This window comes from Selaginella moellendorffii, unplaced genomic scaffold (genome assembly GCF_000143415.4).
Source record: "Selaginella moellendorffii unplaced genomic scaffold, v1.0 SELMOscaffold_0, whole genome shotgun sequence".
Taxonomy (NCBI): Eukaryota; Viridiplantae; Streptophyta; class Lycopodiopsida; order Selaginellales; family Selaginellaceae; genus Selaginella; species Selaginella moellendorffii.
The window spans coordinates 780584-837611 of NW_003314261.1; the positions used below are offsets into that span (position 1 = coordinate 780584).

The 57028-nt window shown below is 45.0% G+C and overlaps 5 protein-coding genes, 1 long non-coding RNA gene and 1 pseudogene across 9 annotated transcripts; 2 read left to right on the plus strand and 5 right to left on the minus strand.

Moving 5' to 3' along the window:
• Nucleotides 1-11120: 11120 nt before the first annotated feature.
• On the minus strand, nucleotides 11121-33290 carry LOC9656497 (formin-like protein 17). Its single transcript, XM_024676052.1, is given in 17 exon segments — nucleotides 11121-11278; nucleotides 11348-11414; nucleotides 11470-11538; nucleotides 11593-11709; nucleotides 11766-11837; nucleotides 11872-11969; nucleotides 12025-12097; nucleotides 12129-12179; nucleotides 12226-12254; nucleotides 12257-12296; nucleotides 12356-12397; nucleotides 12451-12548; nucleotides 12584-12662; nucleotides 12714-12838; nucleotides 12880-13415; nucleotides 15964-16344; nucleotides 33160-33290. Coding segments are annotated over 17 exon segments (2166 nt in total).
• Nucleotides 33291-34809: 1519 nt separating this feature from the next.
• On the plus strand, nucleotides 34810-38318 carry LOC9633288 (annotated as a pseudogene).
• LOC112346638 (pentatricopeptide repeat-containing protein At4g02750-like) lies at nucleotides 37288-40049 on the minus strand. The gene is made up of 7 exons (XM_024676078.1): nucleotides 39935-40049; nucleotides 39660-39841; nucleotides 39467-39573; nucleotides 39208-39343; nucleotides 37932-38181; nucleotides 37692-37785; nucleotides 37288-37609 (listed from the first exon to the last, which is right to left on the minus strand). Exons 1-7 carry the CDS (start codon nucleotides 40047-40049, stop codon nucleotides 37288-37290), a joined length of 1206 nt encoding a protein of 401 aa, XP_024531846.1.
• Nucleotides 40050-42019: 1970 nt separating this feature from the next.
• On the minus strand, nucleotides 42020-43840 carry LOC9633289 (AUGMIN subunit 6). The gene is made up of 4 exons (XM_024670115.1): nucleotides 43680-43840; nucleotides 43579-43635; nucleotides 43404-43498; nucleotides 42020-43341 (listed from the first exon to the last, which is right to left on the minus strand). The coding sequence occupies exons 1-4, from the start codon at nucleotides 43812-43814 to the stop codon at nucleotides 43092-43094; spliced, it is 537 nt and encodes a 178-aa protein (XP_024525883.1). The 5' UTR covers nucleotides 43815-43840; the 3' UTR covers nucleotides 42020-43091.
• Nucleotides 43841-44272: 432 nt separating this feature from the next.
• Nucleotides 44273-45075, plus strand: LOC112344747 (formin-like protein 14). 4 transcript variants are annotated; one of them, XM_024670081.1, is made up of 2 exons: nucleotides 44273-44891; nucleotides 44954-45075. In XM_024670081.1, exons 1-2 carry the CDS (start codon nucleotides 44280-44282, stop codon nucleotides 45053-45055), a joined length of 714 nt encoding a protein of 237 aa, XP_024525849.1. In that variant the 5' UTR covers nucleotides 44273-44279; the 3' UTR covers nucleotides 45056-45075. The 4 variants fall into 4 exon arrangements, with proteins under 4 accessions (XP_024525849.1, XP_024525861.1, XP_024525852.1 ...); XM_024670093.1 differs by having other exon boundaries at nucleotides 44273-44899; nucleotides 44954-45052; XM_024670084.1 differs by having other exon boundaries at nucleotides 44273-44896; nucleotides 44954-45052.
• Nucleotides 45076-46744: 1669 nt separating this feature from the next.
• LOC9643155 (formin-like protein 3) lies at nucleotides 46745-47925 on the minus strand. The gene is made up of 9 exons (XM_024676092.1): nucleotides 47903-47925; nucleotides 47806-47856; nucleotides 47676-47757; nucleotides 47526-47620; nucleotides 47402-47473; nucleotides 47229-47345; nucleotides 47106-47174; nucleotides 46984-47050; nucleotides 46745-46920 (listed from the first exon to the last, which is right to left on the minus strand). Exons 3-9 carry the CDS (start codon nucleotides 47725-47727, stop codon nucleotides 46745-46747), a joined length of 648 nt encoding a protein of 215 aa, XP_024531860.1. The 5' UTR covers nucleotides 47728-47757; nucleotides 47806-47856; nucleotides 47903-47925.
• A 283-nt stretch (nucleotides 47926-48208) lies between these two features.
• On the minus strand, nucleotides 48209-48490 carry LOC112344791. The gene is made up of 3 exons (XR_002991826.1): nucleotides 48391-48490; nucleotides 48268-48339; nucleotides 48209-48218 (listed from the first exon to the last, which is right to left on the minus strand). It is a non-coding gene; the product is annotated as an uncharacterized LOC112344791 (long non-coding RNA).
• Nucleotides 48491-57028: the final 8538 nt, after the last annotated feature.

Below are 57028 nucleotides of genomic sequence, written 5' to 3' on the forward strand. Positions count from 1 at the left end.
ACACATTTAGTTAGAGATTCACCACCTCCACCACCATCACCTCCACCATCACCACCTCCACCACCGCCATCGCCACCTCCACCACCTCCATCACCACCTCCACCACCTCCATCGCCACTACCACCACCACCATTGCCACCACCACTACCACTATTGCCTCTACCCCCGCCGCCACCGCCACCACCACCATTGCCACCACCACTGCCACTATTGCTTCTGCCCCCACCACCACCGCCACCACCACCAATGCAAATCCCTGAAGTTGGGCAATTGTCGCGAATGTGACTTCGGGTATCGAAAGTTACCTGTCGGCTAGTCCTTACGGACACTCTTACCTTATTGCCACGATGGCAGGAGGTTGGTATTGCTGGTTCTCTTTATCAGCCCCTTTTGTTCAAGTGTTAGTTTACTGGGCTTAGCACCTGTACTTAGCCAGATGGACATAAGGTAGGAACTCCTATGTGTTTCTAGCTGAGCATACTCGGCCTGGCTCTTAGTTCTCTTTTGCTCTGTCTTGCACTGGCTTGACAAGAACCCTCGCGTATTGAGATTGGTCCCTCAATATCGCCGAATGATAGCTTACCGTGTTTACCAAACACCCTCGCTATCATGCCCTTTGTGTTAGTCTCATTTTGGTCCCAAATGCTATTTATGGAAAGTGTCCAGATTTGCTCATTTGGCATATCTACGGAATGTAGAGATTGTCCTGAACACAATGGTGTTCGTCCCGTGTCCAAATTCGCAATCTAGGGACATTCCATATTTAGTAAGTTTCGAGCTTGTCCCAGAGACTAACTCCTAATACTAAGGGAGGCTTGGGGTGAAAGCCCAAAGCGTGTGTTCCTCAAGGGGGGGGGGGGGGGGGGCTGTGGGGGGGTGCCAAATGTATAGTAGGGATAGTGGGTAGGTTGGGCATGGCCGACCAACTTGAGGCATAGTCTAGCTCCCGCTTGCGTGCCTGTCCTTGTTCTGCGTCCGGCTTGGGTTTAAGCCCAAGTTCCATTCCATGCTAGTTGGTGGAGTACCCATATCCTCACGTTAGGCCACCGGTATGCCGAAATAGCACCAGACTCCGTTTGGCTCCGTTTTGCGTGCTGGTCCTGGCATTGGGATGCTGGTTGCTCCAGGACTGTTCCAAGTCGCTCCGGGCTCCTGTCCCTTCGCTCCTTGGGCTTTATGCTCGGGAGTTGCTCCGTGGTTCGGTTCCGTCACTCCTTGGCTCCATGCTTGGGAGTTTGGCACCGTTCCTTTGTTCAGTGGCCCAAGGCCCTGAACCTCGGGTTCTTATGGATACGTGGCATGGACATGTGGCATGTGACACGTGGCATCTGTCACGTGGCACAAAGAGGGTTTAGGTTCCACTTCGTGGTGTTATCCTATGGTAAATCACCATAGGATAAAGGGTCAAAACCACGTGCACTATAGCAATCTAGTGGTGTTCACGATAGGGAACCTGAGGAACAGCTTGGAGCTGAAAGAGTTGCAGACCTTCCTGACAACGTGGTGGACAAGCACTTCCAAGAGACTGTTATGTGGACAAGGGAAAAAGCAGTTCACCAAACACTTGAGGCGCTCAAGTGGCCAGGCCCTTGTGACTTGATCAGAGAAATCCCCCTTTGCCGTTTGCAACAGACGAACCTTGTCTACACAGCATCCAAGTATGTCAACCCGGATATATACAGCTTGTTCAAACAGAATGGCCTTGCAACAAATATCGGTATGTTTGTAGTTTCTTTTTGCAAGCCAGGAACAACGGAGATCATTACTGTCACACCCGAGATTGTGAATAGCTGGGATCCTATTTGGAGGAGGAAGTCCCTAGAATTTGATGACATGCTTATCAGACATCCTGAGACTCGACAGCTTGCGGGGACAATGTTCCAAATTATTGACGGTAACCACCGATATGGAGCTTGGATGAAGTGTATCGACGATCATTTTCGCGATGATCCCGTCTACCATATTAACGTTCCAGTCGGCCATGTCTACGCGAGGGGACCTTTGGATGTCAACAGATTTATCTTGGCCTGCCAAAAGATCAATGCGTAAGTCTTGTAATTTTACCTCTAGCTCCACTTTAACTTGTTTTGTTGTGTTTAAATGTAGGCTTGGGCTGTTCGCTGTTCAAAAACAAAATCTTGTCTATGACATCGAGCAACTTCGATTTTTGGCAGACTTGAGTGAGGATGACATCCGCCAACATTATGGTGATGATCTCGCAACACTTGTTCGGCACTCACGCACTCGAAATGACGGTACAACTTGGTTCAACAACCCAATCAATTTTATGCTCACTATGTGGTGTAAGGTATGTCTTTCCCTTTTATTTTATAAAAGCCTCTTTTAATTGTTTTGGTTTTTAGCCTTTGGTGAAGGTCAAGCAAACTTACAAACTTGCAACTTACAAACTTGCATATCCGGAGAAGAGTCGGGAAGAGCTCTCAGTTGAGTTTGTACAAATTGAGCACAAAATTCAGCATGCAAAGTCCTCAAAGTTGAAGAAACTAGTATGCATTGCAGACAATCGCAAGTAGAAAGAGTGGCTAGAGACTATAGCCGAAATTTCTTTTCATGAATGTAAGTTTTTTATCACACTTCATTTTTCTTAATTATGCATATGTTACTTTTGCAGTGAACAAAACTCCAAATGACATGATTTACAATATCGCAAAATTGAAGCTTCCATATAAGCAACAGATAAAGACTCTGGAGTTCCTCAATGTCTGCTTGATGAACAGAGAGAAAGGACTGCCAGAACTATTTGAGAACATGATGAGAAGGGCTGTCTACATCATGCAAACTATAAGTGAAGGTGAGAAGTTCTTAGCACCACACATTGGTGACAATCCAGATGGCACATTCATGTCTTTCGACACCTACATCAACACGTCATTGGAAGGGATCGAAGAGGGGTGGCTGCCAGAGAAGTCTACAAGCACAACAACTTATGATTGCCAACATTGTCAACCTTATTTCATGCGACGTGCAACTTATAGGTATAATATGATTTCTAAGACTATTTTTTAATATATATTGTTTACAGGTATCTTCGATATAGAGGCATGCCATTTGAGGCATCAGTTTGCACTCGACTTGTTGCAAAGGGTGTAAGAGATGGAGGAATATATCCAAGAATGTTTGCGAGAGTTCCGAAGGCACGGAAGATAGAATGCTCTTGGGAGTTGGAGCTCCTAGGGAAGGAGACCTCTACACTAGATCGCGAGGAAATTATCAATGCTAGCAACGATGGCAATGCAAGTGACGATGGAGACGAGGATGAGGAAGCTTCAGATCAAGTTCGTGTTCCACCACCAGACAATCAGGAACAGGCTCCAATTCAACCATCAAACAACCAAGATCCGGATCAGGTTCTACCAGTAAATAACGATAATCAAGTGGTTCACAGAATATCACGTCGACCTCGAGGTAAGCAAAAGTGAATTTTACAAACTAAAGGTGGTAATACATGTTTTTTGCAGCAATGACTGTTGGTAGTAATTTCATTCCAGCTCGACGAGATGCTCGTGAAGAAGAGTTAGAGGAACTCTCATAGACAACACGCCATATGACGGTATCATACTATTTATTACTTTTTTCATTCACTTAGCTCTTTTATAGGTCCATCCTGTGTCTCCAATAACACAACAAGGCATTGTGGGTATCTTTATTGGCTCTTACAGTAGATTATTGACATCTTTCACGGAAGACGACATCAACATGGATATACGCCGCCAGTTCAACCGTTGGTGCCGAAAGATACAAAGGCCTGTGCTCCTAGTTGCGGACTTCATTCTCTTCGACTTTCCAAATGGTCTTTCAGATATCGATGGGAAAGTTGAGGATTGGAACTTTCTCACACCTGACCACTTGCGCGATGCATTCCTATTGTCTGAAGTACTTATGCTCGAAGCTGGCCATGTCGTCTTCATCCTACCGAATGACCCCAACTGGATGTATGAGCTTATGACATGCGCAGTAGAAGTTCATTTCAAGTCATTCTCTTCCGGGTGCATCATGGATCCTATTGGCGTTGATACGAGGGGCGTCCAAGGGAAGCCTGAAAAGGTGAGTATGTATTTTATATTTTTATCTAATTTCTAAACATTTTTATTTTCCAGGTTATGATGTGGACCTATCATGCCTTCTGCAGAAACACACATGATGGGTTTCGTGATAGTGAACGTGCAGCACGTGTTTTGCCTGGGTACAACAGTTCCACTAACATCATACCCAACCTTGTGGATGAGCAGATCCGCAATACGTTTCCAGGGTACCGATTTCGAACTCCATTAGCAATGCAAGTCTTGCTTGAGCTCTATTGCCCACCAGATGGTATTGTGATTGATTGCATAGCAGGTAGCGGTTCTATGGTGGAGGCAGCACGTGACTCTGGTAGGTCGGTGTTTGCTATTGAAGAACATCATTTCTTCAAACGCCGGCTCAGAGGATTTCGTGAGTTGCCTTCAACCTCAAGGAGGTAAATTATGTTTATTAAAATTTCAATATATATTTCATTCTATTTTATAGATCACAGTCACTTGGAGTTTCTAGAATTGGAGGCTTTGGAAGTCTCCCTGACTATGCAGAAGCCATGGCTCAAGATATGTAAAGTGAATCTTCCCCACAATACCAATATAGGAGGAAGTATAAAAGAAATCATTATGTTGATGATATGGCAGAAGAAAGTTAATTGCATCCTTACTTGTTATATGTTAGATGTCAGTGAAAGTGTCAGATGTCAGTAAAATTGTCAGATGTCAGTGTCAGTGTCAGATACCTTAATTATAGATTATCATTCTCACCTGTCACCATCACTTTGTAGCATTTGTGTGTTGCCATCTCCTCCTTCAACATTTTGTAAACAATTGTATGTGATATGATAGCACCTTCTAGAACAAGGTATGTTACCTACAACTAATATCATTTTATTATATTTTTTCTTTTAATAGTGATAATACTATAGTATAGTAAAGTAATTCTAGATCTTACATTCCACTATAGGGTGGCCTAAAAACCCCATATTTTGCACTAGCCAATGCAGTGCTTCCCAAGGGGATGTTGTTCCTCACCATGAAGCGATAGTGGGTATGTGTCTGTAATTCATTCTTGAATCTATTGTACATCCACACGTGCACATTTTCCAAACCTGCTGTTGAGCAATTCTTACAGTGCTCAAGAAAAGTTTGTAAACCCATAGAGCTATTTGTCTTGTCCAAGAAAACAATTCTTACAGTGCTCAAGAAAAGTTTGTAAACCCATAGAGCCATTTGTCTTGTCCAAGAAAAAGTAGCATATTGGACACCGAATGTAATAGCATTTTGTGCTTTCAAGTAGTCTTGCCATGTCAGGAGCAAGATCTTGCAAAAACATGTGGCATTGCTCTTGAAGCGCTAAAGGCAATCCCTCTCTAGTAGCAAGATCCGGAATTTCACATATAGGGAGCTCTAATTTAGCTTCATTAGAGCCCTTAGCAGAAAAAGGATTGTTATGTGGAGGTGAAGGTGGAATGTTGGTAGAACTTGGGGATGGAGGTGGAGATTGATATGAAATGCTGGGGGGCCAAATACGATTAGCAATAGGTCTCCTTTGAGCCATTTCAATATAAACTTCTAAGGAGCTCAAGGAGAACAAAAAACCTACAATGATTATAACTTTTCTAGATAGTTTATATACTAAGTTTTAGTCTTGGGAATGAGGTTTATTTATTATGACACTGACAATACTCAAATTCTTGGGAATGAGGTTTATTTATTATGACATTGACAATACTCAGATTCTTTAAATGTCAGTCTTGGAAATGGGGCTTCATAATCATAGCTTTCTTGTAAACATAAGAGCTTCTAGAATTTTAGATTATCATGTATACACATGCTCTATCATTATGATGAATCCTACTTTGCTACACATATATTCTTTTCTACACATGCCAAATGTCTAGGGAAATAAATTGCAAGGAAATATAGACTACATTATAGTGGTAGAGCACGTTGGCATGCTACCATTCTCTCATGTGAGATTGCCTTTTAGTCTTGGAAATGTAGATAAAGTTGATTCTTTGATGTGATATTACTTTTGAGTCTTTCGAAAGATTTTGATTTCTTTTATCATTATTTACAAACAATTCCCAAAAACTTTTAATGAGGATTCACTGCAAAATATACCTTGGTCTTATCATATGAGAGGATTGCGATATAGGCAAGCAATAGAGTTTTTAATATGAATTAATATGTAAATTACAAATGTCATGGAAAGTTTTATGGAGTAGATTTTTTGGTGTTTTCCGCCGTGCTGTTCATTTCTTCATTTCTCTTGCTCTGGACTGTTGTTTCAGAAGTAACAGGAGCATTTTTATCAATCGTGATAGTGGTCTCCACATTCCCAAATGGGTAATAAGGACCGGGAGTGTAATATGGAGATTGTGGTAGTGAAACAAAATTAACATTCTCACATTCTTTTGCACTACAACTCTTACTCACAGATCTTGTATTTTCCTTGCTTCCCATCTTCTCAAGAACCCTAAAAAATCTTTTGAATGAAGGAATAGTATCTACAGCTGTAAAAGTATTCAAAATATTAAGTAGTCAAATCAAATATGACAGCTGTAACAGTTGTCATAATAAAATAATATAGTTTTATAAAAGATAGGACTTTGTCTTTTTTAAACAATTCAATCTTATAGAAACTTTTAACTTAGATATTTACGTATTTTAATATTTTAAAGTTTGCTAGAACCTTCATTTATTCAATTTAGATCTCCTTAGTAATATTTCTTATTGACTATGTTGACTTGAGTTGACTTGTGTTGAATTGAGCTCAACTCATGAGCTCAACTCAACTTTGGACCATCCCCGTCTGGGATGGTATAGCCCCTGAGTTTAATCGGGCCTCCTTGGACGATATTGGGAAGAGCTAGCTGAGCCAGGAGTCTCAGTGTTTCCTTGGCTATGGCCTCGATGTATGGAAGCTTTGCAATGTCCGACTCGTCCACAAGCTTTTCTTTGCATCGATTTGGCTCTGAGCCGAGAACTCGGCGATTCCTGAGAAGATCAGCCATAGCCCATTCCAGCGAGAGAGCCGAGGTAGCTAGAGCTCCCAGCAACAGATCCTGTGAGATTCCATTTTTCCATGTTGAGCTAAAACTTAACGAGCAAGAGACTATGATGATGTCTCAGAGATTTTCTCTGGAAATGAGCAAGTCTATGAATGCCATGGGCTCCTCGCTGGTGAAAACCAGAGGTTCTCATGCCGATCTTGCAAGATTGAAAAGAGGTGCCTGTTTACCCTGTCCATGATCTTATTGCTTCTCCAAACCTTGGATGTCCAGCCAGCGAATTTGTTGATAAGTTTCCTGTAGAATTTCACTTCTGGAGTGTAATGGCTGAAAGCTATACCACTGTAGTGGTCTCCAAAGTAATTTCCAGAGACGAGAGGAGCAACACCGTCTTGCTCGATCCCTCTTTGACGAATGTGGGAGTCTATTCTACTCGCATGAACATGACTATGATAACTTACATGCTGGCTGATGTCGACAAGTTTGTGCAAGCAATAGTGGACATTTTGAGGCTGGCTAGGGTTTTCAACATGAGAGATTACATCCCGGGGAAACTCTGGTCAATGGAGGAGAATCATGGTATGCATGGAGAAACCATGGAATAAAGACGGAAGACACCACTAGCTGTAAATGATTATTAGGATCTGTCCCCACAAAATAAAGAAGGTTGTCTTCAAGGTGATATTAAGAATGTAAATGCCGAAATAGCAAGTCATCAGCAAATGATGCAAAATTCTTAAACCCATCTCAAAATCTTCGAATCCATGGCTCAATCTTTTGAGCATCGCGAACTTCATCAAGAGAAGGTAGATTTTGCTTTTGTGGATACTGAACGTCAAGTATAACAACTACCGATGGCACAAAATCCTCGTCTAAAAAATCCACAAATGCTGGAACAACAAATTTGTTAAAAACATGAGAAGAGATTGAAGAAGGAAGAGGAGTTCAAGAAAATGCATTAGCATTAGCTATAGAACTCCTTGGGTGATGAACAACATCAAAATTATATATCTGAAGCTTCAAATCCCACCAAGTAGTATGACCAACTAGGTTCTTCCGCTTCAATAATGAAATAACAGCAGCATGATCACCTTTTAGTAACATCTGAGAATTATGTAGATATGCATGAAGTTTTTCAAAACCCCAAATTGCTGCTAAACACTTTTTCTCTATCGTGGAATAGTTCACCTTCACTAGTTGTAATGTGCAATTTATATACACAATGGGATAGCGTTGACAAGGCACACTTGGGCTCTCTTGCATCAACACTCCTTTAAAACTAATCAAGAATCCATGCATAAAATGAAAGGTAGAGTGTAGTTAGGATATGCCAAAATTGGAGGAGTTGTCATTAGCTCTTTGAGATCTATGAACTCACAATTCAGAGACCAAATGAAAAATGACGTTGATAACTTCAGCAATGTTCACAATGATGTAGTGTGATCAGAAAGATGATCCACAAAACGACTGAGATATTACTCCTTGCCCAAGAAGTATTGCACATTATTCACACACTTCAGAGTAGGGAACTTTATAATAGCTATAAGTTTGTTAATCAACTTGCAAACCCTTATGAGAAATATAATACCCAAGAAAAATTGTGTCCTTGGACCCAAACACACACTTCGACCACTTCAGCTATAAACTAACGTTCCTTAGTCAATCTAACACTTTATAAACATTATGGATATGTTCCTCCCACGGCCCTTTTGAGTGGATCAAGATATCATCAATAAAGTTAGTAGTCGCCTCCAGCATATCGCAAAAAACTTTGTCCATCATTCGCTGGAAAGTTGCTAAAGCATTGTTCAAACCAAATGGCATTACCAAGAACTCATACAACCAAACAGTATACAAAAAACAGTTTTAAAAATATCTAATTTGGCCATTAGTACTTGCCAGTACCTAGAAGCAAGATCTAGCTTGGTGAACCAATGACTTCTTCCTAGATGATTCAAGAGATTAGTAGTGTGAGGAAGAAGGTACACATCCAGGATTATCACTTTGTTTAACGGACAATAGTCGATACAAAAACAATCACTCCCATCAGGTTTTGTCACAAGATGAGATTCACATGCCCAAGGACTCTATGACTTTCGAATAACACCATTTTCCAACATCTCTTTGACGTTTATACATAAAATTTTGATCTCTTTATGTGATCGACAATGAATAGAAACCTTGATTAGATGAGCATCCTCAGTTGGAATCAAATGACGTGTGGCAATCTTGGTCCTAGTGATAGGTCAAATTCAAAGAGATCAACATACTCCTTCATGAGCTGGTCCACCACTGCAACATGAAGACTATTGGATGCATTAAAAAAGGGAAGAGTGGAATAAGACGAAAACATAGAAGGAAGTAGTGGGGAAACAAAAGTAATAGAAATAGAGTGAGAAGTAGAGGGATGAAGAAGTACGAAAGTGAGAGGAACGGATGAAATATAAAGAAGTATGATACAAGAAGGAGAAGCCTCAAAGTCATACTTGGCATGATTGCGTTGCAACCAATCTATACCAAAGATGAGGTCAAAAGCTTGACTTGGCGATTGCAACCCAAGCTTGAGATCGCCCACACGCACAACTAGGTCCGCCTCATATATATATGACCGTTGCCATAAAGAATGAAAATTGGCTCCACCGCACGATGCAAGTGTAAATGGCATTGTGTGGCAATAGGTCAAGCAATAGAAGGTAAACTTGAACCTGTATCAACCAACATGGAGAGAATAATAGAAGACCTCTTGTTATAAAAACGAGCTTGGAAAGTAAACATTTAATGAACTAGTGCCAAGTAAACCCCTTAATTCCCGAAAGAAAGATGGAAGGGTCACTGACTTATTCACACAAGGTCCCTCCATTACTCACGTGACTCCTCGTTTCTTAGATGCATTTCAGTGTCCAGATCTTGCACTATAGCAACACCAATAAGACATTGTTGATGCCAAGGTCTCCACCTAGGAAATGGAGGCTACCAATCTAGAAAACACCGACAATGCTAATAAGTGTGACCAATTTCATCACACGCTCAACAACAAACATCACGGCCATGACCACATCCTTGCCCTTGTCCTTGGACTCGAGTAGCAACAACATCAACCTCCATTGGAACAAAACCATCGCCCACAAGAAGTGGAGCTGAAGGATGTATAATGAAAAGTGGAAGAAGCAATGTCTCATAATGTTGTGCCAAGCAAAGAATATCATCAAAGGTGGCTGAAGCAAGTGTATGCATAAGTCTAATAAAATCTTGATGAAGTGTTAGCCACACCCTTGGAGACACGTTGAAAACTCATGCAAATGTTGAGCATCATCCTAAGAATGATGTGTGGCAATCACTGTAAAGTAATCAAACCAATGGTACACATCATCCCTAGGATTCCCACGAAAGAATTCTAGTTAAACGCAAGAATTGGAACCAAGAGCACGAGGAGCTATACCACGTGCCGTGAATGCTGCCATCAACTGAGTTTAGTTGTTCAATTGCAATTACATAGCATCAAGCAATTGCACTAACTACTGCTCTAGAGTCAAAGGACGAGAAGACTATTACTTTGCCATGAAGATGAATAGAAAGGAAAGAGCAAAAGAAGAAAAATGAAAAAAAGCTAGAACGAAAGGGAGATCTAGACAATGCAAAAGTTAGATCTAAATCAATGGAAAGAACTAGATCTAGACGATATGAAAGTTATATTTAAACCAAAATCCTAAATCTAAGCATTCTTTAAGGACAATCAAAGGTGCTCCTCATCTCCACTAATGTGAGCGCATGGAATATAAAAAGGGAATACACAAAATGTGCATATCAATTAACCCAAAAACCTTAGTTTATATATAAAAACGAATGGTCCGAATTAAAACCAATCCAACAGTTACTAAAATCCCACTACATTAATATTAGTATATGGCATTATAACTATACATTTGTACTTCATATCTAGAAGAATGGACAATGTCATTCACTTTCTTGTCTTCAAAAATCTTCTTTCTGTCAATAATCTATCTAGAAGAATGTACAAACAAAGACCCCCTTTCAAAATCTCCAACTTAAATGGTCATGCTATCCTGCTTCACTGGGGTGCCAGTAGCCCATCCAGCTCTCTTCTCTGTGGGAGAACCTTGTCTTTGTCGGCCTCCTTGGCTTTCTTCCTTTCCATCTCCACTAGCTTGCTGTTCTCTTCCAATGCACGCTTGAACATCATGATGAAATTAAAAATGATCGACACCACTGCGCACCAAAACCAAGAGATGTCGAGCATTGTAAAATCAAGTGCATACAGACCAAATGGTTAAGTACCTTGCTGAAATGGACAGCGAGTGGGATCCTCATTGAAGTAGTGCGCCAAGGAATCGGCATTGCAGCCCTGCAAAGTGACAATGCTTTCAACAAGCCATACATAGAAACTTAACATCTCTCACCACTTCAGAGTACAAAGACGCCAGTGTTCTCACCTCCGCCTCCGCCATATCAAGGAAACTCTTCAAGCTCTGTGCGTGCATAGAAAACATTAGGAAAATGCACGCAAAGCAGGCAAACATCACCTTTCGAAACCCATCAGAGATGGCTCCATCGTTTTCAGACGCTGTCAATTCCTGCTCAACCTTTTCCAGGCCTTTGCTTACGACTTGCATTTCTTCTGCAAGAGCCTTCAATTGAATCTGTAACACAGATCAGAAAACCAAGACACAAATACTAGAGTACGAAATATAAGAACCTTGGTGGCTGCCTTAAGGTGAAGCAATTCCTTGTCGAAATCAAGTATTTCGGGCACTTTCTCGGATGCAATCTGCCACTAGTGTCACGAGCCAAAACAGTTGCACCTTACTTTACACATAATGTAATAACGTAGTTCTAGAATTATGAGCTCGAGTTTCTTTCAGCTTAAGTAGACTATCGAGTCTGAATCCAATCGCCACCCCTGGAACAACAGCCACACTTGCTACTTAGCTCAAGCTCCCTGGCACTCTTCTTACCTCTAGCAGTTCCTTGGTTTAACGCATTTCCCAGGGACAGAACCGTTTGCATCACTCTTTCAAGCTTAGGAGACTCTGCAACTTACAAGAAGAGTCGAAATTACCTCTGTTGAAGCTTCATTGACTACTACCAGATTTTCTCGTAAATCTGACACCTGATACCAACGTTTGAAAGGGTAGACAAAATAATTTTGACCAAACCTGCGAGGTGAACTGAAGTTTAAAAGAAATTTGGACTCTACCTTAGGAACTTTCATCATCTCCAGGAAACACTGCAAAAACAAACATATTGTCTAGTAAATGATACTGTTTCAGACAAAGTGGGACAAACCTGCTCACATTTGCCCAGGCATTCTTTATCGCCTGTGTAGTTCTGCAAAACCACCAGCGTAAGTTAGATGGCAAGATCATATCTGGAAATAAAACCTTGAGCGTTTCCATCTCCTCCTTTGTTGGACAAAACTTGATCAGATTATCAACCTGATCTACATCCAGTACTGTCCCATAGTATTGCTTTCTGAGTGCTCAAGTAAAAACCACATTGCATAATGTAGATAGCCACTTACAACAACTTCTGGCAGTGGCATCTTCACTTTTGTCAGCATTATCTCACAATTGTACGCTCGTCTATGTTCAATCTGAATAAAACAAAAGTGAGGCCTCGGCTTCTATTACAAAAGGCAGCTCACCAGGAGCACTTTTTCCTGCTTGGGAACTAGAGATGCACGACAACCACCCGCTCTGTCACCACCCGCAGCAGCATTCAGAACAGCGGCCGAGAAGAGGCTCCCTAGCTCATTCATGTCAAATTCAAAAAATTGTGAGCACATGTAACAAAAGAAAAAGACCACAAGACACACCTTGACTGCTCTTCCTGCTTCTGACTGTCCGCCCATAGACTGCCCTGCATAGCCCATGTAACCTTTACCCAGTGGTATGGCTTCAGAGAGGTCTTCTTCGGTGTAGCAGATGCCAGACCCAAAGCACCAGCAACCTGTCCTCGGCTTCGACCACCAGGAGGCGAAGGTGTCAAAGGACTACTACCTCGTCCTCTCCCCAATGCAGGTGGCGGAGGAGGTGGTACACCAGGCAATGGTGACTTCACACTGAGAGGAGGCGGCAGTGGCAGTGGAGAAGATCTTACTGCTGATCCGGGAGGAGGTGGCGGAGGTGGAGGCTGTCCTTTCAAAGGTGGAGGTGGAGGCGGAGGAGTGCCTTGCATTCCCAGTGGAGGCAGCGGCGGCAGCAGTGATGAGCTAGAGGCCTTGCAGCTTGTGGAAGAGGAGGTGGTGGCGGTGGAGGTGGCACAACAGTATTGCCATGTGGTGGTGGAGGAGGTAGTGGTGGTGGTGCAGCTAAAGTTCCTTGAGGTAACATGAAACTTTCCAACCCTAGACCAACCTCCCAACCCTTAACTTTAAATCCCAAGATTATTCTTAGAATATTCTTATGGTTTTCCCCTCCTTCATGAGCCACATACAACAGCCTCAAGAAGCTAAACAAGCTTCACATGTAGGGAGTCTAAAGCAATATGGCCATGGAGAAGAGATGTGTAAATGGCAACACTAACATCACAACAAATGCCACAAAAGAAAGAAAGCAATATAGCTTTTTCACATGACAATGTGGTTATGGAAACCAGAGAATGAGAATAGAACAAATGGCTCAAATTATATAGTAATACAGATATAGAACTCAATTATCCCCTTTCTCATGAATGTCATCCAAGTCATAACCAAAATTCAAAAACACTCTCTTCATGTCATCCTCAATTTCCTATATAACTTCATCCATGGAATAATCATTCTATTAAACTAACAACTCTTTAGTTGTCTTCCAGCGTGTTTTCATTAATCTTTGAGACTTCTCTGCATCAATCTTTGGAACTTAGATGATGGACTGATCCATGACATCACTAGAGTGCAAACATGTTTTAAGCTTGCTCATATGAAACGTTGGATGAATCTTCAAATTAATTGGCAAGTCCAAAGTGTATGCAAGATCCCCCATATGCTGTAAAATTGTTCAAGGTCCACAATATTGTGGAGACAACTTAGCATTGCCACTTCCTTTTAGAGACCGTTGTGCATCTGACAGCTTAAGGAAAATCTTGTCACCAACTTTGTACTATTGATGATGACGATGTTCATTAGCCAATCTTTTGTTTCACTCTTAAGCTTGGCTCATGTTCAACTTTGTCAACTCAAGCTTGTTTTGCATATCCTCTGGGAAATCACAAGTATGAGGTACCTGAATCAAAGCTAAATTCAAACTCATACGAGACCTCGGCTCATAGCCATATATCACCATAAAGGGAGATATGTCAATAGTTAATTGATGAGCGCTATTATGAGCAAACTGAAGCAAAGGTAAGTATTTCTCCTATACTATCTGTTGAGTCAAGTTTCCCACAAAAGACCTTAGCAAATCTTCTAATAGCTGATTCTTCAACATCTGACTTCATCCCAAGCCAAAAGAAATGCCTCTTCACTAACATATATGTTCTTAATACCCTTGGATACCCAACATTTGGCATATCATGACACTCAACTAAAATCCATTTGATGAGTTTGTCAACACAAGGAATCACTACATGTCCCTTCTTCACTAGGATTTCATCTTGTATCTCGAATGATGCAAACTTGTCACCCTTTAAATCTGTAGAGAAGTCCCTTAACAAAACCTTTGCACGAATATCACTGATAAAGGAGTTGAAGTCCACAAACTCTTTAAGCTCATCCAAGAAATTGCTAGATAGCTTTATGAGTGAAACAGAATTTACCATCCTAGATAATGCATTAGCCACTTTATTATCACCTTCATGCTTGTATCTGATCTTAACAGACATTTCCTACAGGAACTCTTGCCAACGAGCAAGGTGGCCTCGAAGATCCTTTTATTGATTGAAATATTGGAGAAACTAATGGTCTGAATCTATATAGAAGTCTGATCTATATAGATAATGTCGCCATTCCTTCATAGTAGCAATCACAACATATAACTCTTTATCTTAAGTAGGCTAATTCCGTTGTGTGGCATCAAACTTATGGCTTATATACACAAGATGATGCCCAACTTGAAGCAATATGGCTCTAATAACAATGTCACTTGCATTTATCTTGATCACAAGAGGCTTTTCAGGATAAAAAATCTTCAAACATTGAAATACCACTTCACAATTCTCATCTTAACCATGAATAGTAACATGTTTTGACATGTTCTAGAGAAGATTAGTCAAAGGGGCTGCTATCTTTGAAAAGTCCTTTATAAATCGTTGAAAAACTCCAGCCACACCAAGGAAACTATAGAAATCATGCACTATCAAAGATATAGGCCAATCAACCATGACCTGAATCTTTGTGGGATCAAGTCTCATTCCATATACTAAAATCAAATGCTCGAGATATCCAATCTCTAAAACAAACTTGCATTTTGATAACTTCAAGTAGAGCTTATTGTCCCTCAAAAGTTGTAAAACACTTCACACATGCATCTCATGTTCCTCCATTGAAAAGCTGAATATTAAGATATCATCAAAATAATCAATTGCAAACTTTCCCAAATAAGGCTGTAAAACTCGATTCATCAATCTCTGAAAAATTGCAAAAGCATTTGTCAAACCAAACAACATCACCAAAAACTTGTAGTGTTATCTTTGTCCGAAATGTAGTTTTCGGAACATCCCCTGGCTTGACACAAATCTGATGATACCTTTACCTCAAATCAATTTTCAAAAAATATCGAGCACCACAAAGATGATCGAGTGAATCATCGATACGAGGGATTGGGAACATATTCTTTACCGTCCTATCATTCAATTCCTTGTCATTCATGTAGAGACACCATGTACCATCTTTTTTTTTTACCATTACCACTGGAGCATCCCAAGGAGATTTGTTGATCTATAACCACCCTTTCCACAGGTATTCAACAAGTTACCTATTAATCTCCTCATCTTCAGCAGGACTAGTATGAGTCGGTTGTCGTGGATAAGGAGTAGCTTTAGGTACCAAGTCAATTTCATGCTGAATTCCACAGTCGAGAGGTAAACCATTAGGCAACTCATCTAGAAATACGTTATGGAACTCCTCCTGAATGGAATCCATCCAAGCCCTATGCCCACAAATGTACTCCAAATCGGATATGATTATATTAGAAAGAAACAGGTACACCACAGAATCAGCTATCTCATGTGTGCATGTCACTAACTCCAAAGCGTTAATCAATGGAGTATCATTATTGTCTATCCCAACAATCTCTTTCACAGTGCTACCAACTTTGATATGCAAAACATTACGCTCCCAATCAATCCCTAGCTTCCTATCATAAAATCATTCCTCCCCAAGAATAACGTCTGTGCAACCAAGATCCATAACCTAGAACGAAGGATGGTTGAGAATCCCTTGAACTGTCAAAGGAACACTCAAAGCCAATTCACTATTGTAGCGCATGTGGTTTTGACCCTTTATCCTATGGTGATTTACCATAGGATAACACCACGAAGTCGAACCTAAACCCTTTATGTGGCATGTGTCATATGCCACGTGTCACATGCCACGTGTCCATAGGAACCCGAGGTTCAGGACCTTGGGCCACTAAACGAAGGAACGGTGCCAAACTCCCAAGCATGGAGCCAAGGAGTGACGGAATTGAACCACGGAGCAACTCCCAAGCATAAAGCCCAAGGAGCGAAGGGGCAAGAGCCCGGAGCAACTTGGAATAGTCCTGGAGCAACCAGCATCCCAATGCTAGGACCAACATGCAAAACGAAGCCAAACAGAGTTTAGCACTATTTCAGCATACCGGTGGCCTAACGCGAGGATATGGGTACTCCACCTGCCAGCATGGAATGGAACTTGGGTTTAGACCCAAGCCGGACGCAGAACAAGGAAAGGCACGCAAGTGGGAGCTAAACTATGCCTCAAGTTGGTCGGCCATACCTGACCTACCCACTATCCCTACTATACATTTGGAACCCCTCACAGCCCCCCTTGAGGAACACACGCTTTGGGCTTTCACCCCAAGCCTCCCTTAGTATTAGGAGTTAATCTCTAGGACAAGCTCGAAACTTATTAAATATGAAATGTCCCTAGATTGCGAATGTGGACACGGGACGAACACTGTTGTGTTCAGGATGATCTCTACATTCTGTAGATATGCCAAATGAACAAATCTGGACACTTTCTATAAATAACATTTGGGACCGAAATGAGACCAACACAAAGGGCATGATAGCGAGGGTGTTTGGCAGACACGGTAAGCTATCATTTAGCAATATTGAGGGACTAATCTCAATATCGCGGGGGTTCTTGATACTACGAAGTGCAAGCCAATGACACAAGTTTCTCAAACCAGGCTGAGTATGCTCAGCAAGAAACACATAGGGTTCCTACCTTATGTTTATCCAATTTAAGTGCATGTTCATTGACCAGTTTCTCAACTAGCTCAAGTGGGAACTGATAACGGGTCCAGCAATACCGACCTCCTGCCATCGTGGCAGTAAAGAAAGAATATCCGAAAGGACTAGCCGACAGGTAACTTTTGATACCTGAAGTCACATTTGCGACACTCTCACCCCCTAGGGAAGATCGACGTCCTTGTTGATGCACACTCGAGTCTAGAATACCGCCAAGGAAACAACTCCAGAAAAAGTTCGCGGTATTTACACTATGTGAGAAATGCACCAACTTAAATGAGTTAGGAGGCAACCTCTTTGTCTAACATGGATGCACTACCAGCTTAGACACTTTCCGGCCGTCGTCGACAAGGAAATGGTTAACAGAGGTAGCCACCCTTGCTGCTCTAAGAGTCACCCAGCTTACAAAAGTGTGATACGCCCCTGCCTGCTATAAGGAACCAACTCGCCGAGGTGTCGTAGGCTAAAGGAACCCCGAAAGCATGACCAAAATGACAAAGAGTTCGTCGAATTGGACCAAGTCGAAGATCGAGTCCAAGACCGACTCGGAGACCGAGTTCGAGATAGAGTCCGAAATCGAGTCCGAGGCTGACTCGGGGACCGAGTTCGAGACCGAGTTCAAAACGGAGTTCGAGACGGAGTCCGAGATCCGAAATCGGGTCCGAGACCGAGTCCGAGGTTGAGTCCGAGGTTGGGTCCGAGATCGGGTCCGAGATCGAGTCCGAGACCGAATCCGAAGTCGGATCCAAAATCGAGTCCGAGATCGAGCCAGAGACTAAGTCCAAATACTAATATGGGTCAAGGGGTGAAAGCCCAAAGCGTGCGTCTCCCGGGGGGGGGCTGCAGGGGGTTCCAAAAGTATAGTAGGGATAGTGAGGTCCAGGAACTAGTTTTGAAGGGACTCTCTAGTGGGGCTTTCAAACCGACTTGAGGTTGAGACTAGGACCGAGGGGCCTTGGGTGGGAGTGAGTATGGACTTGGGTGGTGCCGGAGGGGCCATCCAAGAAACTGCTCAAGAGCAGCTCCCACTCCCGAAAGGGAAACCAATTGCGGTGCTCCCGGCTCATGTGGAGTGGTGCCCCACTTGAGTACCATGCGGCTCATTGGTCCTCGCCCTTCCTAGGGGCTTGGGCCTTCCTTCGGGATGGAAGTGGGGGGGTAGAGGTACCCATACCAGACCGCTAGGCCACGGTGTTTCGCCCCGGCGTCCCGAAGTAAGTGTTGCACTCAAGACTTGGGATTTAGAGGGTCCCATGATCAAGTCTTGTGGTACCAAGGGATGTTAGGAACCTGGAAGCTTGGTGTGCTTAGCTGCTTGTGCTTACGGGGAGTGTAGCCGAACCTTAAGTCCAGTCTAACCCGGGGAGGGGGATTAGGAGAGATTGGGAATCCGTGGATGGATAGCTAACGCTCCGTTGCTCGTGCAGTGAGTAGCTGAAACTAAGTAGGATCAAGTAGGAGTTGGTACCATAGGTGAGAACCTTGGCGAGGGAACTTAGCAAAAGCCAAGGCAGTGTCAGACGGATAGACGAGGTAAGCTGGCAAATTGGAAAGGAAAAATTTGTGGCTTACACCCGCAAGGACATAGAGAGAGAAGCCAGAGGCCCCAACCCTCCTAAATAAAGAAACCAAACCCGTCGGTAAGGTTTAGATATACTACTGTAAACAGGCAGTTAGAGTTGTTTACATGGTCATGCCCTTTTAATGGAATAAGGAACATCGACAGAGAGGCAGGTTATGTGACCAGTTGACAGTAGCTACCCCATGACTAGAGATTTCAACATGCACACGAAGTGCTGAAGCCAGTCTGTCTATACTAGCCCAAACTCAAAGATGAATAGATGGACAATATCAAAGTTAGAGACAATGATATGTTAGAGACTTAATTATCAGTGATTAAATCTTATATTAGAACACAAAAGTATTCCAATGAAGTTATCATCCGATAAACCAGTATTATAGTAGATAGGAACCACCAAGATCATCAAAATTGGTAAATACAGGATTCACTATCCAATAAAATGCAATAGTAAATGTATCATCAAGAAAACTCAATGTCTAAACTTAACTATCAAATATTGCAGATAGAATGCCAAACAACTTACAAAAGGGAACTCAAAGAACACCAAGTATCATCGACAAACAAGCAAAATGCTCGCGAATGTATCACCCGGAGGAAATAACATTCCAATCTATTAGAACAAACTCAAGCAATAATCAACAGAATAGAATGAATGTTGCATAGCCAACAAACACTCGTTAATGCTAACTATTGCACTAATCAATCTGAATAGATTCCGGTCAATAATACCACGGAACTCAAGTTGCTTAAGCAAGTGTTAGCAACATCCTTTTGATGTTTCAAACCCAAGAGACCAATCCAAGGCAAACCATAAGGAACATGTGGTATTGTGAAAAGCCAAAAGCCATCAAAGAGATAACTGATTATCATGAAAGATCATCAATCATCCCATCAATAAAGAGATGCATAATCATTGTCAAAGAAGGAATCCACCATCCCAAAGAACGGCAAATCATTCTATACCAACAATAATCAAGTAAAACCTTTGACAAGGATAATCAACTACCCTAGATGATAGTCAAACACCACTAATGATTGCTAGATGCAAAAACCAACTTCAACATTAAAACTAATGAGCCAAAATGCCTTTCCCCAACAACTTCTAACAAATGGAACAACGAGCATAAAACTCAAAGAACCAAAAGTTCGAAGAAGTCTATAGCCAAGTCTTTCCTAACAATGATCACAAGTCTTACATGAACTAACTTCAATGCTAAAGAAGAAATTATGATGCAACCCACAATATCTTCTTCAACACATCCATAAGCTAAACTTCATAATGCCAAAGCTAATGAAGAGCATATCTACATCAATCCAAAAGGTAAGCATAACGAAGCTATGCTCAACAAGTGATCACCAAACGATACTCCATGAATCCATCTATAGCAAGACGTAACTCACTTCATAACAAGCACAAGAAGAATCATCAATGATCGATATATTTCAACTCAAATCCAATAAGGATTCAAACATTCTAATATCAATCACTAACTCTTCCGCTTGTAGAGTTAGCATAGTCTACGACTGAATCACTTTTCAAAGAAAAGCCAAAACTTCACCCCTACTAAATAATCTTGTCTAGAACACAACTAACTCAAACTTGCCACTCAGTTCATTTGAACGTCAACATAGTTGCTAACTATCAAATGCACGAATGCTAATAACACAAAGCTATAGCCAAATCATCAACACTATCTTCATCGAGACTAATGAAACTTGACATCAATCTTTTGAAAAGACATTTCATTTCACTTGAATCTCAACATCAATAATATCAATGACAAGGCATCACTTTAATGCTATCAACACTAGAACAAAGCTAAAAGAAAGCACGAGTGAATCACCACTCAAAACTCTCTTGTAACCAAGCTAACCAAAGTCAAAGATACTTTACCCAGTATTCGAGACAAATTCTTCAACAATACTCAGTTACAGATAACACATCATCAAGAAGTGATTCACCACGTCCAAGATTCAATGAAATCCAACACTATGAACTAAATGTAACTAAATGATATCAACAGAGGTAGAGTCGATATGCCAAATGGAACACCCATGTAAGTCTAACGACACAATCCTCCGCAACCCCATCCGGTAAAGCAAGCCCATCACTGCTAAATCATCATCGAGTGAAGCAAGTGTCAAAAGCCCTTGACAAAGTTTATAAGCAATCACTAGTTGCAAAGCAACTAACAATCACTTGTCTTGCCTTTCACAAAACCCAAACACTAACTCATGCTATTGAGTTACACACTTGTCCAACATGAATGTAATACCCCAGGTATGAGATAAAGGTTCATGGACAAACACGAACTAAATGACCACTCAAATCCAACTCAACCGTGATAAGCTCACCAATGCATTTAGCCACTAGCTCTGAGCATGCCTTGAAGAGGCTAGCTATGCATGATCAACACTTAGCCGAAACTAAAGTGAAGACCATGAGATGAACTCATATCGGTACACAACCTCCTTATAGACAAAGCTATAGTACGGGTACCAACATCTCAAACTCAAACAACTAAGTTGAACATCACCATCCTTAGCCAAGGTGCAGGGCCACCAAGACCAAGTCAAGATTAGTGAGAGTTCACTACTCTCATAGAGTCTAACGAAATGCAAAGTGCAACTTGCCACCAAACATAACGCTACAGAAGAAAGGCACAAGGGTCACCTTTCTCGAAAAGTGCAACGGCCACTTTTCTACACTAACTCCAGACTCTATTCAACTCAATTGCCTTAGCTCCAAAAGTTAGCATCCCTTTTGGGCTGCATCATACAAACTACATATTACGGTCTAAATTAACCAAAGTCAACTCCAACTCCTTCACTAGTTTGTATTAGCTTTCGAAAACGAAATGGTTTTCAAGCAAAGTGATAACAGATCAGCCATTGGAAAAGTCTAAGAAAATTTGTGGAAAATCTTTCCATCCCAGAGAAAGAATGACTCTCAGTCCAGGAATACAAACTTTCAAGACTCAACCAACTTCCTCTTACTAACAACTTCACAAAGGTTCACCTTAACACAAATTCTCATAACCCATAGTATGCTTAAGCCTCAAACATCTTTTTGCCCATACTTCCGATATCCAACTCCGACATCTGCAAAATGCAAAGTGAACATCCAACGTTTGATCACGAAGACCACATCTTTGGATATCCATATTGCACTTAACACTTTTCTTCAACCACCTTCAAAATCCAATGTAAAGCTAAAACACTAACAAGAAAAATGACATGGAAAATCAAGCTCTAAGGAAAATTCCTTATTACTTAAAATAACAATGCCACTTCCACTAACACAAATGTTAGTAATGTCAATGCCTCTACCTCACACCTTCTCTATTTAACAATTTACTCCAAGTGTTAACGGATCAACTAATGAGCTATAGCAAATGAATGCTACAACCCTTTCCAACACTTTATGGGCAAACCCTCAAGGAAACAAGGAACCAACTTAAGCTTAGCATAATGGACCACCATCGAGAATCCAGTCAAAGCTACTACAATGCTACTTCATGCAAGTAGACTAGTTTCACCATCAATCACTTTGGGGTTAATCATTGTTTAATCAAGCAACTTCGTAAACACATTACTCATTATCACATGGATATGATATAAAATCACAATGACTTGATCATCAATTGAGCAACACCATGAGCAACACCCACGTCATTACTTCAAAGGTTTATGTGACTAACAAGTGTCAACTCGATTCGACAAAATGCAACATAAATGCCACACTCCACCAATAGAGATTTACAACACCCAACACCACTAACTTTTGCTCACAACATGGATAAACACATGCCACTCTTTTTCCGACCAAACTCAAAACTAATCCAACACTAAGCTACTCAAGAAGCAATAGCAAGGTTCCCGGGAAAAGAATTGAGCATTGTAACTCAAATCTTTCAATAGCAAGTCTAGACAAAATAGTATAGCGCTTCACCACTATCCATCCCACAACTCACCATTTGTAAAACTATCATCTCCAACATGCATCTAGGGACCCTTGATTGTATAATGTGACCATGAGCAATAAGTCACACTTCGTTGCAAATTATCTCTCCAAGAAGAAAAGATGACTTACGTGTTTGATCCTTCGTCCCCGATGACTCTCTTTTCATTCTCAACTTTGACTAAACCTCAAACTTGCATTCGCATTGCCTTTAGTCCAATCCAAGAAAAGTTTATGAGAGAGTATGGCAACAATTACTTGAATCAATAGACTTATCCCCATAGTCTTGATTGATCCACTTGTAACCATGCCTAAGAAAGATCCATTAGTGCCGTGCTAAATAGCTACAGACCAGCCTATTTGCCACTCATAGCAAACATAGGGAAAGTTTGCTTTCACCCACGGTATATGAAACAACTCATGGAACCACCGATATGCTAACATTAATCCCGCCAACTCAAAGTGTAACCTCGAGTTGCTAATGTGTCTCACTCACAAGCCCAAGCACAAACTCGTGTAAATGGAACAACTCAATCCTTCTTGTGAGCCCAAGCTCAAGCTCACAGAATATGGTACAACAAGGTAACCAAACCCATACCCAAGGAATGATTGCGAAGTCTTTTGCAACTAAACGTGTACCCACTCAGATCATCGTTTTTATCTCTGCGTATGCAACGAGATTAGTTGCCCAATCTCATTGAATAGTACTCGCTGAGACTCATTCTTTGATACCAAATGTAGCGCACGTGGTTTTGACCCTTTATCCTATGGTAATTTACCATAGGATAACACCACGAAGCGGAACCTAAACCCTCTATGTGGCATGTGTCATATGCCACCACGTGTCCATGCCATGTGTCCATAGAAACCCGAGGTTCAAGGCCTTGGGCCATTGAACGAAGGAACGGTGCCAAACTCCCAAGCATGGAGCCAAGGAATGACGGAACCGAACCACGGAGCAACTCCCAAGCATAAAGCCCAAGGAGCGAAGGGGCAAGAGCCCGGAGCGACTTGGAACAGTCCTGGAGCAACCAGCATCCCAATGCTAGGACCAACATGCAAAACGAAGCCAAACAGAGTTTAGCGCTATTTCAGCATACCGGTGGCCTAACGCGAGGATATGGGTACTCCACCTGCCAGCATGGAATGGAACTTGGGTTTAGACCCAAGCCGGATGCAGAACAAGGAAAGGCACGCAAGTGGGAGCTAAACTATGCCTCAAGTTGGTCAGCCATACCTGACCTACCCACTATCCCTACTATACATTTGGAACCCCCCACAGCCCCCCTTGAGGAACACACGCTTTGGGCTTTCACCCCAAGCCTCCCTTAGTATTAGGAGTTAATCTCTGGGACAAGTTCGAAACTTACTAAATATGAAATGTCCCTAGATTGCGAATGTGGACACGGGACGAACACTATTGTGTTCAGGATGATCTCTACATTCTGTAGATATGCCAAATGAGCAAATCTGGACACTTTCTATAAATAGCATTTGGGACCAAAATGAGACCAACACAAAGGGCATGATAGCGAGGGTGTTTGGCAGACACGGTAAGCTATCATTTAGCAATATTGAGGGACTAATCTCAATATCGCGGGGGTTCTTGATACTACCAAGTGCAAGCCAATTGTCGCGCATGTGACTTCGGGTATCGAAAGTTACCTGTCGACCAGTCCTTAGGGACACTCTTACCTTACTGCCACGATGGCAGGAGGTCGGTATTGATGGACCCTTTATTAGTCCCTCTTGTTCAAGTGTTAGTAAACTGGACTTTGCATCTGTACTTGGCCGGATGAGCATAAGGAAGGAATTCCTAAGTGTCTATTTAGCTGAGCATACTCGGCCCGGCTTGTTAGTTCTCTTTTGCTCTGTCTTGCACTGGCTTGACAAGAACCCTCGCGTATTGAGATTGGTCCCTCAATATCGCTACATGATAGCTTACCGTGTCTGCCAAACACCCTCGCTATCATGCCCTTTGTGTTAGTCTCAAATTGTCCCAGATGCTATTTATGGAAAGTGTCTAGATTTGCTCATTTGGCATATCTTCGGAATGTAGAGGTCGGCCTGAACACAATGGTGTTCGTCCTGTGTCCAAATTCGCATTCTAAGGACATTCCATATTTAGTAAGTTTTAAGCTTGTCCCAGAGACTAACTCCTGATACTAAGGGAGGCTTGGGGTGAAAGCCCAAAGCGTGTGTTCCTCAAGGGGGGGGGGGGCTATGGGGGGTTCCAAATGTATAGTAGGGATAGTGGGTAGGTTGGGCATGGCCGACCAACCTGAGGCATAGTCTAGCTCCCGCTTGCGTGCCTGTCCTTGTTCTGCGTCCGGCTTGGGTCTAAGCCCAAGTTCCATTCCATGCTAGCTGGTGGAGTACCCATGTCCTCGCGTTAGGCCACCGGTATGCTGAAATAGCGCCAGACTCCGTTTGGCTCCGTTTTGCGTGCTGGTCCTGGCATTGGGATGCTGGTTGCTCTAGGACTGTTCCAAGTCGCTCCAGGCCCCTGTCCCTTCGCTCCTTGGGCTGTATGCTCGGGAGTTGCTCCGTGGTTCGGTTCCATCACTCCTTGGCGTCACGCTTGGGAGTTTGGCACCGTTCCTTCGTTCAGTGGCCCAAGGCCCTGAACCTCGGGTTCCTATGGACACGTGGCATGGACACGTGGCATCTGTCACGTGGCACAAAGAGGGTTTAGGTTCCGCTTCGTGGTGTTATCCTATGGTAAATCACCATAGGATAAAGGGTCAAAACCACGTGCGCTACATTTGGTATCAGAGGATGAGTCTCAGCGAGTACTATTCAATGAGATTGGGCAACTAGTCTCGTTGCATACGCAGAGATGAAAACGATGATCCGAGTGGGTACACGTTTGGGTGCTAAGACTTCGCATTCGTTTCTTGGGATAGGTTTTGGTTACCTTTTTGTTCCATATTATGTGAGCTTGCTCTTGGGCTCATAGGGTGGACTGAGTTGTTCCGGTTGCACGAGTTTGCGCTTGGGCTCGTGAGTGAGGCACATTAGCAACTCAAGGTTACACTTTGAGTTGGCAGGATTAATGTTAGCCTATCGGTGGTTCCATGAGTTATTCCTTGTACCATGGGTGAAAGCAAACCTACCTGGGTTTGCTATGAGTGGCAAATAGGCTGGTCCGTAGCTGTTTAGCACGGCACTAGTGGATCCTTCCTAGGCATGATTATAATTGGATCAGTCAAGACTGTAGGGAATAGTCTATTGGTTCAAGTAATCATTGCCGTGCTCTCTCATAAACTTTTCTTGGATTGAACTGAAGGCAGTGCGAAAGTAAGCTTGAGGTTTGGTCAAAGATGAGACCGAAAAGAGAGTCATCGAGGACGGAGGATCAAATACGTAAATCATTTTCTCTTCTTGGAGAGATGATTTGCAACGAGGTGTTAACTCATTGCTTGTGTTCACATTATGCAATCAAGAGTCCCTACCTTGATGCATGTTGGAAGTGATGGTCTTACAAGTGGTGAGTTATGGGATGGATAGTGGTGAAACACTAAACCATTTTGTCTAGGCTCGCTATTGAAAGACTTGGGTTGCAATGCTCAATTCTTTTCCTGGGAACCTTGCTATTGCTCCTTGAGTAGCTTGGTGTTGGATTAGTGTTGAGTTTGGTCGGAAAGAGAGTGGCATGAGCTTGTCTGTGTTGTGAACAAAAGTTAGTGGTGTTGGGTGTCGTAAACCTCTATTGGTGGAGTGTGGCATTTATGTTGCATTTTGGTCGAATCGAGTTGACACTTGATACTCACATAAACATTTGTAGTAATGACATTGGCATTGCTCGTGGTGTTGCTCAATTGATGATCAAGTCATTGTGATGCTTATATCATATCCATGTGATAAAGAGTAATGCGTTTACGAAGTTGCTTGGGTAAATGATGATCAACCCCAAAGTGGTTGATGGAGAAGGTAGTCTACTTGCACGAAGTAGCATTGTAGTAACTTTGACTGGATTCTCAATGGTGGTCCATTATGCTAAGCTTATGTTGGTACCTTATTTCCTAGAGTTTGCCCATTAAGATGTTGGAAAAGGGTTATAGCATTCATTTGCTATGGCTTGTTGGTTGATCCGTTAACACTTGGAGTAGATTATTGGATGGAGAAGGTGTGAGGTTGATGCATTGACATCACTAGCACTTGTGTTAGTGGAAGTGGCATTGTTGATTCGAGTGATGAGGAATTTTCCTTAGAGCTTGATTTTCCATGTCATTTTTCTTGTTAGTGTTTTGGCTTCACATTGGATCTTGAAGGTGGTTGAAGAAGAGTGTTAGTGCAATGTGGATATCTGATGATGTGGTCTTTGTGATCAAGCCTTGGATGCTCATTTTGCACTTTGCGGATGTCGGTGTTGGATATCGGTTAGATGGGCAAAGATGTTCGATGCTTAAGCATATTTTTGGATCATGAGAAGTTTTGTTGAGGTGAACCTATGTGGAGTTGTTAGTAGGAGGAAGTTGGTTGAGTCTTGAAAGTTTGCAATTCTGGATTGAGAGTCATTCTTTATCTAGGATGGGAAATTTTCCACAAATTTTCTTAGACTTTTCCAATGGCTGATCTATTGATCATTTTGTCCGAAAACCATTCCGTTTTCGTAGGCCAGTACAAACTAGTGAAGGGGTTGGAGTTGACTTCGGTTAGCTTAGACCTTGGTAGGTAGTTTGTATGATGCAACCCAAAAGGGATGCTGACTTTTGGGGCTAAGGCAATTGAGTTGGATAGAGTATGGAGTTGGTGTAGAAAAGTGGCCGTTGCACTTTTCTAAGAAAGGTGACCCTTGTGCCTGTCTTCTATAGTGTTCTGCTTGGTGGTAGGTTGCACCTTGCATTTCATTAGACTCTATGAGAGTAGTGAGCTCTCACTGATCTTGACTTGGTCTTGGTGGCCTTGCGCCTTGGCTGAGGATGGTGATGTCCAACTTAGTTGTTTGAGTTTGAGATGTTGGTACCCATACTATAGCTTTGTCTACGAGGAGGTTGTGTACCAATATAGATCCATCTCATGGTCTTCACTTTAGTTTTAGCTGAGTGTTGATCATGCATAGCTAGCCTCTTCAAAGCATGCTCAGAGCTATTGGCTAAATGCATTGGTGAGCTTATTGCAGTTGAGTTGGATTCGAGTGGTCATTTAGTTTGTGCTTGTCAATGAACTTTTATCTCATACCGAAGGTATCACGTTCATGTTGGACAAGTGTATGACTCGATGACGTGAGTTTAGTGTTTGGGTCTTGTAAAGACAAGTTGAAAGAGTGATTGTTAGTTGCTTTGCGACTAATGATTGCTTGTAGACTTTGTCAAAAGACTGTTGACACTTACTTCACTCGATGATGATTTAGCAATGATAGGTTTGCTTTACTGGATGGTGTTGCGGAGGATCGTGTCGTTAGACTTACATGGTTTTTCCATGTTGACATGTTGACTCTATCTCTGTCGATATCATTTGGTTGCATTTAGTTCGTGGTGTTGGATTTCATTGAGTCTTGGATGTGGTGACTCACTCCTTGAGGAAGTGTAATCTGTAACTGGGTTTTGCTAAAGGATTGGTCTCGGTTACTAATTAAAGTATCTTCGACCTTGGTTAACTTGGTTGCTGGAAAGCTCCGAGTGGTGATTCACTCATGCTTTCTTCTAGCTTTGTTTTGGTGTTGATGGCATTGAAGTGATGCTTTGTCATTGACATTGTTGATATTGAGATCTGAGTGAAATGAGATATCCTTCCAAAGATTGATATTGAGTTTCATTAGTCTTGATGAATATAGTGTTGATGATTTGGCTATAGCTTTGTGTTGTTGGCATTCGTGCATTTGCTAGTTAGCAACTGTGTTGACGTTCAAACGAACTGAGTGGCAAGTTGAGTTAGTTGTGTTCTAGACGAGATTATTTAGTAGAGGGTTGAGCTTTAGCTTTTCCTTGAAAAGTGATTTAGTCGTGGACTATGCTAACTCTACGAGAAGAAGAGTTAGTGATCAATATTAGAATGTTGAGTCCTTGCTGGATTTGAGTTCGGAATATAGCAATCATTAATGATTCTTTTTGAGCTTGTTATGAAGTGAGTTGCGTCTTGCTATAGATGGATTCATGGAGGATCGTTTGATGATCACTTGTTAAGCATAGCTTCGTTATGCTTAGCTTTTGGATTGATGCAGAAATGCTCTTCATTAGCTTTGGCATTATGAAGTTTGGCTTATGGATGTGTTGAGGAAGATATTGTGGGTTGCACCATGATTTCTTCTTTAGCATTGAAGTTAGCTTCTATGAGACTCGTGATCATTATTAGGCAAGACTTAGTTATAGGCTTCTTCGAGCTTTTGGTTCTTGAGTTTTGTGCTCATTGTTCCATTTGTTTGAAGTTGTTGGGGGAAGGCATTTTGGCTCATTAGCTTCGATTGAAGTTAGTTTTTGCATCTGGCAATCATTGGTGATGATTGACTATCATCTAGGGTATTTGATTGTCCTTATCACAAGTTTTGCTTGATTATTGTTGGTTTGGAATTATTTGCTATTCTTCGGGATGGTAGATTCTTTCTTCAACGATGATTATACATCACTACATTGATGGGCTAATTGACGATCTTTCATGATAGTTGGTTGTTCTCTTTGATGGCTTTTGGCTTTTTGCAATACCACATGTTCTTTGTGGTTTGCTCTGGATTGGTCTCTTGGGTTTAAGACATCAGTAGGATGTTGCTAACACTTGCTTAGGCAACTTGAGTTCCTTGGTATTGTTGGCTGGGATCTATTCAGATTGGCTTTTGTGATAGTTAGCAGGCATGAGTGTTTGTTGGTCTTCCCACATTCATTCTCTTCTGTTGATTATTGCTCGAGTTAGTTTTGATAGATTTGGATGTTATTTCCTTTGGGTGATACATTCGCGAGCATTGTGCTTGTTAGTCAATGATACTTTGTGTTCTTTGAGTTCTCTCTAGTAAGTTGTTGGCTTACTGTCTGCTATCTTCGGTAGTTAAGTTTTATCATTGCGTTTACTTGATGATATACTTGCTATTGAATTTTGTTGGATGGTGCATCCTATGTTTTCCAATGATAGTGATCTTGGTGGTTCCTATACTGTAATACTAGTTTATCGGATGATAACTTACTTGGAATACTTTTGTGTTCTAATCTAAGCTTTATTCCCTGATAATTAAATCTCTAAAATATCATTGTCTATGACTTTGATATTGTCCATCTATTGATCTTTGAGTTTGGGCCAGTAATGGGCAGACTGGCTTCTGCACTTCGTGTGCATGGTGAAATCTCTAGTCATGGGGTAGCTACTGTCGACTGGTCACATAACCCGCCTCTTTATCGATGTTCCTTATTCCGTTGAAAGGGCATGACCGTGTAAACAACTCTAAACTGCCTGTTTACAATAGTCTATCTAAACCTTACCGACGGGTTTGGTTTCTTTGCTTAGGAGGGTAGGGGCCTCTGGCTTCTCTCTCTATGTTCCTGCGGGTAGGGCATATCACACTTTTGTAAGCTAGGTGACTCCCAGAGCAGCAGGGGTGGCTGACTCCGTTGGTCATTTCCTTGTCGGCGACGGCCGGAAGGTGTCTGAGCTGGTAGCGCATCCGCGTTAGACAAAGAGGTTGCCCCCTAACTCATTTAAGTTGGTGCATTTCTCACATAGTGTGAGTACCGTGAACTTTTTCTGGAGTTGTTTCCTTGGCAGTATTCTAGACTGGAGTATGCATCGACGAGGACGTCGATCTTCCCTAGGGGGGGAGAGTGTCGCGCATGTGACTTCGGGTATCGAAAGTTACCTGTCGACCAGTCCTTACGGACACTCTTACCTTACTGCCACGATGGCAGGAGGTCGGTATTGATGGACCCTTTATTAGTCCCTCTTGTTCAAGTGTTAGTAAACTGGACTTTGCATCTGTACTTGGCCGGATGAGCATAAGGAAGGAATTCCTAAGTGTCTATTTAGCTGAGCATACTCGGCCCGGCTTGTTAGTTCTCTTTTGCTCTGTCTTGCACTGGCTTGACAAGAACCCTCGCGTATTGAGATTGGTCCCTCAATATCGCTACATGATAGCTTACCGTGTCTGCCAAACACCATCGCTATCATGCCCTTTGTGTTAGTCTCAAATTGTCCCAGATGCTATTTATGGAAAGTGTCTAGATTTGCTCATTTGGCATATCTTCGGAATGTAGAGGTCGGCCTGAACACAATGGTGTTCGTCCTGTGTCCAAATTCGCATTCTAAGGACATTCCATATTTAGTAAGTTTTAAGCTTGTCCCAGAGACTAACTCCTGATACTAAGGGAGGCTTGGGGTGAAAGCCCAAAGCGTGTGTTCCTCAAGGGGGGGGGGGATATGGGGGGTTCCAAATGTATAGTAGGGATAGTGGGTAGGTCGGGCATGGCCGACCAACCTGAGGCATAGTCTAGCTCCCGCTTGCGTGCCTGTCCTTGTTCTGCGTCCGGCTTGGGTCTAAGCCCAAGTTCCATTCCATGCTAGCTGGTGGAGTACCCATGTCCTCGCGTTAGGCCACCGGTATGCCGAAATAGCGCCAAACTCCGTTTGGCTCCGTTTTGCGTGCTGGTCCTGGCATTGGGATGCTGGTTGCTCTAGGACTGTTCCAAGTCGCTCCAGGCCCCTGTCCCTTCGCTCCTTGGGCTGTATGCTCGGGAGTTGCTCCGTGGTTCGGTTCCATCACTCCTTGGCGTCACGCTTGGGAGTTTGGCACCGTTCCTTCATTCAGTGGCCCAAGGCCCTGAACCTCGGGTTCCTATGGACACGTGGCATGGACACGTGGCATCTGTCACGTGGCACAAAGAGGGTTTAGGTTCCGCTTCGTGGTGTTATCCTATGGTAAATCACCATAGGATAAAGGGTCAAAACCACGTGCGCTACACCAATGACACAAGTTTCTCAAACCAGGCCGAGTATGCTCAGCAAGAAACACATAGGGTTCCTACCTTATGTTTATCCAATCTAAGTTCATGTTCATTGACCAGTTTCTCAACTAGCTCAAGTGGGAACTGATAACGAGTTCAGCAATACCGACCTCCATAAACACGAGTGCTACATCCATTTGCCATAACCACTATATAAATTATTGAGCTCTTTTCCACAGGTAAACCAAGTTTCTACACCACCTTGGAGCTTAAAAAGTTGTGAGTAGCACTTGGATCGAAAAGAATACTAATAACACTACCCTGAATGTCCCCTTTGGCCTTCATAAGTTAATTGCGCATAGAACCATTAATGTCTATAGAGTTGATACAAACTTGAGATTGAGATTCTTGAACTTGTGCCATAGGGCATGGAAGAGCCACCATAGTAGATGCCTGAGCTATATCCATGATGGATTCCACCATATTCATCTTAATATTCTTTGATCCCTTTACAAGAGGACAATCCTTGCCATAATATTTAGCCTTCTGACAATGAAAACAATTGCCCTCCACATTATCTTTCTCTCGCTGGTCCAAATAATATCTTTTGGCCACATTACTATCTCCATTCTTTGAGCCACAATGGAACAATAGTTATTTCTTCCCCAAAGATGAAGTATTGGTAGGTTAGTCATTACATTAACCAGAGTTGACCAAATTGACGGTTTGGGTGAAAAGATTTGGGCTTTAGTGATAGCATTAGTTGATGTTGCTAGAAAATCCTTCTTGACTTTCTGTTGCACATTTAATGAGCTCAATCCTTTGATGAAACATTGCACCTTTAGCAGCTCATTATAAGTGCCCATGAAACTAAGGCAAAGATCACATACATATCTAAAAACAAAGTCCCTTGCTAGATCTTTAACAGCTGGTTCACAAAATAACCTCTTCAAGCTTCTTGACAACTGAAGTGTGGAAAACTTTCATCAAATCAACTTAAGAAATTGGCTTCGGATTAGCTTTGATGTAACTCTTTCATCACGAAAAAGCATGGCCCGTAAGCTTCGTTACAAAAAAATCAATTTTCACTTTTTCTTTATAAAGATTGTGAGACTAACAACTTTCCCATAATTCTAAACTTTTTGACTATCATAAACATTCAATAATGACTTTCATTCCATGATACCATATGCTTGATATACCAATAGTAATCATAGATATGAGATTGAGTTAATCCTTAAGGGTCCATGTGAAGCAAGAAATTTTTAATAAGATTGATAGAATCCTTAACCTCTTTTATGTTGCTTTGAACCTCAGAAATCTAATGTCCTTGCCGCACAACAACATCATCAAAAGTCTCTTCTTCATCATCATATAGCCATCATCACTATCATCACTAACACCATACTCCTCATTAGGATCAATATCTTGCTCACTTGCCATCCTTAAAAGAACGTGCTGCTCCAATACCGATGAAACAAATAAGAGTGAACCCTCATTATAGCTTTAAATCCCACAGGCCATAGAATATTCTTAGAATAATCCTGTGGCAGCTAAATTCCCTCGAGGCAATGGTGGCAGAGGAAGCGGCAGTGGGGCAGTTGAATTCCCTTGAGGCAGTGGTGGAGGAGGCAGAGGTGGTGGTGGCGGTGGCAGCTTTGCAGTAAAACTTGGAAGCTCGAACAGAAGTGGTGGAGGAGGCAGAGGAGGGGGATGACCAGCAACAGAAACTACTGGTGGTGGTGGTGGTGGTGGTGGTGGTGGAGCAGGAGGTGGAGACTGCAAAATAGCCAACCTCCGAGGTGGTGGAGTGGTGAAGGAGTACCTGGTGCGAAGCTAGGGTTAAACGATAACGTTGGACTTGTCCACCGTGACACCCCTAACTGATAATCAAAACGGGCGATGATGGAGGAGGTGGTGGTACTGGAAATAAGTGTCCACTCGTCGTCCGCTGCCGCTAGTGCTGCTCTATCCATTGGAAGTCTCCTGTCCTCAAACCCATTGCCAACCGTGGTCAGCTGCTGTCTCTGCCACCGTCTAACCAGTCCCCGCAACTGAAGAGCTCCTGGACCTTGGCAAAAGCTTCCATCGGCAAGCCACCTTTCTCTTCCATCAGCGCACAGGCGCCACAGGGGACGAAAATCCATCCGTCTCGCGAAAAGAAAAGATTGATTTTGCCAAAATTGGTTCAGCTTTGCTTGCTTACCTCTGGTCGGGAGTCCTTGGAGAAGCACTCCTTCCCGTTCCAGAGTATGTCAATGTCGTCCCGGTTGAGCATCAGGATGTTGGAGCGGATGAACGCGGTGTTAAACATGACCCAGAACATCATCTCCTCCCGGTCTGACTCCAAGTCCAAGTGGATGCACTCGAGAACCACACCCCCTTGCACGGCACACTGTACATCGATCTTCATCACATCACAATCTGTCTGGAAGCTGGAACACACAAGAGCATTACTGACCAAAGCAAAAGAAAACAAGCTCACCACCTTACCGGTCGATAATGCCGCTCTTCTTTCCCAAGGCAAAGAGCATCCTCATCGTCCTGTTCAACGCTTTCGATCGGGGATCTCTTCCATAAATGCGGCCCCTCGTCCGGATCGGAAGCTGGCACCACTTTGAGGATGAGGCAGTCGAGGCTGAGCGAGTGTTGTTCCTTCTAGCAATGTACTGGAGATATCTCAGCTGCCATCGGATTGGGAGGAGTGAGCAGCTGCATCAATCCCTTTGGAGCCTCCCGGTGGAGCATATCGAGCGTCTTGAATTCGCCCGTGTACATCTTCCTGTAGATGAGAAAGCTGGCGAGAATGAACGCCAGCAGCAGCCATCCCCCCCTCTCGCAGTGCACCAGGACGATGTTTTGCTGCCTCTCCTCACAGCCGTCGGACCACATATAGATCAAACGATCCAATTAAACAACCATTCCTCCCGTTAAAAATGGCCACATCATCCAGGGACTCTTTGGCTTTGCACTGAGTCTTTGCTAGGGACGCTTTGATTTGAGCGGTGATGGAGAATGGCGGTCCTCTCTCCAAGAAGGAGAGATGGAAGCGGCGCTCTACGGAATGCCAGCATTCTAGGGCAAGGCGCTGGATCGCGAGCTGGCCTCTTCCGGCATTCCAAGCCCTGCTACATTTTCTCCTCGGGACCGTCGCCTTCTTCCTCACCTTGGCGGCCAGCGAGAATGTAGGTTGAGTTGAGGCGCTCACGCTCGATCTCGCAGGATTTCGCCGGTGTCTGGCCGATTTTCGACGCGGCACACTCTTGCGACTTCCGGAAAGTACAGTAATACGCATGCTTTCGCTGTGTTTCCGGTTCGTGTTAGAGTCCTCAAAGGGATGGAAATTCCTTTCTTTGCAGATTGTCCAGGGTCTTATCAACGAGCTAGAGGCTCAAGGGGCTTTACCTCGGAGTAGCTCTCGGGTTTCCTCGCTAGCTACATGCTGTGGTCAGAGGTGGGTCTTGTTTTGCCTCCGTGGTTCCTATGATTGAATTTTTTTCGTTTTTTCCTTCTCTAGATTTGTGGAGCTATTATGGCAGCTCTCGGCCCACGCTCTGCGAGAAGTTCATGGACGGAACTTCCCAGCGGATGTTGCTGAGAACCCTTTGCCAGCGTCGCTCGCGGAAGTCATCACGCAAAATTCACATGCATCAGCACTCCTTGCCGTGACAAAGGTGGAGTGCTGATTGGTAGATTTGGTTGATTTGTTGATTGTTGGAACTTAAGTGTTTTGGCAGGCACGTATTGCTCTAGAGCGTAGGCGAGGTGCGTCTGCGGCCATGCATAAACAAGCGTTGTGGTCCGGTCTAGCTCATGACGTGATACCGGGTATCTGACTTCTTTTTTCTGCCTGCTTTGAATTCGACTAACTTGTCGATTACACTGAACGGAGGCTTATTTACATCAAGAGCTGGAGAAAATGCAGGAGCTTTAAAGTTCTAGAGCATTTGCAAATCAAAAATTACTGTCAGCGTCTCGAGCTACAACGCATTGGGAGTCTCTTCTAAAACATACTGGTCAGTTCGTAATTCTTGGATTTTTTGATGTTCTTATTTTTGTCTGATTTTGTGTTGATTGTAGAGAGGCACGACAAACTAGCAAGCGGCCCTATAGAAGACTTGATTGCTCATCGTGACCACAGGTGTTTAATCTTTTGGTTCCTGGATTTTGTTTGACGCTGTGCTTATAGATGGATCGGCTTTGCGTGTGACCATCCACCGAGGGATGAATGTCATTCCAAGTTCGTGAGCTCCAATGACGAGGACTGCAATCGGCAACTAGAAAAGCAGGAGAGTGACGACGAAGCCAGAACAGACAGGGCAGTTAAAGGGTCGAGCCCGCTTGATGTTGCTGAAGTTATTAGACGGTGGACCCATGCTTTGCAACGCATACACAAACAAGCTCAAAAGCTGGTAAAAACTTTAGCTGTGTCTAACTTGCTTACATGACTGGAATTGTCGTACAGTCACGAAGGCACTTCCTAATCTTATAAATGCGGTGGATGCTTGTGAGGGACACACAAGCATTACGGGCAACGTTAGCGGAGCAAAAACAACACATCTCAAATATGCAGGTATTAGATTCTTCTTGCGGTTATTTGTTTGTTTAAAAAGGACTTATTCTTCAGGTGCTCATTTCGCAGCTAAAGGAAACCACTCCAGGAATGGAAGCAAACATTAACAAAGTCCGTCAACATGTCAATCACTCTGCGGTTTCTTCTGCCTCTCAAGCTGTTTTCGCTGGGTATAGCGTGTATTCTGACTCTGCACTTTCCTCTCAAGTACGTGACCACCTTGTTTGAGCCATGTTCTGACTAGCTTTAGCAGGACGTGACTTCGGACTGTGTTGCTGACGATAGAGGCACTCCTGGACCTCTAGAACTGGCACCTCCAAGCCCGACACTAAAGCTTCCTCAGCTGCCAACACTGTTTTCGCCGTTTTCTCTTTTGCACAAAGGTGGTGACGACGATGATTTGGACCTCCGCCCGTCTTCACTGGCTTTCTCTGACCACAAGGACTACGAAGGTATTCTAAAATGCAATGTCTTATATATCGACTATGCCGGCTTTTATATTCCAGATGATTTCAAAGAATTGTGGCAAGCAGTTCACGAAGCCGCACTCTCAAAGCCTGTTGAGGCTGCGACTGAGAACACCAGCACCAGTAACACGACCTCAGAGCACTATTTCACGCCTTTGACTGTACAAAAGGAAAGCGTCAATCCAACAAGCACTGTGGTTTCCAGGACCAGGACGACGACTTGGTAGGTGCGTTTTACACTCTGTTTCTTTTCTGTCGTGATTTCACTCTGGGCATTTTATGATTCCAATCCAGCTCCGGCAGCCACATCAACATCGCCATGAGTTTTGCAGCTGCTCAACACAGTCACCCACGAGACTCCATCAGGCTCAAAAGGAATGGTTGTCAGCAAAGCTAGGCCCTAGTCAACTCGGCCAGATCTTGCTAGCAGATCGATCACGCAAACGTAGTGATCCATGGTGGCAGCGAGAGCATAGTCCCCTCTCATGGAAACAAAGTACCCGCGACCATCGTGGAGCAGCCCGGCAGCGCTGCACGCAGCAAGAATGGTGGTGAAGCTGACAACGTCCAGTTCTAGTCCTTGACTCTCAGTCAACTCAAACAGCTCGTGAGCTCGTCGGCCATGTCCGTTTCGAGCAAAGCCCGCCACCATGGTCGTGCAGAGCACCAAACTCCACTCCCAGGCTCGGTACTGCGAGAAGATCTCCGCCGCGCTCGACACACTGGCCGGGGCTCAAAAAAACCGGAGAGCGATTGAGAGCTTCCACAAGATGGTTCTAGAAGGTCGAAGCTCGTCTTCGATGCCTTGCCGGAGAAGAGCCTCGTGTCGTGGACGTCGATTGTCCAGCTATGCCGACCACCAGTGCTCTTCTCGAAGGACTCGCAAGCGTCTTCCAAGCTGTGGCATTTCCCATACATGTTGATGGCTCAAGTCTGCGTCCGAGCAGAGATCAAGCGAGAGCTCCAGTTCTTCGTGAAGCAGCCTTCCATGGCGGGGATCACCAGTCGAGGATGTGATCCACGTAACTCGGTTTGGAGGCTAGCCTTCCAAGTCCATCCGCTTGATCAGGCTCAGAGCTCGAGAGAAGCTCCCGTGGCGAGTGTAGGCCGCGATCATCTCGGAGCTCTCCTCCGGCTCGCAGTTCAAACGTCCTGCGACCTCCCCGTTGGATCCCAGCCCCGCCAGCATTGAGTTCCAAGAGATAGTGTTCCACTCGGGCATTCGATCAAAGACGCTCTTGGCCTGCTGAAGGTGATGAAGATAGCGAGGATCGCCTTCGCCAGTATGCTGCTGCTGGATCGCGTCGTCCACAAGAGCCCGAGGCAGACATTTAGCTGTGTCGGCTATTTCGATTCTTCTTTACCTCACATCTCAAACCCTAACTCGCAGAGCTTTGATAATATAAGCCACGGCGACAGCCACGTTTTGCTTACGTGTCTGCCCAGCTCATCACTTGCCCGCCCAAAGATTTTAAACTTCGGGGTTCCTTATAGCTTTAGGGTTCTACCTGAAACTACTGATGGCTAAACTTGATGATCCAAGGCTAGTTAAGTCTCTACTCTACTTCTGCTCAGTGAGGATGTCGCTGGGCCTCATGCCCGCAACTCTTATCATGCTTCGCAACTATGAAATGGACCTGCAGCAGCTTCAAATCGGAAAACCATTGAGGTGTGAAGTTTTCAAGGAAACACCAAATGGTTTGTTTGATTGTATTGTTTCAGGTAAAGGATGCTGATGTCGACGTGATCTTTGCGAAAAAAAAGATCACCAATTTCGCAACTTTGACAGGAGCGTGGGGCAAAGTTGTTTAAGACATTCCAACTCTATAGCAAAACAGGCATGACTCCCAGTGACAAGCTTTATTCCAAGGCGAAAGATGGCAGATGCCAATGGATGAGAGCTAATGAAAATTGGAATCACGGACATGGTGAACACGGGTGGACGTTCAGGCAGGTCAATAATCGCGTCATTCTTCTTGAAACACGTATCTTTTGTTTTGTTCTTTTGCGAGAAAACTCATCAAAATCTTGCTCAACTATAAACTAACCTCTTATATATAAACGACGCGGCAAGTGGTTCACAACCCACTGTTTCTTGCAACTGCGTAACACCATTGCCGCCTTGACAATGCAAGTGAAGCAAGAGGCCAACATGAGAGAAAAGCTAAGCCAGCAAAAGGAGAACAGCTCCTTCTTGGGAGGTGTGTTTCACTCTGTGTTCCTTTTCTGTCATGATTTTATTCCTCTTGTTTCTTCCAGCTTCCCAGGCAAACACTCAGCAGCCACACCAAAATCTTGCAGCCCTAGCAGTAATTCTTACATGTAGCATTCTCCCATCTTCCAGGGGACTCGCACACGCTCCCAGAATGCTGGAGAAAGTGTATATATCCGGTGTCCAGTGGAACAAAGAAAATGCGTCCTTGTCATGTCCATAGAGAGTGTAAGCAGCGATCACACTTTGCATACATGGTGATGAGAGCGTTTCTCACACTTATGTTTCCAAAGTGCTCGCTCTCAAGTATGTGCTTGCCGTTGAGCAAGAAATCCGGACAGGGCAAGCTCCAAGGATTGCGGCATACGTGAAAGCATCTGGCTCCAGCCCCTGCAATCGCATCTTCCAGTAAGTATCAAGAGCCATATCATCGCAGTCACCGAGATAAAGCTCCCATGTACCGAAAGGCCTCCTCTAGGCACCCGGACTTCGCGGAGAGATGGATCAGAGACGTGGCTACCACCACGTCTTTCTCAAATCCAAGCTCCTCGGCTTTTCACTGGACCATTCTCCCTTATTCCACGTCCAAAAGTTTCGTGCATGTCGCCAGGACGCTGGAGAGGGTGTAAGCGTCGATGGAGATCGCTTTTCTCACCATCTCCTTGTAAACTTCCAGTGCCTCTTGGTACATTGCGTTCTGGACGTAGCACTCGACGAGGATGCTCCAGGAGAAGGTGTTCCGCTGATTGATTCGATCGAAAACCTGGCAGCCATCCTCGTGCTCAACACCTCATCTATTAGGCTCGAAAGAATGCAAGCCCTTGTGAACTCGCACCCGGATAAGTGAGCGAAACGAATGGCGGCAGTGAGCAGTCTGGCCGCGCTACAATGCTGATAATGTCGAGTGAAGCCTCAAACAGCTCGTGTGCTTCTGCGAAGGCTGCCACCATTGATGTGCAAAGCAACAAACTTCACTCTTAGCGCTCTTGCATTTTCCAATTGACGTAAAGCTCATCACCTTGTTTTCCCACTTATCCTAAAGAAAGAGATGAAATTGTAATAAATCCCAACATTGCTGATGAAAGTCCCTGGCTTGCATAGGAATGTGCCTCCGAGATGTAAATGGAGCTATTTTGTGCATCATAGCGAAGAAACCATGTATTCACATAGTTTGATAGGAATCCAAACCGAAGATTAATACCCTACAATTTGACCAATGATATGGTAATAAGGTCCTCCGGTTGGATGAGGATTCCTCTTCCCCAGATGGGGCTTTGGATGATGTTGTCCCCATTTTTCATGCAATTCGTCATATGAGCTCACATAAAGTGCATTCAACGTTTTCATTTCACCAGGAGATATCGGTTGCCACATTCCATTTTGCAATGCACAAGCTAGCAAATGGTCAGGCATGCCTTTGAAACTGCGGCCAAGAGATCTGACAGATCTGAACGAGCTCCATTGCAAAGGCATTTCATAAACATGCTGTAAAATCAGTGAAGCCACTTCTAACACTTGTGTAAGTGCGCTTTGAAGGCATATTTCCTGGACAGCATGCACAGTGTGCTGATTAAAAGCAGGGATCCCAATGGTGTTGTCTGGATCCAAGATCAGAAACGTTTGTTGCTTCAATTGGTCAAAGTCTACCCACCTGACCATGTTTTTTGGAAAGGTTTTTGCGGAGTCTCTTTTATGCGTTGATCGATTCATATCCGGAGCAATATCAACATGAGGCAATCTTCCCAAAACGATCTCTCGAATTGTTTTTTGCTCAGATAGTGGCCATCTCTGAAGAAGCGGAGCCCAATCCATCGAGCGGCACAAAGAAAACAGATCAAGAGCAATCGGTTCTTGGCATCTTTGGTACACGAGCACTGGCCTGATCGCTCACAGCTCCTGGCATCTTTGGCGGCGCTAGATACTCCCAGAACGCATCCGATGAAGAACTCAAGCCTTCCACATCAGATGTCCCCTTTCCGGCTATTGCAACCAAATCCGAGCTCCTGCGCGGGCAAGATTGATTGAGCAACCTCAAATCCGAGCTACTCTGCGTGCAAGATTGATCGGTCCTTCACTGCTTACGCTCTAGCCAGAGCAACCAGACACAAAGATTGCTCCTTTAGAGCAACCCGGCTGCCATGAGCCACCGCGCGTTCGCCGGGAACAAAGATTGCTTCTTTAGTGTTGCTGTTGCTCCAGGAAGAAGCCCCGACATAAGCTCACCACATCTCGATCTCCCGCTCAGGGTCAGGATCCCGGAGGCCTTAAGGCGCTTCCTTGTGCTAGCTACAAGTTTATGCTGGATCCCGAAGGCCTTAAGGCGCTTCCTTTTGCTAGCTACAAGCTTGAGCAGGATCCGGAGGCAAGGATCTTCCTTGTGCTAGCTACAAGCTCGCGTTTCCTTGCTGATCAAGCGAGCCAAGCATACATTGCATCAACGCAACGGAAACAGAGCACTTTAGCATACATTTTTATCCGCGCCGCAGAGAGACACCTCTGTATCTTGTCAAACCGCGAACATCGTCATTTCCGGTAGAACGCGCGCCCGAGAGAGTGAAAACTGCCCCAAAATCCCGGGGAAGAGCGATGAAGTTTCAAGTTTTGTTGGAGTGTTTTTGTTTTAATCGGGGCCGTCTGATCCTGGCGATCCGACGGCTGTGAGGCTTTCCGATGAGAGCTCCTAGGGCTTGTGAATGAAACACCCGCTCGCCCTCAATCCATCTCCGTGTTTCTCCTACTTGTGCCAGATCGCGATGCAAATCCACCTCGTTTTTAACTTCCGGGAGGGCGAGAGGCAGAGACAGCTGCCAGTTTTCAACGCTGGAGAGGTCGCTCACCTTCAAGAGTGGTGCCAAGGGTGGATGCCGGCCCCTCCTCCGGATTTATGGAAGAGATGCCCGATCGAAAGCAGGGAATGTTCTTTGCCAGTAAGGTGTGAGCTTCTTTTATTTTCTCTTGTAACGCTCTTGTGTGGATCGCTGTACAATGACCGCTGTATCATACTGGCGATGGCGATCTTCGCGATCTTCATCAGGCCAAGAGCGTCTTTGATCGAATGCCCGAGTGGAACACTATCTCCTCTGGGATCCAGCGGAGAAGTCGAGGCCTGCGGAGGAGATGTTTGAGCTGCGAGCCGGAGGAGAGCTCCGGGACGTCGTGACTTGGAACTCGATGATCGCGTCCAAGCGGAAGTCTTCTTCACGACGAACTGGAGCGCTCGCTTGATCTTCGCTCGGATGCGGACTTGAGTTGTCTGCTCATCTGACATGCCGCAGCTTGGAAGATGCTCGCAAGTCCTTCGAGAAGAGCTCTGCCACCACTAGTGTCAGATCCTGGACTGCCTTGATTGGAGCGTTCGTGGCAAACGACTCAAGCCGGTTGAGAGCTTCCACAAGATGGTGCCAGAAGGCGTCCACTTCGACAAGGTGGCGGTGCTGAGCGGCCTGGAAGCCTGCTCTGGAGCCAGCAGAGGAGAGCTGCTCCATTGCTATGCGGTTGAGAGAGGCTGGCAAACGGACGTCGTGGTCGGGACCGCGGCGCTCAACATGCACGTCAAGTGTGGGAGATTCGAGCAGTCGAAGCTCGTCTTCGATGCCTTGCCGGAGAGCCTCGTGTCCTGGTGTCGAGCTATGACGGGAGCGGACGGCGCTGAGCATGGACTTGGCCGGCCTGGGAATGGACGGTGTCGCTCTGCCTTGCATCTTCGACGTGCGCGCGGCCTTCACAGCTCTCTCGGACGGCAGCGCTGTCTACCCGAGCGTCGAGGCGAGCGGCGAGAAGCTCGATGTCACTGCTGGAGCAGCCGCCACCAACATGTATGGAAAATGCGGAGATGTGTCGAGCGCGGCGGAGATCTTCTCCCAGTACCGGGCCTGGGAGTGGAGTTTGGTGCTCTCCACGACCATGGTGGCGGCCTTTGCTCGAAACGGACATGGCCGACGAGCTCACGAGCTGTTGGAGTTGATTGAGAGTAGAACTGGACGTTGTCAGCTTCACCACCATTCTTGCTGCGTGTAGCGCTGCCGGGCTGCTCCACGATGGCCACGGGTACTTTGTTTCCCAACTTTGTTACGGCAAGGAGTGCTGATGCATGTGAATTTTGCGTGATGACTTCCGTGGGCGAATCTGGCAAGGGGTTCTCGGCAACATCCGCTGGGATGAACTTCTCGATGTTCCGTCGAGTTCCGTCGATGAACTTCTCGCAGAGCGTGGGCCGAGAGCTGCCATAATAGCTCCACAAATCTAGAGAAGGAAAAACCAAAAAAATTCAATCATAGGAAGCACGGAGGCAAAACAAGACCCACCTCTGACCACAGCATGTAGCTAGCGAGGAAACCCGAGAGCTACTCCGAGGTAGAGCCCCTTGAGCCTCTAGCTCGTTGATAAGACGCTGGACAATCTGCAAAGAAAGAAATTTCCATCCCTTTGAGGACTCTCACACGAAACGGAAACACAGCGAAAGCATGCGTATCACTGTACTTTCCGGAAGTCGCAAGAGTGTGCCGCGTCGAAAATTGGCCAGACACCGGCGAAATCCTGCGAGATCGAGAGCGCCTCAACTCAACCTACATTCTCGCCTCCTTGGCGGCGAGGAGAAAATGTAGCAGGGCTTGGAATGCGCGCCTTGCCCTAGAATGCTGGCATCCCGTAGCTTCCATCTCCGTCTCCTTGTCGCGGATCACATCCTTCTTGCAGAGAAGACCGCCATTCTCCATCACCGCTCAAAGCAAAACATCAAGCAGCGTGTCCCTAGCAAAGACTCAGTGCAAAGCCAAAGAGTCCCTGGATGATGTGGCGATTAAAAAATGGTTGAAGGATGGTTGTTTAATTCGGACCGTTTGATCTATGCGGTCCGACGGCTGTGATCCAGAACTGGAGCTCCTAGGGTTCGTGGCTTTGTGTCGCATGGCGGATGAGCTGAGCAGCTGCCTGTGCGATCGAGGTGAAAATTCTCTGGGGCGTGGAGAATCCAGGCGCTCGTCATTGCATGGGAGAATGTTTTCCGCCGATTTCTCTACAGGAGGCCCCCCGTGGTGATATCCGAGAGCTTGCCCTCATACATTCCAATCTCCATTCCCAGCGCATTCACCCATTCTTTTGTGAATCCAGTCTTTGACTCGTGTTTCTCCGCGGACGTCTTCGAGGAGGAGACTTACAAGCACTACTTGCGCCAGATCGCGATGGAAATCCACGAGCAGTTCCCCGATTCGTCCTTCCTCGTCTTTAACTTCCCGGAGGGCGAGAGGAAGAGCCAGCTGACAGAGATGTTATCGCACTACGATATGACGGTGATGGATTATCCACGCCGCTACGAGGGCTGCCCGATTCTTCCCATGGAGATGATCCATCACTTCCTGCGATCCAGCGATAGTTGGCTCTCGCTCGAGGGGCAGCAAAACATCGTCCTGATGCACTGCGAGAGGGGGGGATGGCCGCTGCTGGCGTTCATTCTCGCCAGCTTTCTCATCTACAGGAAGATGTACACGGGCGAATTCAAGACGCTTGATATGCTCCACCGGGAGGCTCCCAAGGGATTGATGCAGCTGCTCACTCCGCTCAATCCGATGCCATCGCAGCTGAGATATCTCCAGTACGTTGCTAGAAGGAACAACTCTCCGGAGTGGCCACTCCCGGATCGCTCGCTCAGCCTCGACTGCCTCATTCTCAAAGTGGTGCCAGCTTTCGATCCGGACGAGGGGCTGGATTTATGGAAGAGATCCCCGATTGAAAGCAGGGAACAGGACGACGAGGATGCTTTTTGCCTTGGGAAAGGTGTCCGGCATTATCGACCGGTAAGGTGGTGAGCTTGTTTTCTTTCTCTTGCTTTGGTCAGTAACGCTCTTGTGTGTTCCAGACAGATTGTGATGTGATGAAGATCGATGTACAGTGTGCCGTGCAAGAGCAAATCCAACTCAATGAAATCTACCAAGAAAAACTAGTGAATTCAACTCAATGAAATCTAGCAAGAACTACCTATAGGGGCTTTCCACGCTAGAATAGTAATCTTCACTCTGGCCTTCCTCCACATCCTCAGCGCCATCTTCTTCCGATGATGAATCCTCTGTGATCCCGATAGTTGACATGACACAACTCAGCTCATCCTTCCAAGGATTATGCTCAATCGAGACAATGCCGCCCAAGGAGAAGCCCACGATGCTAACTTTGGGTGGCAGATCACCGTCCACAGAGACCACAACATCTGATGCCTCAAAAGTTCCATGATAAGCACCGCACTGGTAGATCTCTCGCAACACCCTTGTGGCAGGCTCTTTGAGATGGGGATATGTTTGGGAAGGAAGAGTGCTATCACCTTCGTCAGACATGACAATCACTGAGAACATATCCCCATTGAGGACGCCATACTCTAAGAGCTTGGGAACTCCACAACCCTGCATGGATTTGAGCCTGGAATACATGAGGATCTCCCGAACAAACAACATAGCAGCACCTAGCTTTGAACCTGGTTGAGACATGTCCACTATTTTCACCACCACCTTCTCAGATCCTCTGTACACAGCCCTTGCCACATTTGGTGACAGCACCATTCCCTGCCGAAAGTCCCTATAAAACTCCCCAAACCTCCAACACTTGAGCTTCTTGTGCACTTTGGCCATGGAGATGTATGCCAACTCGCTTGCCAAGTGCTTCATGTTGCGCTTGACAAACTTGTTGAAATCCTTTGGCAGCATCACATGATGAGGGGGAGGCACCATTGTGAGCTCCTCGCAATTGTCCTGATCGTCTTGCCGAGGCAACTCAGTGGCATTGACCACACTAGAGAAGATAACGTACCAGAAGTGCTTCATTGGCACCTCAGAGATCTTCATCGGTTCAGCTATAGCAAAGCCATTGTAGCCACGCCTGACACAAAACCACAGATGGCGTGCACCAATAATCACCGCATAGTCCGTCTTCCACTGCTCACAGTAACAATAAACCCTCTCCACAGCTTCTCTAAAGGAAGAGCCATGTTCCAGATTTGTAGCAATGTCTCGCACGCACAGCCCCTCAAGCTCCAAATGAATTACTCCTACGAGACAACCTCGAGGTTTCACGCTGCGATCACTGCCTGTCAACAGTACATTAACCTCGGGAACCAAGCCTACTGGACGGATTGCCCCCGGCAGCCGCTGGACGAGTTGGGAGCTGAGGATTCTTGCCATCGCACCTGGAGAATCCACAGGATGAACTTGTCGATCCCGATTGGGCACAAAAAAGACCTCCTCCGTATCATTGATCTCTCTTGCAACAAAACGATCGACCAGCTCGTGGATGTTGTGCCATACATAGAGCTTGGATGGGAATAACTCCCGTCCGACTCCCCAATCAGTGAAGGTGTCTACCCGCACGTTGCTGCTGATGAGCGGCCGCATAAATGGTCTACCAAGGAAATTCTTGGCATTCAACAAAGGCCCATCTCCATCATTCCATAGCATATTGCCTCCTTGAGGCTCTCGGAGCACTTGTAAAACTGCACGCGCAGCAAAGGAGCTTACCCTGTATCGTGCTTCTTCTTCTGCCATGCTCTAAACCCTTCTGCGTGAAAACCCTAACGTTCTTAGTAGGGTCCCAAACAGCCTTGGAAACGTATCATTGAATTTCTTTTCTTCAAAAATCTTCTTCGTGTCAATAATCTATCCGGAAGTCACGCTATCCTGCTTTGCCGGGGCGACAGTAGCCCATCCAGCTCTCTTCTCAGCGGGAGAACCTTGCCTTTGTCGGCCTCCTTCTCAGCCTTCTTCCTTTCCATCTCTGCTAGCTTGCTGTTCTCTTCCAATGCACGCTTGAACATCACGATGAAATTAAAAATGATCGACACCGCTGCGAACCAAATCCAAGAGACGTTTGTAAAATCAAGTGCATATAGACCAAATGGTTAAGTACCTTGCTCAAATGGACAGCGAGCGGGATCTTCATTGAAGTAGCGCGCCAAGGAATCGGCATTGTGGCCCTGCAAAGTGACAATGCTTTCAACGAGCCATACATACAAACTTAACATCTCTTACCACTTCAGAGTACAAAGACGCCAGTGTTCTCACCTCCGCCTCCGCTGTATCAAGGAAACTCTTCAAGCTCTGTGCGTCCATGGAAAACATTAGGACAATGCACGCAAAGCAGGCAGACATCACCTTCCGAAACCCATCAGAGACGGCTCCATCGTTTTCAGACGCTGTCAATTCCTGCTCAACCTTTTCCAGGCCTTTGCTTACGGCTTGCATTTCTTCTGCAAGAGCTTTCAATTGAATCTGTAACACAGGTCAGAAAACCGAGACACAAATACTGGAGTATGAAATATAAGAACCTTGGTGGCTGCCTCAAGGTGAGGCAATTCCTTGTCAAAATCAAGTATTTCGGGCATTTTCTCGGATACAATCTGCCACCAGTGTCACGTGTCAGCCAAGCCAAAACAGTTGCACCTAACTTACTTTACACAGATAATGTAATAACGTAGTTCTAGAATTACGAGCTCGAGTTTCTGTCAGCTTAAGTAGACTATCGAGTCTGAATCCAATCGCCGCCCCTGGAACAACAGCCACACTTGTTACTTAGCTCAAGCTCCCGGGCACTCTTCTTACCTCTAGCAGTTCCTTGGTTTAACGCATTTCCCAGGGACAGAACCGTTTGCATCACTCTTTTAAGCTTAGGAGACTCTTTCACCTGCAAGAATCCGGCTTCAGGCAACATACAAGAAGAGTGCGAAATTACCTCTGCTGAAGCTTCATTGACTATTACCAGATTTTCTCGTAAATCTGACACCTGATATCAACGTTTGAAAGGGTAGACAAAATAATTTTGACCAAACCTGCGACGTGAACTGAAGTTTAAAAGAAATTTGGACTCTACCCGAGGAACTTTCATCATCTCCAGGAAACACTGCAAAAACAAACATATTGTCTAGTAAATGATACTGTTTCAGACAAAGTGGGACAAACCTGCTCACATTTGCCCAGGCATTCTTTATCGCCCGTGTAGTTCTGCAAAACCACCAGCATAAGTTAGATGGCAAGATCATATCTGGAAATAAAACCTTGAGCGTTTCCATCTCCTCCTTTGTTGGACAAAACTTGATCAGATTATCAACCTGATCTACATCCAGTACTGTCCCATAGTATTGCTTTCTGAGTGCTCAAGTAAAAACCACATTGCATAATGTAGATAGCCACTTACAACAACTTCTGGCAGTGGCATCTTCACTTTTGTCAGCATTATCTCACAATTGTACGCTCGTCTATGTTCAATCTGAATAAAACAAAAGTGAGGCCTCGGCTTCTATTACAAAAGGCAGCTCACCAGGAGCACTTTTTCCTGCTTGGGAACTAGAGATGCACGACGACCACCCGCTCTGTCACCACCCGCAGCAGCATTCAGAACAGCGGCCGAGAAGAGGCTCCCTAGCTCATTCATGTCAAATTCAAAAAATTGTGAGCACATGTAACAAAAGAAAAAGACCACAAGACACACCTTGACTGCTCTTCCTGCTTTTGACTGTCCGCCCATAGACTGCCCTGCATAGCCCATGTAACCTTTACCCAGTGGTATGGCTTCAGAGAGGTCTTCTTCGGTGTAGCAGATGCCAGACCCAAAGCACCAGCAACCTGTCCTCGGCTTCGACCACCAGGAGGCGAAGGTGTCAAAGGACTACTACCTCGTCCTCTCCCCAATGCAGGTGGCGGAGGAGGTGGTACACCGCCACCTCCTCCCGGATCAGCAGTAAGATCTTCTCCACTGCCACTGCCGCCTCCTCTCAGTGTGAAGTCACCATTGCCTGGAGGTGGAGGCGGAGGAGTGCCTTGCATTCCCAGTGGAGGCAGCGGTGGCTGCAGTGATGAGCTAGAGGCCTTGCAGCTTGTGGAAGAGGAGGTGGTGGCGGTGGAGGTGGCACAACAGTATTGCCACGTGGTGGTGGAGGAGGTAGTGGTGGTGGTGCAGCTAAAGTTCCTCGAGGTAACATGAAACTTTCCAACCCTAGACCAACCTCCCAACCCTTAACTTTAAATCCCAAGATTATTCTTAGAATATTCTTATGGTTCTCCCCTCCTTCATGAGCCACATACGGCAGCCTCAAGAAGCTAAACAAGCCTCACATGTAGGGAGTCTAAAGCAATATGGCCATGGAGAAGAGATGTGTAAATGGCAACACCAACGTCATGACAAATGCCACAAAAGAAAAAAAGCAATATAGCTTTTTCACATGACAATGTGGTTATGGAAACCAGAGAATGAGAATAGAACAAATGACTCAAATTATATAGTAATACAGATATAGAACTCAATTATCCCCTTCCTCATGAATGTCATCCAAGTCATAACCAAAATTCAAAAACACTCTCTTCATGTCATCCTCAATTTCCTATGTAACTTCATCCATAGAATAATCATTCCATTAAACTAATAGCTCTTTAGTTGTCTTTTCACTAATCTTTGAGACTTCTCTGCATCAATCTTTGGAACTTAGATGATGCACTGATCCATGAGATCACTAGAGTGCAAACATACTTTAAGCTTGCTCATATAGAACGTTGGATGAATCTTCAAATTAACTGGCAAGTCCAAAGTGTATGCAAGATCCCCCATATGCTGTAAAATTGTTCAAGGCCCACAATACTGTTGAGACAACTTAGCATTGCCACCTCCTTTTAGAGACCGTTGTGCATCTGACAGCTTAAGGAAAATCTTGTCACCAACTTTGTACTATTGATGACAACGATGGTCATTAGCTAATCTTTTGTTTCACTCTTGAGCTTGGCTCATGTTCAACTTTGTCAACTCAAGTTTGTCTTGCATATCCTCTTGGAAATCACAAGTATGAGGTACCTGAATCAAAGCTAAATTCAAACTTATACGAGACCTTGGCTCATAGCCATACATCACCATAAAGGGAAATATGTCAATAGTTGATTGATGAGCGTTATTATAAGCAGACTGAAGCAAAGGTAAGTACTTCTCCTATACTATCTATTGAGTCAAGTTTCCCACAAAAGACCTTAGCAAATCTTTTAATACCTGATTCTTCAACATCTAACTTCATCCCAAGCCAAAAGAAATGCCTCTTCACTAACATATATGTTCTTAATACCCTTGGATGCCCAACATTTGGCATATCATGACACTCAACTAAAATCCATTTGATGAGTTTGTCAACACAAGGAACCACTACATGTCCCTTCTTCACTAGGATTTCATATTGTATCTCGAATGACGCAAACTTGTCACCTTTTAAATCTGTAGAGACATCCCTCAACAAAACCTTTGCACGAATATCAGTGATAAAGGAGTCGAAGTCCACAAACTCTTTAAGCTCATCCAAGAAATTGCTGGATAGCTTTATGAGTGAAATAGAATTTACCATCCTAGATAATGCATCAGCCACTTTATTATCACCTTCATGCTTGTATTTGATCTTAACAGACATTTCCTACAGGAACTCTTGCCAATGAGCAAAGTGGCCTTAAAGATCCTTTTATTGATTGAAATATTGGAGAAACTAATGGTCTGAATCCATATAGAAGTTTGATTTATATAGATAATGTTGCCATTCCTTCATAGTAGCAATCACAACATATAACTCTTTGTCTCAAGTAGGTTAATTCTGTTGTGTAGCATCAAACTTATGGCTCATGTACACAAGATGATGCCCAACTTGAAGCAATATGGCTCTAATAACAATGTCACTTGCATTTGTCTTAACCACAAGAGGCTTTTCAGGATCAAAAATCTTTAAACATTGAAATACCACTTCACAATTCTCATCCTAACCATGAATAGTAGCATGTTTTGACATGTTCTAGAGAAGATTAGTCAAAGGGGTTGCTATCTTTGAAAAGTCCTTTACAAATCGTCGAAAAACTCCAGCCATACCAAGGAAACTATAGAAATCATGCACTATCAAAGATATAGGCCAATCAACCATGACCTGAATCTTTGCGGGATCAAGTTTCATTCCATATACTAAAATCAAATGCCCGAGATATCCAATCTCTAAAACAAACTCGCATTTTGATAACTTCAAGTAGAGCTTATTGTCCCTCAAAAGTTGTAAAACACTTCACACATGCATCTCATGTTCCTCCATTGAAAAGCTGAATACTAATATATCATCAAAATAATCAATTGCAAACTTTCCCAAATAAGGCTGTAAAACTTGATTCATCAATCTCTAAAAAATTGCAAAAGCATTTGTCAAACCAAACGGCATCACCAAAAACTTGTAGTGTTGCCTTTGTCTGAAATGTAGTTTTCAGAACATCCCCTGGCTTGACACAAATCTAATGATACCCTTACCTCAAATCAATTTTCAAAAAATATCAAGCACCACAAAGATGATCGAGTGAATCATCGATACGAGGGATTGGGAACATATTCTTTACCGTCCTATCATTCAATTCCTTGTCATTCATGTAGAGACACCATGTACCATCTTTTTTTTTTACCATTATCACTGGAGCATCCCAAGGAGATTTGCTGATCTATAACCACCCTTTTGTAAGCCACAAATTTTTCCTTTCCAATTTGCCAGCTTACCTCGTCTATCCAACCGACACTGCCTTAGCTTGTGCTAAGTTCCCTCGCCAAGGTTCTCGCCTATGGTACCAGCTCCTACTTGGTCCTACTTGGTTTTAGTTACTCACTGCACGAGCAACGGAGTGTTAGCCATCCATCCACAGATTCCCAAATCTCTCCCAATCCCCCTCCCCGGGTTAGACTGGACTTAAGGTTCGGCTACACTCCCCGCAGGCACAAGCAGCCAAGCACACCAAGCCTCCATGTTCTTAACACCCCTTGGTACCACAAGACTTGATCATAGGACCCTCTAAATCATAAGCCTTGGGTGCAGCACTTGCTTCGGGACGTCGGGGTCAAACACTATGGCCTAACGGCCCGGTATGGGTACCTCTACCCCCCCACTTCTATCCCGAAGGGAAGGCCCAAGCCCCTAGGAAGGGCGAGGACCAATGAGCCACAAGGTACTCAAGTGGGGCACCACTCCACATGAGCCGGGAGCACCGCAGTCGGTTTCCTTTTCGGGAGTGGGAGCTGCTCTTGAGCACTTCCCTGGGTGGCCCCTCCGGCACCACCCAAGCCCATGCTCACTCCCACCCAAGGCCCCTCGGCCCCAGTCTCAACCTCAAGTCAGTTTGGAAGCACCACTGGAGAGTTCCTTCAAGACTGGTTCCTGGACCTCACTATCCCTACTATACTTTTGGAACCCCCTGTAGGCCCCCCCCCCCCCCCCCCCTGGGAGACGCACGCTTTGTGCTTTCACCCCTTGAGCTGTATTAGTATTTGGACTTAGTCTCAGAATCGATCTCGGACCCGACTTTGGATTCGGTTTCGGACTCGATTTCGGACTCGATCTTGGACCCGATTTCGGCCCTGACTTCGGACTCGATCTCGGACTCGGTCTCAGACCCGATTTGGATCTTGGACTCTGCCTCGAACTCGGTCTCGAACTCGGACTCGAACTCGATCTCCGATTCGGCCTCGGCTCGATTCCGGACTCTATCTCGAACTCGGTCTCAGAGTCGGTCTTGGACTCGATCTTCGACTCGGTCCCATCCAATGAACTCTTTGTCATTTCTGTCATGCTCTCGGGGATCCTTTAGCCTACGACATCTCGGGGAGTCGGTTCCTTACAACTCCACCACCCATAGAAGAAGTTCGATGCCCACATTGAACGTCTCTTTTTATCCTACGACTTGTTGACCATGTCTCCGGGGGCATCCCCCCACTTAGCGGTGTGCCTAAGTTAGCCTCCCCGGCCAAGAGCCTATGACAACGGAGTATAGGTGTCCCTACACTCCTCACCTCACCACACCCTAGTATAGGGTCCGGACTTGAACCTAGCCTTGCTTTACTAGGGGGTTGGGACTCGAACCCAACCTCCATAGAATACGTCTATGGATTCGACATCCCCGCAGGGAGTCGGGCGTAGTGCCCTACGCCTGGTCGACCTAGCTAACCCATGCTAATTAGCTTACCTTCGGCACGCCTTCGGGTCCCAACATATGCCACTTGCTCAACTTTGCAAATTGATATTTTTAATTGAACTTTGCATAAGTACATAGAGTTCTGCCTTGCAGAAATTCCTCCACTAGATCTCGCACGTTCGCTAGGTTCTCCTCCGGTTCCAATGTTGCTTCGCAGTATGGAAATCCTTTCCACTTCACATGGAACTCTCTCACCTCGGGTCCTTGTCACTTGCTCTTGCGCGCATTGAGGATGGCCTCGACTTCGTATTCCTCTTCCCCTTGGATAACCTCAGGTAGAGGTCTCACTTGGTCCTTGCGAAGCGGATCCTCAAAGTACGGCTTGAGTAAGTTCACGTGGAACACTGGGTGCATCTTCCCCATCTCTTGAGGAAGTCGGAGTCGGTAAGCCACTTTATCGATTCGTGCCTCAATCTCATAAGGCCCCATGAACCTACTTAAGGAACTCAAGATTAATTCATTTACAGGAATACATGCATTTTTACCTTTGGGTCAACTTTCGGCTGATCCCACTTGGTAGTCTGAGGTTCTTGGTGTTCAGCCACACCTTCTCCCCAGCTTGGAACTCTACGTCCCGGCGCTTCTGGTTCGCATACTTGGTTTGCCTCTGTTGAGCCCGTTCCAAGGAATCCCTCACTAGATTCCAAATGCTGAGTCTTTCCGCCGTGAATGCCTCCACTGCGGGTAACTCTCCATGATACTCGGCCACGCCGAGTTCCACAGGACCTTCAATAGCTCGCCCATTGGTGACTTCCCATGGACTCACCCCGATACTCAAATGTGGTGAGTTGTTATAACACATTTCCGCGAGTCCCAAATGACTTACCCAATCGGTCTGGTCTCCCGAGACATAGCATCGCAAATAATCCTCCAGCTGCCTATTCACCCTTTCCGTTTGTCCGTCTGTCTGTGGGTGATAGGCTGTGCTGAATTTCAACTTGGTGCGATACTGTTCTAGGAGAGTCCTCCAGAACCTACTAGTGAAGATCTTATCTCGATTTGAGATAATCTCTTCCGGTCTTCCCCGCACTCGAACCACTTGTTCGAAGAATAGCTTTGCCACACCTTTCGCATCCACTTCCGTTGTGGTGGGTATGAAGTGTGCCATTTTTTAAAATCGGTCCACCACCACGAATATCACATCAAACCCCTCGCTTGGGGGAGGTCCCGTGATGAAGTCCATTGTAAGACATTTCCACGGACGATCTGGAATTGGGATGCTTTGCAACAAGCCCCCACTAGCCTTAGTCACGGCTTTTACCTGCTGACATGTTGGATATGTCTTTACATAGTCTTGGACGTCCTTAGCCATATCTGGCCAATGGTAATTCCTCTTGAGTAAGCCCATCGTCTTGGGCACTCTGCCGTGTCCCGCAAGAGGTCCGTCATGACACTCTTCTAAGGCTACCTTCTTTAGTTCCCCTTCTGGAACATACACCCTCGTTTGCTTGTAATATATGAGTCCGTTGCGTTCCGCATAGCCCGTTTTCTCTTCTGTTGGCAACTCACCTCTCTGGTGAGCTTCCCGTGCCTCTAGATTCCTCAGCAACACTTCTTGTGCTAGACCATCGTTCTCATATGTTGTCCGCACATCATCCCAGAAGGTTGTTGTTGCGCTAGATATCGCCAACCTCAAGCTCGCTTTTTGACTTAGTGCATCCGCCACGATGTTGCTCTTCCCAGGCTTGTACAGGATCTCGCAATCAAACTTGGCCAAGGCATTGGCCCACCGACCTTGTTTCCCTCTCAGGTCGGGCTGTGACAAGAAGTGTTTCGTTGCCACATTGTCCATGTAAACCTTGAAGTGTCTCCCAAGGTAGTGTCGCCACTCCTTGAGCGCTTTGACCACCGCAAACAATTCCTTCTCGTGGGCAGGCCACTTCCATTGAGCCTTGTTCAACTTCTTCGAGAAGAACGCTACCGGATGGTTGTCTTGCTTCAAAACTGTGCCCAACACAAAGTTCAAAGCATCCGTTTCTACCTCAAAGTCCTTACCAAAGTCTGGTAATGCCAATACGGGAGCCTTCCTCAACTTCCCTTTGAGGTGGACGAATGCCGCCTTGCATTCCGCTATCCATACCATCTTCCCTTTTCCTGTTTGGTCCGTTAAGGGCAGGGTTACTCTCAAATAGTGTCTGATAAACTTTTGATAGTAGTTGCATAGCCCCAGGAATGCCCTCAACTCATGTACATTCGATGGTCACTCCCATTCCTGGATCGCTTGGACCTTCTCCGGGTCCACCTTGAGCTCGTCCTAGCCCACCACATGCCCGAGAAACTTTACCTCTTGTTGAGCAAAGTCACATTTGCTCTCCTTAGCATACAGTTTGTGTTCCCTTAGTTTCTCAAACACCTTCGCCAAGTGTTTGGCATGCTCCTCTAGCGTCTCGCTATAGATCAGGATGTCGTTGATATAGACGACCACGAAGTGATCCAGATAGGGTACAAAGATGTGGTTCATCAGCGCCGAAAACGTTGCCGGCGCATTGCATAGCCCGAAGGGCATCACCAGAAACTCAAAGCTCCTATACCTCGTTCGACAAGTTGTCTTCTTAACATCTTCCTCGGCTACCCTGATCTGGTAGTATCCTGACCTTAAGTCAATCCTCGAGAAGTATTTTGCCTTTTCCCAACCTATCGAATAGGTCCTCAATCCTGGGCAAAGGGTACTTGTTCTTCTTTATATACTTGTTGAGCAACCGGTAGTTTATGCACATGCGCATAGATCCATCTTTCTTTTTCACAAATAACACCGGCGCCCCATATGGCGACTTGCTCAACCTAACATACCCTTTATCCACCAACTCCTCTAGTTGGCGCTTGAGCTCCTCGAGTTCTTTCTCGTTCAAACGATAGGGGGGACGAACCACCGCCTCAGCACCCTCGACCAGCTCAATCTTATGTTCTATCGGTCGTGCGGGGGGCAACCCCGCCGGTAACTCCTCCGGCATGGTATCCTGGAATTGGTCCAACACCTGTTGGATCACTAAAGGTACTTTTTCCGTTCCTGTCTTTTTGTCACTCTTCACCAAGAGTAAGCACAAAAATGCTGCCTTAGTTCCTTTAGTGAGTTGTCCTCTCGTGGACACCAGGTTTAAGCAAGATTCTTTGGCCTTACTTTGCCTTACCTTTAGATCCTGGGCCTCCACCCTAGATCTTCTCCCTTGGGCATTTGCCAGTACCACAAGGTTTCTACCTTGTCCATGCAAGGCTACCACGAACCGATTGAACCAGTCCATTTCGAAGATCACGTCAAATCCCGCCATGTCCAACACGGTGAAATCCATGTCCACTTTCCATGTCTCTACTTCGACTCTCGCTTGTCGAAGTACCTCATCGGTGCTTTGGCTACCTTGAACAAACTCTATAGTCCTTGGTTCGCCTAGCCACTGCACCGTTAGTCCGGCTTGCCGGACTATATCTGCATCCACAAAATTATCCGAAGCACCCGTGTTAATAAGGATCTTAACAAAGCTACCTCCGAGCTTCCCTCGGAGGGCTAGTAGATGTCGCGAATGACTCTCTACCAAAGTTTTTCGCGTAATGAGTAACTTTGAGTTAGGGACTAGATCACATACCTCAGTTTGGACTTCACCCAACTTGATGGCCATATTGGCTCTGGCCTTCTTCGGGTAGGGACATTCCCTTGAAAAGTGTCCCGCTTCACCGCAGTTGTAGCATATGTTGTTTCCCACGCTGCTATACGACTTGACCTTCTTATCCGTGGGTTTGTCTCTTTTCATTTGACTCCCCCACGTACTCGCTCGCTGGCCACCGGATTTGCCTTTCCGGAACCCCGAGGACTCATTCTTAGAGAAACTCTTCTTGAATTTCCCTCTGCTAAACGTTCCCCTTGGTTTGGCCCCTTTGCTAAACGTGGATCCCGACCCCGTCGTGTTCCCCTTTCGTAGGTTATCGTTGAAATGCACCTTGATGGCCGC

What these genes read in the sequence shown, in the direction of transcription:
- LOC112346638 (XM_024676078.1), bottom strand. Translation starts at nt 40,049, where the DNA reads ATGGTGGCAGCCTTCGCAGAAGCACACGAGCTGTTTGAGGCTTCACTC. An exon ending in AAGATGGGAGAATGCTACAT is followed by an intron (nt 38,182 to 39,207) that starts GTAAGAATTACT and finishes GACGCGATCCAG; the next exon opens with CAGCAGCATACTGGCGAAGG. An exon ending in CGAGGCTCTTCTCCGGCAAG is followed by an intron (nt 37,610 to 37,691) that starts GCATCGAAGACG and finishes AGCCCCGGCCAG; the next exon opens with TGTGTCGAGCGCGGCGGAGA.
- LOC9633289 (XM_024670115.1), bottom strand. Translation starts at nt 43,814, where the DNA reads ATGGAGAATGGCGGTCTTCTCTGCAAGAAGGATGTGATCCGCGACAAG. An exon ending in ATTTTCTCCTCGCCGCCAAG is followed by an intron (nt 43,636 to 43,679) that starts GAGGCGAGAATG and finishes TCGATCTCGCAG; the next exon opens with GATTTCGCCGGTGTCTGGCC. An exon ending in GCTACATGCTGTGGTCAGAG is followed by an intron (nt 43,342 to 43,403) that starts GTGGGTCTTGTT and finishes TTCCTTCTCTAG; the next exon opens with ATTTGTGGAGCTATTATGGC.
- LOC112344747 (XM_024670081.1), top strand. Translation starts at nt 44,280, where the DNA reads ATGGAAATCCACGAGCAGTTCCCCGATTCGTCCTTCCTCGTCTTTAAC. An exon ending in GTGTCCGGCATTATCGACCG is followed by an intron (nt 44,892 to 44,953) that starts GTAAGGTGGTGA and finishes TGTGTGTTCCAG; the next exon opens with ACAGATTGTGATGTGATGAA.
- LOC9643155 (XM_024676092.1), bottom strand. Translation starts at nt 47,727, where the DNA reads ATGCAAACGGTTCTGTCCCTGGGAAATGCGTTAAACCAAGGAACTGCT. An exon ending in ACCTTGAGGCAGCCACCAAG is followed by an intron (nt 47,346 to 47,401) that starts GTTCTTATATTT and finishes CCTGTGTTACAG; the next exon opens with ATTCAATTGAAAGCTCTTGC. An exon ending in TCGCTGTCCATTTGAGCAAG is followed by an intron (nt 46,921 to 46,983) that starts GTACTTAACCAT and finishes TTTGGTTCGCAG; the next exon opens with CGGTGTCGATCATTTTTAAT.